Source organism: Trematomus bernacchii, unplaced genomic scaffold, assembly GCF_902827165.1.
Source record: "Trematomus bernacchii unplaced genomic scaffold, fTreBer1.1, whole genome shotgun sequence".
Taxonomy (NCBI): Eukaryota; Metazoa; Chordata; class Actinopteri; order Perciformes; family Nototheniidae; genus Trematomus; species Trematomus bernacchii.
The window spans coordinates 315,006-387,094 of record NW_022987966.1 but is presented as its reverse complement, the minus strand read 5'-3'; the positions used below and the strand labels follow the sequence as shown (position 1 = coordinate 387,094).

The following is a 72,089-nucleotide window of genomic DNA, read 5'->3' as shown; positions in this document are numbered from 1 at the left end:
GAGGAACAATGCGGATTCCGTCCTGGTCGTGGAACGACGGACCAGCTTTTTACTCTCGCAAGGATCCTGGAGGGGGCCTGGGAGTATGCTTATCCGGTCTACATGTGTTTTGTAGATTTGGAGAAGGCGTATGACTGGGTTCCCAGGGAGTTACTGTGGGAGGTGCTGCAGGAGTATGGGGTGAGGGGGTCTCTACTCAGGGCCATCCAATCTCTGTACTCCCAAAGCGAGAGCTGTGTCCGGGTCTTCGGCAGTAAGTCGGACCCATTTCCGGTGAGGGTTGGCCTCCGCCAGGGCTGCGCTTTGTCACCAATCCTGTTTGTAATATTCATGGATAGGATTTTGAGGCGTAGTCGTGGGGGAGGGGGTCTGCAGTTCGGTGGACTGCTTTTTGCAGATGATGTGGTTCTAATGGCTTCATCGGTCTGCGACCTTCAGCACTCACTGGATCGGTTCGCAATCGAGTGTGAAGCAGCTGGGATGAGGATCAGCACCTCTAAATCTGAGGCCATGGTTCTCAGCAGGAAGCCGATGGACTGTCCACTCCAAGTGAAGGAGTTCAAGTATCTCGGGGTCTTGTTCTCGAGTGAGGGAACAATGGAGCGTGAGATGGGCCGGAGTATCGGAGCAGCGGGAGCGGTACTGCAGTCGCTTTACCGCATCGTTGTGACGAAAAGAGAGCTGAGCCAGAAGGCAAAGCTCTCTGTCTACCGGGCCATTTCCGTTCCTACCCTCACCTATGGTCATGAAGGATGGGTCATGACCGAAAGAACGAGATCGCGGATACAAGCAGCCGAGATGGGTTTTCTCCGCAGGGTGGCTGGCGTCTCCCTTAGGGATAAGGTGAGAAGTTCAGTCATCCGGGAGGGACTCGGAGTTGAACCGCTCCTCCTTCACGTCGAAAGGAACCAGTTGAGGTGGTTTGGGCACCTAGTAAGGATGCCACCTGGGCGCCTCCCTATGGAGGTGTTCCAGGCACGTCCAGCTGGGAAGAGACCGAGGGGTAGACCTAGGACCAGGTGGAGGGATTATATCTCTTCGCTGGCCTGGGAGCGCCTTGGAATCCCCCAGTCAGAGCTGGTTGATGTGGCCAGGGAAAGGAACGTTTGGGGCTCTCTGCTGGAACTGCGACCCGACCACGGATAAGCGGGAGAAGATGGATGGATGGATCGATGGGACTAACTGGACAGCCTTGCCTCACGCCACGGTGTAAGGGGAAAGGTTTTGAGATTAATCCATTAGTTCTAACAGAAGAGAAGGGAGCGCTATACAAAGCCTTTACCCAGCTAATCAACTTGGGCCCAAAGCCACATTTTTTGAGCGTGTAAAATAGATATGCCCATTCTATTTGGTCAAAAGCTTTCTCAGCATCTAGTGATGCTGCAATCATTGGCAAATTGCTGGAACTTGCTTCTAGGATCATCTGAAAAACCCTCCTCATGTTATTCGAGGATTGGCAGCCTGGGATGAAACCTACTTGGTCTGGATGCACTACAGATGGAACCTTCTCCAAACGGAGTGCCAGTGTCTTGGCTAGAATCTTGTAGTCACAGTTGAAAAGGCTTAAAGGGCAGTGGTTACCCATCAAAGAAGGATCTTTGCCCGGTTAAGGCAACAAAGAAATAATGGCCTGGCTCATGGAGGGAGGCATGGCTTCAGATTCTAATATTTCATTGAATAACAACAGTAAATATGGTGAAAGCTGTTCTTTAAAACATTTATAGAACTCTGTTCCAAAACCGTCGTCCCCTGGAGTTTTTCCTGACGCATCTATATTGCGGTTTCTATTTCACTTTGTGAAACAGGTGCATCTATAGCAGATCTGTCAGCCAAGCTGACGGAGGTTAAAACCTCCGAAAAAGCTATCTACTGTAAGGCTTCTTCATTCAAGTAATTTTTTGTGCTATATAATTTAGAATAATAATTCTTGAAAGATTCGTTGATTGTGGCTGCATCACACTGTAGCCTGTCATGCTCATCTCTGATAGCTGGAATAATCTGTCTGTTTTCTATTTGTTTCAATCTATGAGGAAAAATTTCCCTGCTTTGTCTCATTCAAAGTATGTTCTTTGCTTTTATGTTGAGCCCAACAAGACGTTGCAGACAAGCCGGGGCCTTTTTTAAATGTTTGCTCTTGCTGTGCTGCAGCCTGATGTGAGTGTAATGGGGCATTTCCACCATGGCGCGGAGCGCGGTTTAAGCGTGCCGTGTCGGGGGGTACTTTTTCACCTCTTTTCTGGCCCGACAAAATTGTGGTTCTATCAGGGCCAACAAACAGGGCTGAGTCGGGCTGAGTTTGCTAAACTAGAGAGAGAATCGCTGGCAAGGGGGCTACCACTACAACAAGATGAACATATTTGACCGTGATTTAATTGTAATACACGTTTCAAAATGATGCCGAAGTAACAACATACTGATACCGGTTAGTAAAAACCATGAATTAATGCTTTGACAAGTCTGCAGACAGACGGCAGGGGAAAAACCTTTTAAAATGCGTGTTTTCTAGATGGAGATTGGCTAAGCTAACGCAATATATGCTCCGACCGTCCACACTCACAACAACGGCCTATACAGACATAAATAAACCAGCGACTGTACTCACCATGACACAGACAGTCTGTGGTTTGTACTTGTTTAACTTTTGTCTAGTTTCTGAACAGATATGAGGAGCTGTGAGCTTGAGTGCTAACAGCTAACGGCTGTGTTGTTTTTCTGGGGTTCTCATTGAAGATGACGTCACGGCTCCGCCTACACTGCGTTACTATAGTAACTACCCCAGTTCCTAAACTGTAATGGAAGCGCAGCATGAAGTGAGCCGGCCCTAACAAGGCCCAACGCGGCCTAGCAGTACCGAGCGAGGCCGAGGCCGACCGTGTGGTGGAAATGCGCCATAAGTGTGTGAGCTGTAGGGTCAATATATGTAACGAAAAACAAATTGATTAGATGGAAAAGTTCCCCAGGCCTAAACTGACCTCTGATACCCTGTGAGCGCCTTATTACCCTGTGAACCGACTGTTACACAAAAAAATGTTGTACGTTTTTTATGTTTGATTTTTCAGTATGTTGACACAATGAAATGTGTTGATGGAATTAAAAAAAGTTTTCTTTTAAAATTTGCAATGCATACTTTTCCATTTATAAATCAGCTATTTCTTTTGATGCAAGCCTGCACAATCTAATTTGCAAGATAAACTGTGACAATAGAGAATTACAAAATTATGTTATCATTATTTAGACCCTCCAGAAAAACGCGGGCTAAAATCCTTGATTATGCGGGCTAAAATCCTTGATTATGCGGGCTAAAATCCTTGATTATGCGATTAAACATGCGGGGTTTTTATGCGAAATATGCGGAGAAGTTGCGAAATATGCGGAAATATGCGAAAAGTTGCGAAATATGCGGGAGGCGGAAAAAAGGTGATTCTTTTCCCACACCCTGTTACTAGGCTACTACTGAATGAAAGGAAGCCCTTTTAAAGAGTTCCTATGATACACACACACACACACACACACCTCCGCCTCATTCTGTTTTCATTTACCCGTTCGTTATCTGACCAGCTTCAATCTTGTATGTTCCAACACACAGTTGCACGGGGTGCAGAATAGTTTCCCCCCACTTTCGTGCAAGACATCTGCGTACTGCTTTGCCCGGTCTTTAGCAGAAATGTTCGTAGGCAAATGGGATGGATTCGATTTGTTCATCTTGGTCAGAGCCGTATAATAGTATAATTATAATAGTATATAATAATAATAATAGTATAATAGTAGGCTATATAATAATCTATATGGCGCTGATCTTGTTGCTTTTCTCTCTCGTGTGAGTTCCACACATTCACTCTACGGTGTTGTTTACCTGCGCGAGCTGATGACATCACTACTTCACGTTAACTTTTTTTTCCCTCAATTTTGTGTGGAAAAATGCGGGGATTATGCGACCTTTTAAGAAATATGCGGCCTTTTAAAAATATGCGCTATTTTGTTGATTATGCGGTAAATTATGCGATCGCATAATCGCGTTTTTCTGGAGGGTCTAATTATTTTTGTTTTTAAATGTGAGGGTCAATGTTCTTATTTAGAAAAAGTAGGACTTTCAATCAATCAAAAATATTTAATTAATCCCAGGAGGAAATTAGGTTTTTCAGTTGCACAATAGAATACAAATAAATACATATTTATAGAAACAGTAGTTTCTTTACAAATTCAGATTAATATAACAAAATGCATAGGTTAAAGGTGGGGTAGGTACGTTTGAGAAACCGGCTCGAGATACACTTTTTGTTATATTCCATGGAATGCTCTTAACATCCCGATAGCAATGAATATCTTAAGTGCTTTGACAAAAAATCCATAAAATAACTGGATGGCCTACCTGCCTGTCAGCCTTCCATCTGTGCACAAACTCATCTCGTGCCCTCATTGGTCATGTGCGCGTTCGTGTGTGTTGGAGGAGGGGCTCTATAAGGAAGTGGCAGATTTTCTCCGGTTGTGTATTTTCAAATTCTAGCGATCTCGAGCCGGTTTCTCAAACTTACCTACCCTACCTTTAAACAACCAAAATATATATGTATGGTGCATTATTATAGATGAGCATGAGCTCCCCCTCTTTGATCACAGCCAGCTGCAACGTTAAGTAATGTAAGCTACATGAATGCATTAATCATTATATTATAATAATAGTAATAATAATATTATAATAATAATAATAATAAATAATCATCATATTATTCATAAGTAAATAACAATCAAATATTCAGTAAAATAAACTTTTTTTTTTACAAAAAAGGCCATTCTGCATAGGCCTAATGATTATCTACTTTAAATGAACTAAGGTGGTATTTCAGGTGTTTTGTGATGCGTATGCGTTCATAGTGTTTACTTCTAACAGAATATCATTATCATTACAGTATTGCTACTTGTACTCAAGTAAAGCATCAGATAACTTATTTTCACCACTACATACATAAGTACACAAATGTAGACTACATTCAGAGAATGTTAGCTAGCTAAGTGTGTGCCTCTCATGTATTAACACAATATTGCTAATACATTAAGCTAATTCTACTCGTCTCCCTAGCGACCCGTTGCTGACTCGGTTGCCATGGTGCTTTGCTGCAGTTTCCCGGATGTATTTCTCACTGTTCAACATGGCGTCGGGAAAGTGAGACTTCAGCTAATGTTAGTCAGTTTGCCCAAAGTTAGCCCGCGTCTGCTCTTTTAAACAGAGGAAAGTTTATTTCCACATTGCGGTGGCAGCAGAAATACGTTTTCCTGTGAGTTTCGGGGTGAGTAAACACATTTGGTTCTAATACTTGTAGTTTGTTGTGCGCTAGCTTGTGGCGCGTCTCTGCTCCCCGTTTAGTTGCTAACTGTGGCTAACGTTAGCTGCTTTCAAGTCTGGGTCTAGGGAGACCACAGCAACCTCATTCGGTGTGGTCTCTCTCTCTCTGTGTGTGTTATTTGAATACCTTACTGGGATGTAAAGCTTGGCGTTTTCTATGTGTGGCTACGGTACTAGGCAACTAGTCACTAGTTAAAGTTTGCAACAATTTAAAGCCGCAGTCGTTGTGACATAAGCAAGCTAACTTTACGTTATGGCTCTGTGTTATTTTGTGCTAAGACCCTTTAAGCTCGCAGGACGGCTTAATAGCAAATCCAGGAGAAAAGCTGGTTGTGGTAACATTGGATTTTCTTATCTGTGTACCAGCTATCATTAACAGTGCAGCCAACTTATCTTCATTGCCATTTATCTGTTAATGATAGTGACGGGATGTCATTAAATACATTAACTCAAGTACTATATTCATGCTACTTTACCCTTCTAACGGTACGTTAAGTAAGGAGTATTACTCTTAAAAATACGTGTGTGTGTGTGTGTGTGTGTGTGTGTGTGTGTGTGTGTGTGTGTGTGTGTGTGTGTGTGTGTGTGTGTGTGTGTGTGTGTGTGTGTGTGTGTGTGTGTGTGTGTGTGTGTGTGTGTGTGTGTGTGTGTGTGTGTGTGTGTGTGTGTGTGTGTGTGTGTGTGTGTGTGTGTGTGTGTGTGTGTGTGTGTGTGTGTGTGTGTGTCTTACACTGTCTGGCAAGGCTCAAGGAGGATATTGTCTGTCTGAGGGTCTTCCTTCTTTGAGCTTCCTTTTTATTAAATACAGGACACTGTTCTTTGGTCTTTAATGTTCCCTCCTCTTCCTTTTCTCCCAGCATGTGGATATGCATGTGTGCTATTCATATCTAGTGTGCATGAGTGAGTGGCAATGGGATTTTGTATGCTGTTAGTAAGCTAGCAAGGTTGTGTGATCAGTGTTGGGCACACCACACATTCCTGGGATACCAGAGCTGTATGGAGGGGTCATTCTTCCCTCTCATATACACCCAGCAGTGAGCGCTGACTCTTATCAAAATCAACCCCCTTCTCTACATCATGCTCTGCAAGTTATTCAACCAGGACAACTGTGTCTGGAAGGAACTGGGTGTCAGGTTTAAAAATCACAAGGAACTACAGGTCAAATGACCAAATGTGCATTGGTAGCTCAGCATCTGTATCATTACAGCTTTAAAAAGTTATGTATTGCTAAGGTAACTTAACATTACAACTCATTACGTAAAGACCTTAATATCAGAAATGTTTTTGTGGTCCTTTTGGTCTAGAAGTATGGTACAACCAAAGTGATGGCTGGACATTTGGGCAACAAGGCTATGTAGGGATGGAATTGGTTGTCTTGTAGTTCATGTTGTTAAAACTTTGAATCCAGTCCAGTGAAATTAGCTGTAAGTGTGAAAGTGTTCACAAAACTAAAACAATATTCTCCCTTCTATCCTTTATGACAGGAGGCTTTACTTTCTGAACCCCCTAGCTGCTGTTTACAGTAGTAACAGTAAGTGTGTCTGTTGTACCCTGGTGGCTTCAGAACAGACATGAATGAAGTCTTTCTTTCTCATAACACTTCAGCTTGTCCTCAAAATAAAGAAATTAGGGACAAAAAATAATGGCATAAAATGACAAAAAGCCTTGCTAATTTTAGACAGTTACTTTTGACATTTATGATTGGGATATATATTTTTTAAATCCTCTGGAGCAGATAAGCTGTGGATTATTGTTATTGATTAATGCATCAGTGTTTCTAACGGCCCGTCCACACAGCGGCGTGCGTTGAAGCTTCAACGCTTCTGCCCATTCACTTTGAATGGGGTGACGTCACATTTCGCAGAACTGCATTGTGGGAGCGAAGCGTAGCTTCAAAAGCGTAGCTTCAAAAGCGTTGCTCGCTGCAAAAGTTGAGCAATGTTCAACTTTTGAAGCTTCGGCGGAAGCGTCAGCCAATCGAATCATATGCCAGTACAAGCTCTAGCCAATCAAACCGCGTGCTTGTGTGTCCGGGGCGGGAGATTCATGTGATTGGTTGTTGGTCGAGTTTCAGCCCCCCCCCCCGCCGGCAAGCTTCAACGCACGCCGCTGTGTGGACGGGCCGTTAGGGTCAAAAACACAACTCACAACTTTATTTAATAAAAGAGCACATGTTCAATGTGAAAAGTGACAGTAGATATAGATTAGTTGCAATTTGGTGCTATATATATTAGGGCTGTCAGTCGATTAAAATATTTAATCGCGATTAATCGCATGATTGTCCATAGTTAATCGCGATTAATCGCAAATTAATCGCACATTTTTTATCTGTTCTAAATGTACCTTAGAGGGATATTTTTCAAGTTTTTAATACTCTTATCAACATATGAGTGGACAACTATGCTTTATATGTTTGTTTATTATCATTTGAACAATGACAAATATTTTCATGAATATTAAACACAACAACCTCTGAACATTACAAATATTCGCCTCAATTCAACCTAGAACCTCTCTCATACGTGTGTGTGTGTGTGTGTGTGTGTGTGTGTGTGTGTGTGTGTGTGTGTGTGTGTGTGTGTGTGTGTGTGTGTGTGTGTGTGTGTGTGTGTGTGTGTGTGTGTGTGTGTGTGTGTGTGTGTGTGTGTGTGTGTGTGTGTGTGTGGTGTGTGTGTGTGTGTGTGTGTGTGTGTGTGTGTGTGTGTGTGTGTGTGTGTGTGTGTGTGTGTGTGTGTGTGTGTGTGTGTGTGTGTGTGTGTGTGTGTGTGTGTGTGTGTGTGTGTGTGTGTGTGTGTGTGTGTGTGTGTGTGTGTGTGTGTGTGTGTGTGTGTGTGTGTGTGTGTGTGTGTGTGTGTGTGTGTGTGTGTGTGTGTGTGTGTGTGTGTGTGTGTGTGTGTGTGTGTGTGTGTGTGTGTGTGTGTGGAGAGACACTGTGATGGATCGTTGGAGCTATGTGCAGCTCAAGGCATATATGCCTGTGTGTATGAGCTGTGTTGCGCGCACTATCCGTGCTGAGTGTGCTGTCTGGCTACCTGCATAAAGTCAAGTGCTCGGCGCAGTTGTCGGCGAAATGTCGCTCCTCTGTTTTCATTGAAACAGCTCCTTATATCCGTTAGCTCAGCTAGCTAGCACCAGATGCTAACAACAACACGTAAGGTGTGCTTCGCTCGCGCCACACATACACACACCCTCCCGGTCCTCCCGATGGCCAGTCCGGGCCTGCCAGTGAGCGTGGAAGTGTGGTCTGCCACAAGCGGGCAGCAGGAGCGGGGCTGTCAGCATCAGCTTGTAGATGGTATTTTAAACTCGATGCGCTCTGAAACTACGGCGGCCGAGGACAAAAAAGACACATGCGTTAATCGCGTTAAAATAATTAGTGGCGTTAATTTCTTTTTGTGTTAACGCGTTATTAACGCGTTAACTTGACAGCCCTAATATATATATATATATATATATATAAAAAAAAATTACTATTATTATTATTATTATTATTATTATTATTATTATTATTTTTTTAAACACCTTGAATTTCAGGGGGGGCTCCGTTGGCGGGGCTCCGTTGGCGGGGCTCCGTTGGCGGGGCTCCGTTGGCGGGGCTCCGTTAGCGGGGCGCAGCGCCTGTCAAGTTTGGCTGTACTCAGCATTGAATCAAAACGCACTAAAGCTTTGGATCTTAATAAGTTTGTGAGGCGTTTTGCTGAACAAGGTTGTGACGGTCGCAGATTGATCTAAGTGTTTCTTATAAACTGTAGTGGCAGGGGAAAAGGTTAAGGCATGTGGTTTATATTGAAATGAAATGAAAACTATGATACATGTGTATTATCCTCGCAACTACAGTTGTTAAATGTCCACTTTTATGTATGGTTTGGGGGTGTGGGTCATTAAGCCTCATCTACATATTCACCTGTCGCAGCACGCATGGAGCCTTTATAGTGGGTGCGTCACCGGGATGTCAGGGGTTGGTTCTCACGGGAGGAGGAAGTGTGTGTGGCGATTGCTGGTATTCAGCGGGATATAGTCATTTCCTCAGCATGTAAATATATGGATAAATGCAACGGGGAAGTTAACTGAAAGAACCCGAATCTGTGGATATTGCATCGACCGACCAAGAAGCACGTCTCCGTGGAGAGGACGCGCTCAGAAAGAGAGATATTCTCTACAAACACTGGGTGAGATCGCTCCTCTGGGACACGCCGATCCTCGTGTTTCCTTTTTTTGTGTGGATTATAGCCTGAATAGGCCTACAAACATTTCTCTTTTTGCCGCCGACGGGCGCAGGAGCAATGAACAATAATGGCCTGGATTAGGCAGTAAAGACAATTTTGGTGTATCGCAGAGCGGACTGTTTAATTTTGTTTGTGTTGTTTGGCTGGAAAATTGTCAATATAATGGATCAATGCATGAAATCTGACTCTGTTTATTTTGTTTAAGGAGTATATTGGGCGTTAACAATTCTGGTTTGCCTTTTATAATATTATTTCATTCAAGAACCCCTTGTGCGTTTAATTAACACAGCTATTTTTGATAGTTGATCGTTACAAGGTAATGGTAATCGCCGCATTCAGCTGTTATGTCAACTTGATGCTCTGCTCACGGATGACTCGATGAGCATAAACAACTGTTAAGATGATGACCTTACGTGTGTAAATATTTTTTTTTCTTTGTGGGGGTCTGCCCCAAAAAACAGTTTTACGTCCTGAGAAAGTCAAATAAGACGGTGTGTAAAACTACACTGCCCAGCCAAACAAAAGGAACCACTTTGATTTAACTAGGCCAGTAGGTAAGGGCATTCCACTGGATAATAACACCCCTGCATTATAGCAACAACAACAATAATAATAATAATAATAATATTAGCAATAATAATTGGGAGGGGGGGCGCGGCTGTTCTTATGTTCTCTGAGGGAGGCTCACCTTCCCACACTTTGAAAACCCCTGGTGTAGTAGATGAGCAAGCATAAAAACATTAAAATTCCCATCTTTCTCCTGGCATCAGGTTTCACAGAAAAAACGATTGCTTGATAAAGAAGGTGGGAAGAGAAAAGGAGGCAAGTGATATGAGGGAAGGAAAAAAGGAACAGAGAGCAGTGGATATTTTTCTTTCTATGTGTAAGTAGGTGTGGGTGTTTGTGAGAGATAGTGAAAGGGGGAGTCGAGTTTCAGAGCCAACATTGGGCCAGATTCATCAAATGGCCATCAGCCGAACAACAAGATCTCAAGAGAAAACCCAGCAAACAAACCCAACTCCACCTAATATCAGAAAAAAGGTTTGTATGTGGTTGAGAACATCCATTCTCTGTTTTCTTTCGGTTCTTCTGTGCACTTTCTGTGTACTTAATCTTTGTTTTTGATTTTATGTATGCACCATGACACCTAGTCAAATTCCTCGTACGTGTGAACCTACCTGGCAATAAACCCGTTTCTGATTCTTTTATATTTGGTTATTTGTGCTAAATTCATTGATTTATTACCTAATTTTCAATTTTTTGACACAACGTTTTTCAAACCATGCACATTAAAGGTAGGGTAAGTAAGTTTGAGAAACCGGCTCGAGATACACTTTTTGTTATATTCCATGGAATGCTCTTAACATCCCGATAGCAATGAATATCTTAAGTGCTTTGACAAAAAATCCATAAAAAAATGTCATCTGTGGAAGCCGTAGTACTGTAAAAAGCACGACCAATCATTTTAGCTGGCCCGGCTAAAATAACTGGATGGCCTACCTGCCTGTCAGCCTTCCATCTGTGCACAAACTTATCTCGTGCCCTCATTGGTCATGTGCGCGTTCGTGTGTGTTGGAGGAGGGGCTCTATAAGGAAGTGGCAGATTTTCTCCGGTTGTGTATTTTCAAATTCTAGCGATCTCGAGCCGGTTTCTCAAACTTACCTACCCCACCTTTAAGGTATCCTGTTTAAAGAAATAACAGAAAACGGTGAAAAACAGCTACAGTTGCTTGTTGACTTACTAATGTCTGGAGACAGAGAATCAAGCTAAGCTGAGTGGTAACGGATTAAATAAACTCTGGGTGGGTCATATCGGAGCCCACATTATGATTCCTCCCTGTAACAGGGAGAATGGGCCAGGCTTATTTCCTTAGAATAAAGAAATCTCCTATGAGGAATGAATGCAGCAGCCAACATCAACAAACCCCTCGAGGTGCTCCTAACAGAGGCATAAACACTGTTATAAAATATATGCTTATCATCACAACAGACAGAGTTGATACATAGGCTAGTTTGTAAGGCCTGTACTACGAAGCCGGATTTTCGCTTAAAAGGACTGTTTGCTGAATATTTTTCCGTTATGGAATGTTGGTCGGAGATAAGACGCACTATAGAATTGTGACGGCATCTGGCACAATTTTCTGATATTTTAACGACCACATAATAATAATAATTGTGAGATTAATTAATAGCCCTAACTTGCTTCCATTATTATTATTGTTTTTAATATATAATAGTTTTCTGTCTAGGTTAAACTCTGTTCTGTTCCTGTCTGTGTGTCTTTTGCGTTGTACACCGCAACCCAGCGAGGAGTTTTGTTCTTGTGTTTGCAAGTACAGTTTTTAATCTTGCCTGAAAAATCAAGCTTGGGCCTGCATGATCCCAAGGATGTAGATGTTTAACACACACACACACACACACACACACACACACACTAACACACTAAAAAGAGAATTCTGGATAGTGGCTGCGCTTCACCTCAGTTGTACTGGTGTTGCAATGCTAGTGAAAGGCAGTATGTTACAGTGGGAGGGGGAAAAACAGCTTTTTTGTTTCACTCTAACTCTAGAATAGTCTGGATGACACAGGCTGGACCTTTGTTGCAGTGCTCTGTCTGTTAATAAGTGTGTTCTTTCTCAGGGTCCTGCTATCCAGTGCATTTAACCAATCTTTAAGATTAGTAACGCTTTATTAAGACATGTTATTACAAGCCAGACAGCACACTGGTTTTGTTTCAGCTTGTGAATCTTTGTGTGTGTGTCATCACCTCAGAATGTGCTCAGGAGACACCTACTGCAGCTGAAACTACCACATTTGTGTTCAGATTTTGTCACGAAAAATAATGTTGCAACAGTGAAAGATACAGTACTTACATTTGACAGATGTGTTGTTGAGATTATAATGAAGGCTGAGTTTAAAGAAGGGTGTGGTCCTGGACATTCTCCCCCCTTCACTTTACAAACCGACCCATTTTGCATTTTTGTTATTTTTTCGAAAAGTAATTGCAGAAAGGACCAATACTAAAGAGGAGTTTTTTTTTTTTGCATGAAAATCTCCAAACTTTGTATTCTTGTTGTCACCTCACCAGCCCTCCACTGTGTTGCTCATGAACAACACAGTGGAAGCTGTCGAAGAAGTTGAAATTTGTTTACGAGCGCTTTGCCTGCACATATTTTCAGAGTTACTGTTATTTACGAGCATCTGATGGTTCCGATCACAATTTGTCCTCTGTGATTTTAGTCTGAAAAACATTCACTAATGTGCTGTTTGCCAGCACTGCCTTGCAGACATACATCTCAGAGCAGCTGATGGAGTGATGACTGGCCTCACTAATGACAGGGGAGATTGATGTCACCTCATTGTCAACATGCCATAAACATGTAATGATGGTGCTACACTGAGTCATGTATTTTACACTTTGTCTGATGTTTGACATGACACTAACATTGTCTAAAAGAGCCTTGTCTTTATAGGGCAACACGTTATATTTAGAGTAGTTGGATACAATTAAGACAAACTGTCTAATATTAGGATGTATTGTCTTGGGGGTAGATTTTTATAAACAAGTTTTAGTCTGGCTTTCTTTTCAGCTTGCGGTGCTAAAACTCATAGGGCTCAATTCTTTAGCATTTGATCTCTTTTTCTTTATAAACATACATTGTGTTTTGGGTGTTGTCTTTTTTAATTCATAAGCCAAGAATCCTTGAGCATGTTGCTCACAAACTCCCAGCAGTCAACTTTTCTCTTCAAAACTTGATATTTTGGTAAAATAGACGATAAGTTTGTTGCAGGCAAAGGTCTGTCTGAGTATGTGTAAGCTAGCCTGTGTGATCTTCATAGCACTCTTTTATCATTGACCTTTCCACATTCCACAACCTGCTTCTGGAAGTCAGTCCTCATTGGCTGCAACACTGCGTGCTTTGTTTGAACTGGGCCTCGGGATTGGCAGGTTTGTGTGTTGTGTGGCTTCCATACTTGTGGAACAGTTCCTGCTGTATTTAGACTTTCAGAGGAATGTCAACAGGCCTTCTCCTTATTGGAGCTGACACCTTGTAGTCTGTTGGGACCAATAAAGGTATTCTGATAGACAGTAGATAATACATCATTCAACAAATGGACAGGTTTCTTAGTTCACTTAAGCTGGCTTTGATAAGAAACTCTTATAAACTATGTTTTAAATATTCTTTGATGTTATCATGAGATTTAAAAGTGACTGGTTCATTCGTTCAGTTATTGATTCTTCTACATTTGGTTGAAATAGCTTTTGTGATTAAATGTTCCATTGCAACAGTACATTTACATTACATTTCAAGTTTCCTGTTTACACTGAAGCAGCTGATTGACTTTGCAGACTGCCTCCTACAATGTTCATACAAATATGTATACCATTTATACAAATATATATATCTATACAAAATAATAGTTTTAGACATAACATAGTACATAACTTAAAATATAGGATTTGTTGTGGATATTGAAAACTATAATGTTAAACGTTGTGTTGTATAGGAAGCCACCCTAGTATAATGTATACAATTGGATTTGTATTCATATATCAATACATCTTGTTTAAGTATGCCTCTTAAATAAGTGTTTGTATTATGTGTCTAAACTGTGCAACTATTTGAGCAGGACACACAGCCAATATTTTATTTTCTTCGCAAGGAGCAATTCTGAACTACATACATCAAAAAATAGTACAATGGATGTGACTAAAACAACACTGCTGCCACAATGGCCACTCTGTTTTGATGTGTTGAAAAAGAGTTTTGGCATCGTCTCACCCTCTGTCTGTGGAGATGGATCTGTTTATATTAGCAGACACACATGGCATTTCACAGCAGCCTGCCTTGATCGGACTGCTATAATCATTTAAAGCATAGATACTGTAACTTTGTTGTTCCACAAAGTGAGTGTCATGTGATATCATGTCAAAGTTCATTCGTAATCTTCTCATTGAATGAAACAAATAAGTCTCACCAAAGAATCTCACCAGTCATCCCCTTTTGGCTCACTTGATGTTTCATAGGGTACATATTCATTACTCAATGCAATCATTGACTTAATATTCGCATTTCAGAAATGTATGCCTTTTTATTGTTATCAAAGAAGTAACATATGATCACAGGAATACAGTAGTAGTACAGAAGTACCACAGTCTACAGTTTTATTGGAACAAAATATCAACTTTGACTGGATAGTTTTGATTCAGTTTCATTCATTCAGCTGTCTAAATGAAACGATTAGATGAACACTGAACCTTAATCAATAAATCATTTTCTAGCCAAACATTAATGAGTTATTTTCTCCTTTGCTGTGTTATTGATCATTGGAAACTGAATTTATTTTGGTTATGGACTGTTGTTTTGATTACAAATATAATAATTGGTGTATACTTATTGTTAGGTTGGACTAATTATATCTACCATATATATTTGTTTGCTCTGAAGCTTGTGATGTTCAAGTATTCAAATCAATTAATTTTGTATAATTAATATTTCCTAATTAAACTTAATCTTTAATATGAAATCATTATTATTTGTAGATGTTTGTATTGTTAATCTACATTTGCAAATGAACAAAGTAGACTACTTTTACAAACGTAAAGGACCTGAATACTTGTTCCTGCAGGAAAGGTAACGGTTTATCCCTGTGACATTTATTTCAAACGTATTTGACCGGACATACAGTAAGGGTGCTAAAAGTAATACCCGTGTCTCTCTCTCTCTCTCCCTCTCTCCCTCCCTGCGGTGACGTCATGATACTGGGCCGCGTTTTGCTGAAACCATAGGAATGCGACACACTTTGTATTTACAGTCTAAAGCTACGGCACTTTTCTATGTGAATGTTCACATTCTATTTTTATCCACAAATGTCAACCTGTGTTCCGGTCCGTTTTTTGATGAAGACGTGTCGACGCTTCCGACGGTTTCACTGAGTTTAATTTGTTCGCGGAAACAACCTTGTTGCTGCAGGGAGTCTGTTTCCCCTCCGTCCTCAGCTGCGTTTCCGACATGACATCAGGTGGATAGTGTGCTGCTGTACTTGGGACTACAAGTGAGTAGGCTTCTCCCGACGATACATAGAGTTTTATTCACGGATTTATTGCCGTTTCATACTTTAACTACTCGTTTTATCGGGCGTAAACCAACATGTTCAACTTCTGGTAGAGCTACTTGGACCGAGCGAAAGTTCATCTGGGCCACAACAACACAACTCTGTTGGTAACATCGCACAGCATGGATTAACAGTGAGTCCGACAAAAAGCATAATAATAACTTTATTGTGTGCCTTGTGTGAAGGGTGGGAGCGAGGGGTGATCTGTTTCACATCGAGAGCCCTGTTGGACTGCCTGTGTCTGCCTGACTGTTACCATTGAAAGCTGTTACTGACTGATCATAATGTGTGTGAGTGTCAGGCAGCTGCTGGACTCCCGGTCATCCGTCTCTTTGCACAAGTGCTGGTGACACACGGAGAGGAGGGGGAGCGCAGGTTGTGGTAGTTATTCACTGCGTATCTTTGTTTTAAACACAGAAGGAAGTTTGGTTGCTCTTTTGTGCAGGAACAATGCTTTTTTTATTGTATGTATCTATAGGGAGTAGCTTGTAGTTCCTTCTCTTAATGAGCTATGAATATATAGAGGATGGTTTTGCCAGTGCGTGATACATGTTATGCTTGTTCAAGTTTGAGTGTTGTAGGGACAGACATTTAGTTATTTCTATGGCAAATATTGAAATATATGATTTTTAAATGGTGTCCTTTATTTCTTCTCTCTTGTTGCCATTAGTGATGTACAAACACTCACAGATGGGTGTTACAACAAAACAGATATCTTCATTAGCTTGCATACCTTACATTTAAAACAATGTAAATTGACCTGACCTTGACTCAGGATTGTTGTACATATAATAAACTGATATGGGATTGAATGAAACATTATCACATCTTCACTTCCCCTCTTAATTGCAAATGTGGTTATTAGTTTATAAAATGACTATTGCTTTTCAGTGAGGATTGTCTTTGCGGACCACACAACAAATATAAGTATGCATAGATTCAATGATAGTCAACAATAACAATATTGGGGGTTTGCTTCTTCATTCATTTTGATTTGCAGCCTACTGAAACGTGTGTCTGAAATGTCATCTTAGAAACAAACTAAGGACTCCAGATGGTCTGGAGTCAAATACATAAGTGTAAAATATATAGTTTCAACCAGATATGTTTCATCATGTATGTGCTATGATGAAAAACTGAAACCTGTTATCTCAGTTCAATGCAGCGTCATGTCATGGGAACTTAAGTAGGCCCAGTGTAACAGCCAGTTGTGCATCTTGACTACCTAATTGACCATAATAGTAGACAGATGTTAGCGGGCACTCAGTCTTGTATTAAAGCTGAGACTGCCACTCATACACAGTATTTTGAACCAGGGGTGGAAGAAGTATTCAAATAGTTTACTCCAGTGAAAGTGCCATAACAACAATGTAAAAAATACAGCATTATAAGTTAAAGTCCTGCACTCAAATCCTACATTTTCAGTAAAATAATCTTTAGGGAAAAAAAATAGAACTACTCATTCTGCTTCAAAATGTTTCTTATTACTGATGTGTGTTATTTTTGACATTATGAGATCGGTAATACTAATGCCTTAATAATACTGATGTGGCAAGTTGTTAGCAACAATTAGCTGTTGTAGCTCTTTAAGGTGGGGCTAGTTTTGTATACTTTTATACTCAAGTATAATGACCTAAAAAGTGCCCTGTAGCACAGTACAGTACTTGTGTCCTTTCACCACTGATGTAGGCAGGCTGATGGTCGTAATCAGTAGCTCTAAGGTCACACGGTGTACGCTATGTTTGCAATGCACTTTATACATCTGGGAAACGCTGGGAGAGAAGTGTTGCCCTTGGTGTGTGTTTGTGTGTGTGTTTGTTGACGTGTGTGGTTTCAGTAGTGAGAAAAACAGGCTATTAATGATCACCCCTGATTCAGCATTAGCAAGCTAATGTAAGAACACCACGACAACGAAGGTAACCTGACTACTGTTGTCTGCTGTTTAGCATGTCATTCTTTAAATCGTGTCTCACTGAAAAGCTAATAAATGTGCTTTCATTTCATAACTTTGCTGAAAGCTGAAACAAAAGGTCGACTAATACATTAGTAACTGTTTTATATTATCTTAAAATTAATATCTTCGGGTTTCGAAATTGTAAACAAGCCATTTAAAGATTTCACCTTGGACCTTTTTTCACTTATTTCTGAGATTTGATAGATGTAATGTTCTTTGGCCTTGGCTGGTAGCTCTGTGTTGTGTACAATTGCTCTTGGAAGGTGACCAGCCCTCATTTAGAGGCAATTCTGAAAATGTGGTCAGCTGCAAAATGTGGGGATTTATCTCACATTGTGGCCCTTATGTGAACAAGGGAGTTTTTATGCATTAATGAAACGTATTCCATGGTTCCAATAACATCCAAGTTGTGCAAGGGAGCGAGTCAGCAACAAACATTATGGCCTCTAACTTGTGGTCACGGAATATCAGTGTACGTAAGGCTACATATATATTAATGAAGATTACCATCCATAGATCTCTTTTGAATCACCATGTATTAAATGGAATTTGGAAGTATTTGATATTTTTTTTATAGAAAGATGATTTGCTCAAAAAGAAGCAGGAGTGGAAGCTCTTCTTGACAAAAGAAGTTTTCTTTTCACAGATTATCTTAAATAAATAAGTACACAGCCTTATTTGCCGTGTTACAAGTTGTTAATAAGGTAAAATACTCCTAACCAAATCTCGGAAGTGAATCACCTAGTCCACTATGATTTATTTGATCTATTTGAAGTGTGTTTACATTGGTCTTCTCAAGCCCTGAGTGTTGTTAGTCTTCTTAGGAAGATAGTTATGCAAGGTATGTCTCAATGGAGCCGCAGACAGAAAATCATTAGAGCGGAGGAGTGTGATGCATAGCACGCTCTCTTTGAGGTGGCTGATGCTGATGATGTGTTTACAAAGTAATGCGTTCATAGGCTTATCAAAAAAAGCAGATCAGTAGTAGTAACCTACTTATGTGAGCTCACCACTGTAGAGATAATACATTTGGTAATGGCAGTTGCAATATAAACTCACATAAGTGTAATGGATCCATCAGTGTAATGGATTTTGGGTGTCAGGTCATTTTTGATTCACGGTAGTTAAATCTAAATACCATTTTCAAATGTTTATCAACATTTGAAAATTATTCCTGTGATTTTGTTTTCAACCGTTCTTTGTCATAACATGTACAAAATGTAATGTTTTCTAAAAACAGATCACTTTTCAAATAACATTCATCATATTGTGTAACATTCGCTGTTCCTATTGCAACTTGATTCCAATTTGGTGGCAAATTTGAGCAACAAAGAAAACCAAGTTATGTTAAAAGCAAACCACCATATACAAACCCCAATTCCAATGAAGTTGGGACGTTGTGTAGACATAAATAAAGAGAATACAATGATTTGCAACCTACTGTATATTAAAGTGCACCTATAATGCAATTTTTAGGCATATATTATGGGTCTCAGATATATACAAATATATAAAAACATGTCTATGTGTTTTTCTCAAAATACAAACAGATCATGCATTTTAGAAATCCCTCATACCCCTCTATTCCAGCCCTGTTTAGAGAAACGCGGATTTTGGGTCCTTAGCTTAAAAAAAAAAGAGGAGGCGGAGCTAATGCCTGATCAGAATTCTACCGGAGATAAAGTTAAATTCTGCTGTGATAACACGCCATCCTGTTCTAAACCACATCAAGGATTATTTCTGAAACAGTATGGAGCTCAAATGCTTTTTCTCTTGCGGGTTTATCACAAGGTGAGTTCCTTTTTAAATTTCCTGCTTTTTAAACACATGCTCTCTCCAGTACAGGTTAGCTCTGAGTGTTAGCGATGCTTGCTAATGTAAACAAATACCATATTACGTCCAAAACACGTCAGGCATTGTTTCTGATAGCAGCTCTCTGTGGGTCCACCATCCGAAATTACTTCATATCGGCAGCAAATCTGTATCCGCTCGTTGTACCCCCGTTTTTAAAAGATGTGGGTACGGAGGAAAAGAGAGGGTTTTATTTTCTGATGCTGCGTGAGTTCCCAGACACTCCGGGGACACATATTTATGTATAAAAGACATCAAAAAGTGCATTTTGCATGATAGGTCCCCTTTAAATTGAATACACTACAAAGACAAGATATGTAATGTCCAAACTGATTAACTTTTGTTTTTTTGGAAATATTCACTCATTTTGAATGTGATGCCTGCAACACGTTCTAAAAAACCTGGTACAGGGGCAACAAAAGTCTGGGGTTGTTGAGGAATGCTCATAAAACACCTGTTTGATATTAACACGTGGGCTCAGGAGCACTTGGGAAAACCATTGTCAGTTTAGTCCGTCGCTACATCTACCAGTGTGAGTTAAAACTCTACCATGGAAAGCCATATAAGCCGTGTAAGGTCGGAAAAAAACAACTCTGTTTTATCCTCAGGCATGGGGCGTTTATCATGAATCTTAATTAGTAGCTTGGCTTTTAAACTAATATCTAATGCCATAACTTTATAGTGAGAATGTATATCAAAGTGTGTTTACTGTGACAGAGCACCCCTATCTGTTGAACACATGTTGCTCTATACACCCATGGCAGGGGCAAATTGCACATCTGTGAAGGCACCATTTAAAGGATTTGCAAATCATTGTATTCTGTTTTTATTTATGTTTTACACAACGTCCCAACTTCATTGGAATTGAGGTTTGTAAAAAAACATCATATCATAAGTTATTTGTCATCATTTAATCAGTCATCTGTTTTGATCCTTTGCCATTGTGATTTTGGACATACTCAGGCATACTTCTGTGTTTATGAATCATTAAGCAAAGTCAAAGTAAAGCACCCTTATGAATTTTGATCTCTTTTCAGTTCCATCCACACCTGTATCTGTGTAGCTTGTAATAGGGTTGTGACTGACGGTGTCTTTTTTCTGAGTGTGGACCACCCGTGCATAACACTTGAATGATGCCAGAGGACAGCGGCTTCACCCAGAGCTTATCAGCCTGCTCTGGCCCACTGAGCAGACAGGCTTTCTCACTGTTCAGCCACGCATACATGAGAGAGGGAGGGAGACAGAGATGAAAAAGTGGGAAGAGGGTGGGAGCCTATTAAAGGGGGAAGGAGAGTAGAAAGAGAGTTTGAGGGTAGTGGTGGGGGTGATTCGATATGGACTTTGAGTAGGCGGGAGGGGAAAACACAGGGAAGCTATAACTCCTGTGATTGTTGTGTTCAGGGAGGGATTCTGCTTGTTTGTCTCTGCGAGAGGAGACGTCCTTTTATAGCTTCTGGTTGACTCGGTGTGTGAGAGCATTAAGAATGTTTGAGTGTGTGGCAGAGTGCAGCAGTGTTGCTCTTCCACTGTATTTATCCTCCGGTTAAAAACTGTGCCTGTCCAAATCCATATACCTTTTGCATAATATCTTTTATATCTTGACTTGTTCAGTGCATATGTTTCCTCCTACCATCCTTACTCAGAGAAACAATATATTTGTGTGACATTTACAGTAAGCCCTGTTGTTTAAGCCAATACAGTTTAGTTTCAAGTAGATGCAATAATTGGAACATGATATCTGCATTTCTCAATTGAAATTGAAAGTATTAAATGTTTCAAATATTAGTAAATGTGTCATATTATATTTAAAGAAATGTGTCTCCACAATTTTATTTCTGAGTAATATTGTTGTGAAATCTAGTTGAACAGCTATGCAAATGATCTTAACAGGTCCTTAAAGTTGAAAAGTGGACATACAGGGAGCTATTCAACATTGTGGGAAAATTGGGTATTACAGTCACCTAAAGAAAGAGTGATTTGTGAAGACCTGGTTTGAGTCTTTTGCTTCTTGAGCCATTTGTTAGTTCAGTCTTTCTTTCCTTTTGAAAAGTGTCAGTAAGAGCAGACACCTGTTGCTCTCATCGTGTTGTCTGACACTGTGGTTTTCACTTCCTGTTTTATGGTGTCGGGGTTATGGAGAGGGTTGTGGTCAGCTGTTTGTGCCGGGCGGGATTGACCATACACCTGCTTCAGCTGTAAATCACTCTCCCTGGCTAAATCCCTGGAGATCACTTGTTCCCCTAACACCTGTCCCACTCTCTATCCGTGGGTAAAAAGGCTTGTGTCCTGCTCGAAATATATACTAGTACATTTGATATAAAACTGAATTAGCCATAATCTTTAGACTCAAAATACATTACTTAATAATCTGCTTTAATTTACATTTATTTACATTCTCATCTTTTACATTCGTGTGCTGAATGGGCTGTATAAAAACAAACTTGTATCACATTCATGTGCATTTATCGTCTACAGAATTGCAGACCCAGATGTAAAGCCCTCCCACTCTTTATGTTTATTCATACTTCAAACAGTTAACTCTGTGCCACCTAAGTTCTCTCTGAAAACAAACACTTTGAGGTCAGAGCTCTGTGATCTGTTAGCTCTTTGCCTACGTAACATTGAAACTTTATTGGCCTGTCTTGGCTCTTGACAGCAGCAGTAACATCTTGTTTTGCACCCACAACTCTTCAAGCTAAGAGTTGCACATATCTCCAGATGCAGAAAGAAGCCATGAATTTGAATGCAGCAATCCTCCATGATCCCCCGCCAGACCGCTGTCTGTGACTCTGAGACGCACAATGTCAATCTCAATACCAACGTGACTGATTTACGCTTTGTTTAAAGCTCCTTACGCTTTCAATAAAACATTACAACTCAAAACATTAACTGACAGCTCTAACTATTCTCGTCTTGCCCATTGTGGTTCTAATCATACTGTAGGTGCCTGCATATACAAACGTATTGGTTCATGTTATTGTACTCTGTAGGTAGTAGGGATGGGAATTTGAAAGCAAATGTATATTCGAATATTCGACCCCCAAAAAAACGGTTAACCGATTAACCGAAATGTACATATCCTATAAAAAAAAAAAAAATGTGGGAAAAATGTAAAACAAATTTAAAACATTTTTTAATTGTGAAAAATAAATAAATACATGTTCAAATAAGTAGTCAAATGTATTGAACTGGTGATCACAGTTTGAACAGTTGGCAGCTATAGGCCTACAGCTTTCATGCTTAAAACATAACTTGGTTTTGTGATGGATTTGGACATAAATGCGAGTGAAGTATAACCGGACGCGAGAGAGAGAGAGAGATCAGCACCTGCAGCTCTGCCCGCTGTGAGGGACCGGTGAGCGGAGCCCTCACAAAATATTCATAACTCATATTCTCATATTCGAATACCTGAATAATTTCGAATATTCGATTAATCGTTCCCATCCCTAGTAGGTAGTATGATTTCTCCTGCCACCTATTCCAGTGTTCATTAGTTGTATCCTTCTAAAAGGCAGTAGTTGCTATGTGTCCCAGAGCTCACATGCATTGATTGGCTGTATTGCTGTCTCAGTCAAACACTAATGATAGTCCTCCTCAGTGATGTATACCCCTCTGCTCTGTTGTCACCACACTCATTAGGACTGGAAAGAGGCATTTATCATTAGTGTTGTAACCCCTCTGTTATTACATACTTTTGCTAGGGTTATAGAATCCAGAGTTGGTAACAGGGTGGAGTAACTGAACATGTGGTAATGGAGCATGGATCATTTAATGATGTGAAATCACTTTTTAAATATGAAGAAACTGGCATTGCATCAATAGTGAACAATCTGATGTAATTTATTTCGAAAAATGTCTATATATTGTGTTAGACCTGCTGCAATGTAGCTTTATTCACCAAACATTTAAGGATGACAGTGAGAGCAACAGATAGGGGTGCTCTGTCACAGGAAACACACTGAAACACACTTTGATATACATTCTCACTATAAAGTTATGGCATTAGATATTAGTTTAAAAGCCAAGCTACTAATTAAGATTCATGATAAACACCCCATGCCTGAGGATAAAGTTGTTAGGAGTTGTTACCCCTTACATTTGTGTGAAAATGTTAGAAGTTGGTAGGTGGGTTGGTGTATAAACTACTGTCCTGCTTGCTTTGCACCATTTAGTAACCAAAAGTCAAGTGCACATATGATAAATATATCCATATTATCAATGAATCCTGATTTTGTTTTTGTGTGTGTTGAAGTTGTGTGTTGTTGCTGTCATTGTTGGCTAGGATCCCCACTTTTTTTGGTGTGTTCCTGGGCGGGTCCTGCTTGACTTCAAACACTCCTGCTGGTAGAAGGCTTTATTAATGCTGCACACTGTGAGCTCTGCAGCATGACTCATGACCTCTAACTGATGACCCGCCCAGATCCCCTTCTTACTCCACCCACCGTCCTCCTTCTACTCCTCACATCCGTGCATTTATTCATTGTCTTGTTTTAGACTTCCCCTGTTTTCTGTTCTTTGATACAGTATTTTAAAGAAAAACAATAAGAGAAGGCTCTGGCAGAACTCAACAGGCCCCTCCGCTCCTGTTGGCCCCTCTGGTCAGCTGCCCAGCAGGGCCTGCTTTTGCTCATAACACACTGATCTCTATCCAGCCTCTGTTTGACTACTGGGAGTGTCTCCTTTGATTCCCACTGACAAACAGCAAGGTTGAGTGGGAGACGGTTTAGACTCAAGCCAGAAACGGTGAGCGGTGTGCTCTGTGTTAAACAGGATAGTTTGTGATTTCAGAAGTCTTCCTACATCTGCAGGTTCATGATTCAAGCTTACCACAACAGCAGCAGAATCATTTGGTTGTACTCATCATGTGGGTTCGTCCGTGATGATGCATTTGTTCTGGTCATTGATTGATATCTGTACAAAGTGTGGCAGTAGAAACAGGTGCATTTCACAGTGCAACACTGGAGGTTTTTATGTTGAATTTGAAGAACAAACCTTCCTATTTTGCAGGATCTTTTACCCACACTTCCCCAGAAATAGAAACAATCGTATGAAAAGTACGGATGTTATAAATAAAACAATTGAATAACACTAATATCAGTTATTGTTGTACTTTTCCTACAGTGACATCTCACAGTGTCTTCTGTGGCAAGAGACATGGTGTTGAGTGCCTGATATTTGGTCCTCCTAGTTGATATTCATAGCACCTCGCCATAAATACCATCCTTGTTGCAGCCATCAAATATCAAGTTGTCCTCAAAGGTAAATGTCACCAGGCAATATGTTTAGATACCAGGGCTGGGAAAAAATTCTCAGAGGCATCCTCTCACTTTCCCTGGAGAATAATAAATAATAAAGGGTGCTTCTGGTTTATGTTTCAGCCAGTGAACTGTCAACAGCAGACTGGACTGTAGTCAGTCTAATACATACACGATAGTGTGTATTGTACAGGAAGTTGCTCAGAGTGACAGTCATAGTAGCATGAGACGGGAAGAAAAGCTGCAAGTGATGACGAGGAAATGTCTCCTTCAGATTGCCGCTGTGATGTCACCCCCCTTCAGGCTGGTTACATTGTTATGCCCATTAGGAAATGCTGGAGCAGGAGCAGTTGTCCTGTCATTAGTATTTAGAGGCCAGCACTGAGCCTATTGTTGGGCCTGCTGATGACCTTCAGCTAAAGGTCACATCTGCTTTAATGCCAGTACACAGCTTAGTGCTCAATGGGCTGAAATAAACAAGTTGGATGGTCATTTATTTCCTGAACTACACACAAGCACATGTTTTGTATAATGGTGATGTGAGTTTTGCAAATACAAGTATTGAGTGATTTCTGAACTTGTATCGTAGTGCATGTTTGGCTTGTTTTACATATGCCACAAGATTTAGATGTCTTCTCAGTCTTTCCTGCTAACCATCCTCTCTTTTCTCGCTCCTCCCTGCAGGTCTGATGCTAGGCTGCAGCTGCCACAGCCGCCATCATGTTCACCAAAAAGAAAAAGTCTCGGATCCAGATCTCCTCTCCATCAAACTTTGAGCATCGCGTACATACAGACTATGACGAGCAGGAGCAAAAGTTTGTTGGTTTGCCACGGCAATGGCATTCTCTCATCGAAGACACTGCCAAAAGGCCAAAACCCTTCATCGACGCCACGGTCATCACTACTGTAGAGCCACGCAAGGTGGGAAAAGCAAGGAATCTAATCAACAATCAAGTCATGGGCTTATCAAAACGAATGTGTTAAACATACCAGCTGTATTTTGACTACATTATACAACATTTGTGTTGGATGATGGTTTAATAACATTACATTTGAGATTTCAACATGACACCAAAATGTCACTTGCTCCAAAAAAGAACTAAAGGAGAAATACCAAATAATGAACACACATGGAAAAAACAAGATAATTACATTAGAGAACAACAAGTTAAGGAAAAATGATTGTCATTATATTTCATCCCAACTCATGCGTGCTACTACAAGATTCTGATGTTAAGCTACCCAAGACATTTACTTGTTATCTTAATTCTTAGATATTTATAAAGTTGGTAGCACTTAATGAAATTATTATCTGTAAAGTTTTGTATGAATGATTTTATTCTGTAACTAAATAGATTTTTTTTTACTGTGATTAGAATCATATAATAGTGCCAATTTCTCATTCATACCACTTTTAAATAGATAAATGGTTTTACCAAAACGGCTAATTGGGATGACAAGCTTTTTATATTACGGCCTCTCATGTTCACTATCCACAAATCTAATTTAATTTTTTTTAATATCTCCAGACAATTGTGCGTGGCAGCAAGCTGGGAGTGGACGGCTCTCTGACATGGCTGTTGGATGAGTTTGACACCATGTCTGTGACACGCTCCAACTCCTTGCGACGAGGCAGCCCCCCAATCCATCCTCGCAAGGACTCAGGCTCTTCAGGAGGAGGGGGGCAGGAGAACGGAGATCCTGACCACAGACACCACCCACACCCGGACAGACAAGACAGGTACAGAGTCAAACTGCAGCATCTTATCTTAATGATGGAAACGGGACCAAAGCAGATGTTATGTCAATACCAGCCGATGAGGCATTTCACCACATGTTTCTGATTTTTGCTTCTCAGAGACCGACCCAGACCAGACCACCATGCGGGTGGAGGTGACCCCCGCCAGGGTCCACGTGCACTCCGCCCTCCTCAGTGGGAGGAGGGCGGTCAGGGTCGGCCTCAGCAGCAGCCCCGGGGCCAAGAGCCCAGCCGGGCCCACAGGGATAGACCGGGCTCCGGGCCCCCTCCCCCACCTCACAGAGACAGAGAGCATCGGGACCGGGACCAGGTGGGGCTGCAGCTTCACATTTATTGATGATGAAATCTAGTAATTGCTGTTGACAGGACTCAAATGGCTCTTTTTTTTATCTTCACGACGAACATGCTCATCTTTGTATATCCATTGATATATCCTTACATTTGACAAGCCATCTACCTAATGATCCGTCCATCTCTCCACGAAACCCTGCCTCTTTTCAGATGGATCAACCAAGTGACCAAAGGCCAAAGTCCAGCTACATGGTGCGGGACGGCAGCCCTCAGTCTCCCAGGGACAAAAGGCCTCTCTCTGGACCTAACATCCGCACCCCTAACCTGCCAGTATCAGAGGGGGTGATGAAGACCACACAACAGAACACACGGCCATTCAACACCTACCCCAGGACGGACAGTGAGGGCGGACGCAGCCCCACGGGACAGGTATGGACAGCAGCGTGGACAGAGGGAGGGCAGCCCAGAGGGAAGCTATTGACCGAGAGAGAAAAGGCAGACAAGTGCAAATTGAGCTAACAGCTGATGGATGACAGCTCTGATCACCTTGCTCTGATCACCTTGCTCTTTGTTCAGCAGTCAGCAATGCTTGTGAGAGAATTCAAGCAGTTCAAGTTGAGGGCTTTTTTTTTTAAACACAGCTTTATGCCAAAGGGCTTTAAAGAATTATGTAATGAAAGCAAATGTAAACTATTCAGACAGTTCAGAGGGAAATGCACTTAAAGATTAGATGTTAGCTTTTTTTGGATTTGAAATGAACAGTAAATCAAAGATCTTCCCACATCATATATGGGAGGCTTGTGGCGCAGTGGATAGAGCCTTGGTATGGGGATCAGATGGTCACAGGTTCAAACCCCACTGCAGTCAGCATGTCATTGTGTCCCTGGGCAAGACACTTCACCCCAAAGTGCTCCTGTGGGGATTGCCCATAGTACTGAGTATGTAAGTCGCTTTGGATAAAAGCGTGACAAGTGACATGTCATGTAATGTAATGTATACCATACCCTCTGATATCCCTGTAAGGTCTTTCCTGGTCATTTTGATCATCAGTCAGCAAGTTATTGTTCCATTTGATCAGTTCTTGTCTTTTGCATAAATTGAAAGTACTTGGATTTTCCAGGTATTTCATTTGCTAGTATACTCTTAAACAGACAAATCTTTTTTGTAATTTTATCTATAAAAAGTTTTTTTCTGGCAAAATTAATATATCTTGTGAAATCAAATTCCATATTCTCTAACAGAGGATTCACTCCATATTGCCCCTTCCTACTATATAAATGGGGTATTCATATTCTATATAAATAATACATCTACAACGCCTGAAAGACTATTTGCTGTAGATTGTTATACTCGGCCTATGTTGCGTTTGTGATGAGGGTCTCTCTTTGCAGCCTGTGCGACACCATGAGTCTCCTCAGAACGGCCCCTCCAGCGGCTCCTCTCGAGGTTCCTCCAGCTCCAAGCCCCCTGTAAGCCACCCGCACCCTCATCACACATCCCATCCCAGCCTGACCCCTGAGGCTACCCAGCACCCACACACCCCTCACCCAAGCGTTCCAGCCCCCCGGCCCCCAGCACCCTCTGGGCCCCCGGCCCCAGGTGCTCCGCCCCAGGGCCGCTCGCCGCAGAGGGAGCCCCAGAGGGTTTCTCATGAGCAGTTCAGAGCAGCGCTACAGATGGTGGTGGATCCTGGTGATCCGAGGACCTACCTGGACCACTACATCAAGATAGGGGAGGGGTCCACCGGGATCGTCTGTATTGCCACGGTGAAGACCACCGGGAAGCTGGTGGCTGTGAAGAAGATGGACCTGAGGAAACAACAACGCAGAGAACTCCTCTTCAACGAGGTGAGACTTTATGATCTAGTGAAGGCTCTGGTTCAAATAGTTACCACTGTTGTACGTTATGTTCTTTCTCTTTACCAATGACACCTCACCGAAATGTTTATCTGAAACTGAGAATTGTAAATATTTGTTTTATATCAAAAGTTCTCTTTTGTGTGTGCTTCACCACCATCTGTACAAGAGATATCATTTGAACAGATTAAGACATTTTGCTGGTTAAATCTATGATGTTTTCTTTATTAGGTACACCTTTACAAATGATTGCAACTCAATACAACAGCTCTGTCATAAAATAAACAGAAACAAGTTAGTAGTCTTTACATTTTGTTGACATGCGTGGAAATGTTTACATTAAGTTCATATTTATTACTGAAGTCATAGTTGTACTGGACTACATTACATTTAGACATTTTTCCAAAGGGTTTTTTCTGCCTCCTAACTCGTATGAATATTAGAAACACCTCTTAATGTAATGCTGTACAGAACACGCAAATCACTACACCTCTATACAACTATAAGACCGGTCTGTAAACTTCTGACAAGATCCTTAAGACCAGAACAGAACTATGGCTGTCTTTCTTCTGTTATTAACAATTAGATGTTAAGATCTATAAGTGTGAAGAGGAAGCTCCATTCTTACCTCAAGCTTATTTTGGAGTCATAGAATTCACAAATAAAGACAGCAGAGCAGTAGACAGGTTATGAAAGCCTGTCTCACACTCGGCTCATACAGCCTTTAAACGATGGAATGAAATGTAACACATCTGACATAATAGGTCAGAACTGCTCTCAGTAGAAATGACAGGTTACATGTATTTGCAGGTGGTAGAGCACACAGCTCCACTTCACACTCACAGTTGCTAATTGACACTTTTAGTCACTTTCAAGCTACAGTGTGTTATCAACAGCAAAATCAGTACACACACACACACACACACACACACACACACACACACACACACACACCCCCTACCTGCAGGGCCTCTCTTTTGAGTCCATGTAATTAAATTATACCATAACCGTGTTTCCGTGGTGACTGCAGGTGGTGATCATGCGGGACTATCACCATGACAATGTGGTGGAGATGTACAACAGCTACCTGGTAGGAGACGAGCTCTGGGTCGTCATGGAGTTCCTGGAGGGAGGAGCTCTCACTGACATTGTGACACACACCAGGTGAGAGAAAAAAACCTTTAATGCCTTTAAATGGTTATTATGTAGCAGATGTTAACCACTGTATATGACCTTTTATTCTCTAAAAACTTGTTTTACATGATTTCAACCTGTTATTGTATAAATACCGCTTCTCCATTCATCTGTATTCTGCTTTAAAGGGGACCTATCATGCAAAATGCACTTTTGTACGTCTTTTATACATGAATATGTGTCCCCGGTGTTCCAGGGAACTCACCAAGTGTCAGAAAACACAACCCTCTCTATTTTCCTCCATACCCAAATCTCTAAAAAAGGGGCTGCAACGGATCTGATAAAAACTGATCCAGATTTGAACACTGTCCTGACGTCAGGGCGGTGGCGCTACGGCTATTGGGCCAACTCCACCAATCAGGAGGAGACAGCCACGGCCATTGCCGTTCGAAAGCGCTGGAGAGGCTGTAGTACATATGCAGGGGTGCACACAACTTTCTCAGTGAGGTACCTGGAGTCAGTGTTTGGTACTCCAACTTCTGCCGATTGTCAACGGGGGGGGGGGGGGGCTGACAGTGGAGTACAGCGCTTCGCGATTGTTGACGGGGGGGGGGGGTGGAATACAGCGCTTCGTGACCGCGGGGCGTGTGAACGTTGTCATCAGCTGTTTTAGCGCAGGGCTGCTGTACAGACCGACGTTAACAGCAGCCCTGTCTGTGCACACGGAGACCAACTCTGTCGTCCGGTGATCTAACCGCCTTCTGGAAAAGCTTCACAAGTACGTCGGTACGCAAATGCGCTTTGTGACACAAGTGACGGTACGCATTTGAGATTGTTGTCGCGCATGCGTACCTGCGTACCAGTTATGTGCACCCCTGTACATATGCCAGGCCAGTAGATGGTGCTGTTCTCACTGAATCTGCCCTTGCTAAAACAGATCTAAAAAATGTCAAATTGAGCAAAATGAGGCATGGCTAAAATGCATGATCTGTTTGGTATTTTGAAAAAAAAAAGGTATAAATATGCCTTATATAGGTATGGTCCTACACTATATTATTCAAATATAGCATGATAGGTCCACTTTAAATTTGAAATCCCCAATTCACCAACATTGTGTTTTTCCACAAGGGGGCGGTGTTGCCCTATTTATTTTCTTCATTAATAAAATGAGCAATACTACAGTGTAAAAAGACTCTGTTTCTAGTCAAAGTCATGCATTCTTACTTAAAGGTAGGGTAGGTAAGTTTGAGAAACCGTCTCGAGATACACTTGTTATATTCCATGGAATGCTCTCAACATCCATAAAAAAATATCATCTGTGGAAGCCGTAGTACTGTAAAAAGCACGACCAATCATTTTAGCCGGCCCGGCTAAAATAATTGGATGGCCTACCTGCCTGTCAGCCTTCCATCTGTGCACAAACTTATCTCGTGCCCTCATTGGTCATGTGCGCGTTCGTGTGTGTTGGAGGAGGGGCTCTATAAGGAAGTGGCAGATTTTCTCCGGTTGTGTATTTTCAAATTCTAGCGATCTCGAGCCGGTTTCTCCAAACTTACCTACCCTACCTTTAAGTAATAGGCCCATTTCAGGATGATAATCATTTATGCAATTAATGTCTATTCACTTAGTTGTTATAATGCAGGTGCTCATTTCATCACTGCATCTACTGAGTGAAACGTATTCTATAATAATGTATTTTATAATCATCTGAAAAGACTAAAGCTGTCACTTGTAAAGTAGGGAAAACGAAATAAAGGAGCAAGTGAAATACAAGTACATCAACATTGTACTTGAGTAGATATATTAATTGACTTACCACCATGGTGTGTCATTTTACATTATCTATTTAATTGTCATTCTCAGTTGTAATTGAGTGTTTTCCTCTCTTGGAGCTACCAATCATTAATATGGCTTCAGAGATGACTGTAGAGTGAACCTGAATCAAACGGTGTTGATAGAAGTGCATACAAAGGGTGTAAATCTGTGTCCTGCAGGATGAACGAGGAGCAGATTGCCACGGTGTGTCTGTCTGTCCTGAAGGCGCTGTCTGTCCTCCACACACAGGGTGTGATCCACAGAGACATCAAGAGTGACTCCATCCTCCTCACTCATGATGGCCGCGTATGTACCACATTCTTCACACTGGATAAAACGGCACCTTAGTTCTCTTTAGAGGCATTTCAAACTCATTAAAGCTGTCAAAAGCAAAAGAGTGCAGAACATCTGTTCCTGAGCTGCCCAGTCAGAACAAGTGTGTTCATTATGCGCTTTAGTAGCAGCAAACATCCACTTTTATCAGTCGAACCACAACAAGCATTTCTTCTCAGACATCTCGGGAAGTCATAGAGGGACATGAGCAGGTGTAGTGAGTAACAATAATTGTTGATTTGTTTCATTTAAATTATCAAATGAGCCATCGTCATGCAGCGATCATTTATATCCTTCCTGCTTTGAGATGTTACATGCCTGTTGTGATAAAGGGTTTAGGGCATCACATGTATCTCACTGCACTGCAGCCCCTGACATAACGTCACAAGTTGTTGTAAGAATGAAAATACATTACTGTGTTGTCTTTGTTAACCACAGCTGTTAAACTGGGAGTGTTACCAGATCACTTCCTGACCATTTGAAGGCAGGTTTCTGCTTTCAGTAGAAAATGAAACCAACCTGGTTAGACCAGAGGAAAATGGAAGTTGTTTCTTGTGTGTCACAGTCCTCGTCAGTAGTGGAATGTTATTAAGTACAAATGTGAGGTTCTTGTAGTTACTTACATATTTGCATTTTATGCAGCTTTATACTTCTACACCTTTTGAAGTAAATATTGTACTTTTCCATCCCTGTCCTTTTGTGTAAAAAAAACACATAACTCCAGATGTGTTAATTTTGAGTTTTCGTAATGAACTAAAGTGTTTTTTTATGTGTTGAGAACATATTTATACTTTTTAATCTAAATAAAAGACTCTCGGATCGGCTGTAAAATATGTATAGCATACTAAAGAATCAAAATACTTCTAGCACTTTGTTTTAGTACATAAGACCGTGACTCAGTGTGTCGGATGCTGCGGAGTGCACAGGAGTGGTTCTGCTGAGTTGAGCTTTTAACCACAATTCTACCATTTAAGCAAGGCCGACAATTTGTGGCAAGTTTTCTGCTAAATGCCGTCAGAGCTTATGTGAAACTGGTGTCTTGTTCACATTGTTAGATCACAAAGATGACAAATGTTGTAAATAATTTGACAAAATGTGTCATTTTCTGCCAAGCGTACCGCATCCTTTGTTTGTTAATCAATTTGTTTATAATAGGTTAATAGGCATATGTGTCTCAGTCTCTTGCACCATCACATATAATATCTTGTTTGTGCAAGTCACAGATGTGATGCTAAGACGGCCTAAGGTGTTAACCACAGCGCCTTTGATGACAGCTGACGTGAGTTTGTGGTTTGTGTCTTTATGAGCTGTGGTGTACGGCAGTATGCATGGCCAGAGAGGCCTCTGGGACACTGACGGGCTTCTTCAGCATTGTTGTCCTCTGTGAGGAACAGAACAAGGCAGGGGCTGCTTCATGTTGCTCATACTTCATGGACAATGTGTTTAATAGTACATCTGATAATAGTGATCGTTATATGATATGGGAAGGTTTGTTATATATGTTTGCTTTGCATGGTGCATGTATACTTTTCCAGTCCTGTGATTTCCCCCCTGTGGACACAGCATCAGTGTTTCTAATGGTGGCCATTTCATGTAACAGTGTATAAGTGTCAGACATTACAAACGGAATGAAAGCATCTGCCAGCACCAAATGTCTTCAAGAATATTTTGAAGTACTTTCTTAAAACTTTAAGAAAGTATTTCAAAATAGGAAGCAGTTGATGTTTCTTTATGTTTATATAACTTTTGGTGGTAGATTCATTTGTAAACACTGAACTCAATTAAAGATGTATCAAATATTTGGAGTTACATCACAGAAAAGCCTTTCTGTGTGACCTGGGTGTGCCTGCAGGCTGCTGAGGGCAGATGGTGTGAGGTGGGTCTGAGGGGCTGCCCGCTGTGGGCCGGGAGGGGAGGCAGACCCCACCAAGCCTGATGTGTTCCTCGTCAGTATGGCGGTGTATCTGATGCAGCGTATCTGATGCAGTGTATCTGATGCAGCGGTGTATCTGATGCAGCGGTGTATCTGATGCAGCGGTGTATCTGATGCAGCGGTGTATCTGATGCAGCGGTGTATCTGATGCAGTGGTGTATCTGATGCAGTGGTGTATCTGATGCGGCGTATCTGATGCAGCGTATCTGATGCAGCAGTGTATCTGATGCAGCGTATCTGATGCGGTGTATCTGATGCGGTGTATCTGATGCGGTGTATCTGATGCAGTGTATCTGATGCGGTGTAGTGTATCTGATGCAGCGGTGTATCTGATGCAGCGGTGTATCTGATGCAGCGGTGTATCTGATGCAGCGGTGTATCTGATGCAGCGGTGTATCTGATGCAGCGGTGTATCTGATGCAGCGGTGTATCTGATGCAGCGGTGTATCTGATGCAGCGGTGTATCTGATGCAGCGGTGTATCTGATGCAGTGGTGTATCTGATGCAGTGGTGTATCTGATGCGGCGTATCTGATGCGGCGTATCTGATGCGGCGTATCTGATGCGGTGTATCTGATGCTGTGTATCTGATGCGGTGTATCTGATGCGGTGTATCTGATGCGGTGTATCTGATGCGGTGTATCTGATGCGGTGTAGTGTATCTGATGCGGTGTAGTGTATCTGATGCAGCGGTGTATCTGATGCAGTGTATCTGATGCAGTGTATCTGATGCAGCTGTGTATCTGATGCAGCTGTGTATCTGATGCAGCTGTGTATCTGATGCAGCTGTGTATCTGATGCAGCGTATCTGATGCAGCGGTGTATCTGATGCGGTGTATCTGATGCGGTGTATCTGATGCGGTGTATCTGATGCAGCGGTGTATCTGATGCGGTGTATCTGATGCGGTGTATCTGATGCGGTGTATCTGATGCAGCGGTGTATCTGATGCAGCGGTGTATCTGATGCGGTGTAGTGTATCTGATGCGGTGTAGTGTATCTGATGCGGTGTAGTGTATCTGATGCGGTGTAGTGTATCTGATGCGGCGTAATGCGGCGTATCTGATGCGGCGTATCTGATGCGGCGTATCTGATGCGGCGTATCTGATGCAGCGGTGTATCTGATGCGGTGTATCTGATGCGGTGTATCTGATGCGGTGTATCTGATGCGGTGTATCTGATGCGGTGTATCTGATGCGGTGTATCTGATGCGGTGTATCTGATGCGGTGTATCTGATGCGGTGTATCTGATGCGGTGTAGTGTATCTGATGCGGTGTAGTGTATCTGATGCAGCGGTGTATCTGATGCAGCGGTGTATCTGATGCAGCGGTGTATCTGATGCAGCGGTGTATCTGATGCAGCGGTGTATCTGATGCAGCAGTGTATCTGATGCAGCTGTGTATCTGATGCAGCTGTGTATCTGATGCAGCTGTGTATCTGATGCAGCGGTGTATCTGATGCAGCGGTGTATCTGATGCGGTGTATCTGATGCGGTGTATCTGATGCGGTGTATCTGATGCAGCGGTGTATCTGATGCGGTGTATCTGATGCGGTGTATCTGATGCAGTGGTGTATCTGATGCGGCGTATCTGATGCAGCGTATCTGATGCAGCGTATCTGATGCAGCGGTGTATCTGATGCGGTGTATCTGATGCGGTGTATCTGATGATGCGGTGTATCTGATGCAGCGGTGTATCTGATGCAGCGGTGTATCTGATGCAGCGGTGTATCTGATGCAGCGGTGTATCTGATGCGGTGTATCTGATGCAGCGGTGTATCTGATGCAGCGTATCTGATGCGGTGTATCTGATGCGGTGTATCTGATGCAGTGTAGTGTATCTGCTGCGGTGTAGTGTATCTGATGTAGCGGTGTATCTGATGCAGCGGTGTATCTGATGCAGCGGTGTATCTGATGCAGCGGTGTATCTGATGCAGCGGTGTATCTGATGCAGCGGTGTATCTGATGCAGCGGTGTATCTGATGCAGCAGTGTATCTGATGCAGCAGTGTATCTGATGCAGCGTATCTGATGCAGCGGTGTATCTGATGCAGCAGTGTATCTGATGCAGCAGTGTATCTGATGCAGCGTATCTGATGCAGCGTATCTGATGCAGCGGTGTATCTGATGCGGTGTATCTGATGCGGTGTATCTGATGCGGTGTAGTGTATCTGATGCAGCGGTGTATCTGATGCAGCTGTGTATCTGATGCGGTGTATCTGATGCGGTGTATCTGATGCAGCTGTGTATCTGATGCAGCTGTGTATCTGATGCAGCTGTGTATCTGATGCAGTGTATCTGATGCAGCGGTGTATCTGATGCAGCGGTGTATCTGATGCAGCGGTGTATCTGATGCGGTGTAGTGTATCTGATGCGGTGTAGTGTATCTGATGCGGCTTAGTGTATCTGATGCGGCGTATCTGATGCGGCGTATCTGATGCGGCGTATCTGATGCAGCGGTGTATCTGATGCAGCGGTGTATCTGATGCAGCGGTGTATCTGATGCGGTGTATGTGATGCGGTGTATCTGATGCGGTGTAGTGTATCTGATGCGGTGTAGTGTATCTGATGCAGCGGTGTATCTGATGCGGTGTATCTGATGCGGTGTAGTGTATCTGATGCAGCGGTGTATCTGATGCAGCGGTGTATCTGATGCAGCGGTGTATCTGATGCAGCGGTGTATCTGATGCAGCGGTGTATCTGATGCGGCGTATCTGATGCAGCGTATCTGATGCAGCGGTGTATCTGATGCGGTGTATCTGATGCGGTGTATCTGATGCGGTGTATCTGATGCGGTGTAGTGTATCTGATGCAGCGGTGTATCTGATGCAGCGGTGTATCTGATGCAGCGGTGTATCTGATGCAGCGGTGTATCTGATGCAGCTGTGTATCTGATGCAGCTGTGTATCATCTGATGCAGCGGTGTATCTGATGCAGCGTATCTGATGCAGCGTATCTGATGCAGCGTATCTGATGCAGCGGTGTATCTGATGCGGTGTATCTGATGCAGCGGTGTATCTGATGCAGCGGTGTATCTGATGCAGTGTATCTGATGCAGTGTATCTGATGCAGCGGTGTATCTGATGCGGTGTATCTGATGCAGTGTATCTGATGCGGTGTTGTGTATCTGATGCGGCGTCTCTGATGCGGTGTATCTGATGCGGTGTATCTGATGCAGCGGTGTATCTGATGCAGCGGTGTATCTGATGCGCGTATCTGATGATGCGGCGTATCTGATGATGCGGGTATCTGATGCGTGTATCTGATGCAGCGGTGTATCTGATGCAGCGGTGTATCTGATGCAGCGTGTATCTGATGCGGTGTATCTGATGCGGTGTATCTGATGCGGTGTATCTGATGCAGCGGTGTATCTGATGCAGCGGTGTATCTGATGCAGCGGTGTATCTGATGCAGCGGTGTATCTGATGCAGCGGTGTATCTGATGCAGCGTATCATCTGATGCGGTGTATCTGATGCGGTGTATCTGATGCGGTGTAGTGTATCTGATGCAGCGGTGTATCTGATGCAGCTGTGTATCTGATGCGGTGTATCTGATGCAGTGTGTCTGATGCAGCTGTGTATCTGATGCAGCGGTGTATCTGATGCAGCTGTGTATCTGATGCAGTGTATCTGATGCAGCGGTGTATCTGATGCGGTGTATCTGATGCGGTGTAGTGTATCTGATGCGGTGTATCTGATGCGGTGTATCTGATGCGGTGTATCTGATGCGGTGTATCTGATGCGGTGTATCTGATGCGGTGTATCTGATGCAGCGGTGTATCTGATGCAGCGTATCTGATGCAGCGTATCTGATGCAGCGGTGTATCTGATGCAGCGTATCTGATGCAGCGGTGTATCTGATGCAGCGTATCTGATGCAGCGTATCTGATGCAGCGTATCTGATGCAGCAGTGTATCTGATGCTGTGTATCTGATGCAGCTGTGTATCTGATGCAGCGTATCTGATGCAGCGTATCTGATGCAGCGGTGTATCTGATGTAGCATATCTGATGCAGCGTATCTGATGCAGCGGTGTATCTGATGCAGCGGTGTATCTGATGCAGTGTATCTGATGCAGCTGTGTATCTGATGCAGCGTATCTGATGCAGCGTTGTATCTGGTGCAGCTGTGTATCTGATGCAGCTGTGTATCTGATGCAGCTGTGTATCTGATGCAGCTGTGTATCTGATGCAGCTGTGTATCTGATGCAGCGGTGTATCTGATGCAGCGGTGTATCTGATGCAGCGTATCTGATGCAGCGGTGTATCTGATGCAGCGTATCTGATGCAGCGTATCTGATGCAGCGGTGTATCTGATGCAGCGGTGTATCTGATGCAGCGGTGTATCTGATGCAGCGGTGTATCTGATGCAGCTGTGTATCTGATGCAGCTGTGTATCTGATGCAGCAGTGTATCTGATGCAGCGGTGTATCTGATGCGGTGTATCTGATGCGGTGTATCTGATGCAGCGGTGTATCTGATGCAGCGGTGTATCTGATGCAGCGGTGTATCTGATGCAGCGGTGTATCTGATGCGGTGTAGTGTATCTGATGCGGTGTAGTGTATCTGATGCGGTGTAGTGTATCTGATGCGGTGTAGTGTATCTGATGCGGTGTAGTGTATCTGATGCGGCGTAATGCGGCGTATCTGATGCGGCGTATCTGATGCGGCGTATCTGATGCGGCGTATCTGATGCAGCGGTGTATCTGATGCGGTGTATCTGATGCGGTGTATCTGATGCGGTGTATCTGATGCGGTGTATCTGATGCGGTGTATCTGATGCGGTGTATCTGATGCGGTGTAGTGTATCTGATGCAGCGGTGTATCTGATGCAGCGGTGTATCTGATGCAGCGGTGTATCTGATGCAGCGTGGTATCTGATGCAGCGGTGTATCTGATGCAGCGGTGTATCTGATGCAGCGGTGTATCTGATGCAGCAGTGTATCTGATGCAGCAGTGTATCTGATGCAGCTGTGTATCTGATGCAGCGGTGTATCTGATGCAGCGGTGTATCTGATGCAGCGGTGTATCTGATGCGGTGTATCTGATGCGGTGTATCTGATGCAGCGGTGTATCTGATGCGGTGTATCTGATGCGGTGTATCTGATGCAGCGGTGTATCTGATGCGGTGTAGTGTATCTGATGCGGTGTAGTGTATCTGATGCGGTGTAGTGTATCTGATGCAGCGGTGTATCTGATGCAGCGGTGTATCTGATGCGGCGTATCTGATGCGGCGTATCTGATGCGGCGTATCTGATGCAGCGTATCTGATGCAGCGTATCTGATGCAGCTGTGTATCTGATGCGGTGTATCTGATGCGGTGTATCTGATGATGCGGTGTATCTGATGCAGCGGGTATCTGATGCAGGCGGTGTTCTGATGCGTGTATCGATGTGCGGTGTAGTGTATCTGATGCGGTGTAGTGTATCTGATGCGGTGTAGTGTATCTGATGCGGTGTAGTGTATCTGATGCGGCGTATCTGATGCGGCGTATCTGATGCGGCGTATCTGATGCGGCGTATCTGATGCAGCGGTGTATCTGATGCAGCGGTGTATCTGATGCAGCGGTGTATCTGATGCGGTGTATCTGATGCAGCGGTGTATCTGATGCGGCGTATCTGATGCGGTGTATCTGATGCGGTGTATCTGATGCAGTGTAGTGTATCTGATGCGGTGTAGTGTATCTGATGTAGCGGTGTATCTTGATGTAGCGGGTGTATCTGATGCAGCGGTGTATCTGATGCAGCGGTGTATCTGATGCAGCGGTGTATCTGATGCAGCGGTGTATCTGATGCAGCGGTGTATCTGATGCAGCAGTGTATCTGATGCAGCAGTGTATCTGATGCAGCGTATCTGATGCAGCGGTGTATCTGATGCAGCAGTGTATCTGATGCAGCAGTGTATCTATGCAGCAGTGTATCTGATGCAGCGGTATCTGATGCAGCGTATCTGATGCGGTGTATCTGATGCGGTGTATCTGATGCAGCGGTGTATCTGATGCAGCGGTGTATCTGATGCAAGCGGTGTATCTGATGCAGCGGTGTATCTGATGCAGCGGTGTATCTGATGCAGCGGTGTATCTGATGCAGCGGTGTATCTGATGCAGCGGTGTATCTGATGCGGTGTGGTGTATCTGATGCGGTGTAGTGTATCTGATGCGGTGTAGTGTATCTGATGCGGTGTAGTGTATCTGATGCGGCGTAATGCGGCGTATCTGATGCGGCGTATCTGATGCGGCGTATCTGATGCAGCGGTGTATCTGATGCAGCGGTGTATCTGATGCAGCGGTGTATCTGATGCGGTGTATCTGATGCAGCGGTGTATCTGATGCAGCGGTGTATCTGATGCGGTGTATCTGATGCGGTGTATCTGATGCGGTGTATCTGATGCGGTGTATCTGATGCAGTGTATCTGATGCGGTGTAGTGTATCTGATGCGGTGTAGTGTATCTGATGCAGCGGTGTATCTGATGCAGCGGTGTATCTGATGCAGCGGTGTATCTGATGCAGCGGTGTATCTGATGCAGCGGTGTATCTGATGCAGCGGTGTATCTGATGCAGCTGTGTATCTGATGCGGTGTATCTGATGCGGTGTATCTGATGCGGTGTATCTGATGCGGTGTATCTGATGCGGTGTATCTGATGCGGCGGTGTATCTGATGCGGCGGTGTATCTGATGCGGTGTATCTGATGCAGCGGTGTATCTGATGCAGCGGTGTATCTGATGCAGCGGTGTATCTGATGCGGTGTAGTGTATCTGATGCGGTGTAGTGTATCTGATGCGGTGTAGTGTATCTGATGCGGTGTAGTGTATCTGATGCGGCGTAATGCGGCGTATCTGATGCGGCGTATCTGATGCAGCGGTGTATCTGATGCGGTGTATCTGATGCAGTGTATCTGATGCGGTGTAGTGTATCTGATGCGGTGTAGTGTATCTGATGCAGTGGTGTATCTGATGCAGTGGTGTATCTGATGCGGCGTATCTGATGCAGCGTATCTGATGCAGCGTATCTGATGCAGCGGTGTATCTGATGCGGTGTATCTGATGCGGTGTATCTGATGATGCGGTGTATCTGATGCAGCGGTGTATCTGATGCAGCGGTGTATCTGATGCAGCGGTGTATCTGATGCAGCGGTGTATCTGATGCGGTGTAGTGTATCTGATGCGGTGTAGTGTATCTGATGCGGTGTAGTGTATCTGATGCGGCGTATCTGATGCGGCGTATCTGATGCAGCGGTGTATCTGATGCAGCGGTGTATCTGATGCAGCGGTGTATCTGATGCAGCGGTGTATCTGATGCGGTGTATCTGATGCAGCGGTGTATCTGATGCAGCGTATCTGATGCGGTGTATCTGATGCGGTGTATCTGATGCAGTGTAGTGTATCTGATGCGGTGTAGTGTATCTGATGTAGCGGTGTATCTGATGTAGCGGTGTATCTGATGCAGCGGTGTATCTGATGCAGCGGTGTATCTGATGCAGCGGTGTATCTGATGCAGCGGTGTATCTGATGCAGCGGTGTATCTGATGCAGCGGTGTATCTGATGCAGCGGTGTATCTGATGCAGCAGTGTATCTGATGCAGCGTATCTGATGCAGCGGTGTATCTGATGCAGCAGTGTATCTGATGCAGCAGTGTATCTGATGCAGCGTATCTGATGCAGCGTATCTGATGCGGCGTATCTGATGCGGTGTATCTGATGCGGTGTATCTGATGCGGTGTAGTGTATCTGATGCAGCGGTGTATCTGATGCAGCTGTGTATCTGATGCGGTGTATCTGATGCAGTGTATCTGATGCAGCTGTGTATCTGATGCAGCTGTGTATCTGATGCAGCTGTGTATCTGATGCAGTGTATCTGATGCAGCGGTGTATCTGATGCAGCGGTGTATCTGATGCAGCGGTGTATCTGATGCGGTGTAGTGTATCTGATGCGGTGTAGTTTATCTGATGCGGTGTAGTGTATCTGATGCGGCTTAGTGTATCTGATGCGGCGTATCTGATGCGGCGTATCTGATGCGGCGTATCTGATGCAGCGGTGTATCTGATGCAGCGGTGTATCTGATGCAGCGGTGTATCTGATGCAGCGGTGTATCTGATGCAGCGGTGTATCTGATGCGGTGTATCTGATGCGGTGTAGTGTATCTGATGCGGTGTATCTGATGCGGTGTATCTGATGCGGTGTATCTGATGCGGTGTATCTGATGCGGTGTATCTGATGCAGTGTATCTGATGCGGTGTAGTGTATCTGATGCAGCGGTGTATCTGATGCAGCGGTGTATCTGATGCAGCGGTGTATCTGATGCAGCGGTGTATCTGATGCGGCGTATCTGATGCAGCGTATCTGATGCAGCGTATCTGATGCAGCGGTGTATCTGATGCGGTGTATCTGATGCGGTGTATCTGATGCGGTGTATCTGATGCAGTGTATCTGATGCGGTGTAGTGTATCTGATGCAGCGGTGTATCTGATGCAGCGGTGTATCTGATGCAGCGGTGTATCTGATGCAGCTGTGTATCTGATGCAGCTGTGTATCTGATGCAGTGTATCATCTGATGCAGCGGTGTATCTGATGCAGCGTATCTGATGCAGCGTATCTGATGCAGCGTATCTGATGCAGCGTATCTGATGCAGCGGTGTATCTGATGCAGCGGTGTATCTGATGCAGCGGTGTATCTGATGCAGCGGTGTATCTGATGCAGCGGTGTATCTGATGCGGTGTATCTGATGCGGTGTAGTGTATCTGATGCGGCGTATCTGATGCGGCGTATCTGATGCGGCGTATCTGATGCGGCGTATCTGATGCAGCGGTGTATCTGATGCAGCGGTGTATCTGATGCAGTGTATCTGATGCAGTGTATCTGATGCAGTGTATCTGATGCAGTGTATCTGATGCAGCGGTGTATCTGATGCGGTGTATCTGATGCAGTGTATCTGATGCGGTGTTGTGTATCTGATGCGGCGTCTCTGATGCGGTGTATCTGATGCGGTGTATCTGATGCAGCGGTGTATCTGATGCAGCGGTGTATCTGATGCGGCGTATCTGATGATGCGGCGTATCTGATGATGCGGCGTATCTGATGCGGTGTATCTGATGCAGCGGTGTATCTGATGCAGCGGTGTATCTGATGCGGTGTATCTGATGCGGTGTATCTGATGCGGTGTATCTGATGCAGCGGTGTATCTGATGCAGCGGTGTATCTGATGCAGCGGTGTATCTGATGCAGCGTATCATCTGATGCGGTGTATCTGATGCGGTGTATCTGATGCGGTGTAGTGTATCTGATGCAGCGGTGTATCTGATGCAGCTGTGTATCTGATGCGGTGTATCTGATGCAGTGTGTCTGATGCAGCTGTGTATCTGATGCAGCGGTGTATCTGATGCAGCTGTGTATCTGATGCAGTGTATCTGATGCAGCGGTGTATCTGATGCGGTGTATCTGATGCGGTGTAGTGTATCTGATGCGGTGTATCTGATGCGGTGTATCTGATGCGGTGTATCTGATGCGGTGTATCTGATGCAGCGGTGTATCTGATGCAGCGTATCTGATGCAGCGTATCTGATGCAGCGGTGTATCTGATGCAGCGTATCTGATGCAGCGGTGTATCTGATGCAGCGTATCTGATGCAGCGTATCTGATGCAGCGTATCTGATGCAGCAGTGTATCTGATGCTGTGTATCTGATGCAGCTGTGTATCTGATGCAGCGTATCTGATGCAGCGTATCTGATGCAGCGTATCTGATGCAGCGGTGTATCTGATGTAGCATATCTGATGCAGCGTATCTGATGCAGCGGTGTATCTGATGCAGCGGTGTATCTGATGCAGTGTATCTGATGCAGCTGTGTATCTGATGCAGCGTATCTGATGCAGCTGTGTATCTGGTGCAGCTGTGTATCTGATGCAGCTGTGTATCTGATGCAGCTGTGTATCTGATGCAGCTGTGTATCTGATGCAGCGGTGTATCTGATGCAGCGTATCTGATGCAGCGTATCTGATGCAGCGGTGTATCTGATGCAGCGTATCTGATGCAGCGGTGTATCTGATGCAGCGGTGTATCTGATGCAGCGGTGTATCTGATGCAGCGGTGTATCTGATGCAGCTGTGTATCTGATGCAGCTGTGTATCTGATGCAGCAGTGTATCTGATGCAGCGGTGTATCTGATGCGGTGTATCTGATGCAGCTGTGTATCTGATGCAGCTGTGTATCTGATGCAGCAGTGTATCTGATGCAGCTGTGTATCTGATGCGGTGTATCTGATGCTTCTTATGTTTCCCATCAGTGGCAGACATTCTGTAACAGTGTCTTGGCTGTGTTAGTTGTTTATGTGTTGCACCAGTTCTCATAGTGGGTTTGTTTCATTTCTCTTTCTGAGCTATCTGAAGCCAACAGTGAGCCCTGTGGGCCTTATCAAAGCTTTTCTCTTTGTCACTTGCCATGCACAGACTTTCTTAGAAAGATGTGCAGATGGTAGCAAAGAGGAATGCCATTGAGTGAACGCCTTGACTATTGAAGCATAAGCTGTGCCTCAGATCATATTTATTTCCATGTTGCAGGAACACACCTTTTTATGTCTTATATTACTTTTCTTCATCGTTATGTAATCTAAAGTCAAACTTACCCTGCTAAGAAAAGCTTTTGGACCATTTACCATCCCATGCTTCATGTCGTTTTCAGTCTATCTATATTTTTGTTATCCTTTTTATACTATAATTATCCTACGTTGGTCTATTCTAATCAAACGACATATATTGCATGTCTGTCCCTCGTGAGAGAGGTTTTTCTCTGTTGTTGTTGTACCCAAAGTTTATTCTATTTTCTTCTGTTTTTAAGGGTAGGTATGCTCTGATTCTAAAAACCATTTGTCATTAAGTTATTTACTTTCTAGGAAAAATAATCTCCATTTTCATCAGTCATACCGTTTCTTTTCTTTTTTGAACCATTCCTTTGTGTGGCTTGTTCTGCCTCCAGGTGAAGCTGTCAGACTTTGGCTTCTGTGCCCAGGTGTCAAAAGAGGTGCAGAGAAGGAAGTCTCTGGTTGGAACGCCGTACTGGATGGCACCAGAACTCATATCCAGACTGCCGTATGGACCAGAGGTAACACTCGCACTCTGTTCATGTTGAAACATCACCATAAATACATCTCTTCTCGTGGTGACTCTCTCTCTGTATCCAGGTGGATATCTGGTCTCTGGGTATCATGGTGATAGAGATGGTGGACGGGGAGCCGCCGTACTTCAATGAGCCGCCACTCAAAGCCATGAAAATGATCCGAGACAACCTGCCTCCCAAACTGAAGAATCTGCACAAGGTACCAAGACAAAATGCTGCAGAGCACTTCATGTGAAGCATCATCATCACATAATAACATAACACAAATGTTATACAAATAAAAGACACTTTTCAAGGTTGGATTATCGCCTGTGTTTAGGTAATGGGCTGAGTAATCTAAGACCTTTTTGTTCTATGCCTTTTGTAGTGGCTTAAACGTGTCAACACCTTTTATTTAAAGGGCTTCTTTATAGCAACAAAGAAATGGCAAAGGTCCCAGCTGGACTACTGATAGCGTTTTATCAACATAAGCACTAAGACAACTAAATAAAGCTTTGATAAAGCAGACACCAGTAACACTGGTTACTTGTGCAAGTTTGCTCCTAAACCATAAAGCCACTCAAAATGAAGTTGGTTTGGCTGCAGTGTGTGGGTTGATATGTTTATGATCTACTTGGGAGGAATACATAAAAGCATATCCAAAGATGCAGCTTCACTAAGTCCATTTAGAAATTCAGGAGTTAAAGCAGCAAGAGCGTGTCAAAAGATATATACAAAAAAAAAAAAAGTATATGGTAACTGTTAAAACAAGATGTCACAACAAGGTAAAACGTTGATCAGTTGAATGAACATATTTTTAAAATATATTTAAATGTAAGTGTGCAGATGCGAGTGCAGGTCAAAGTCATTTGTACAAACTGCAGATTTGATGTATGTCCAGTACGGGCTACTTTTAATGAGTTACATGGTTAGCCCTTGGTTGTGCAGCCTGGTGGCTACAGGCACAAAGGACTGTCCGAGGCGCTTGGTGCTGTGCCGAGGAGGGATGAGTCTGTGGCTGAACTCCTCTTCTTCACTAGCTCTGCATGGAGGGATGAGTCTGTGGCTGAACTCCTCTTCTTCACTAGCTCTGCATGGAGGGATGAGTCTGTGGCTGAACTCCTCTTCTTCACTAGTTCTGCATGGAGGGATGAGTCTGTGGCTGAACGTGTTCCTCATCTTCACTAACTCTGAATATTTTCTCCCCCTGCCAGGTCTCCCCTCTGCTAAAGGGCTTCCTGGACAAGACGTTAGTGCGGGACCCAGCTCAGAGGTCCTCGGCCAGCGAGCTTCTCAAACACCCCTTCCTGACCAAGGCGGGGCCCCCCCTCCTGCATCGTCCCTCTGATGAGGCAGAACAGGATGAGATGAGACCTGTGACACCAAGAGCTCCACACTCTGGAGGGTAGTGTGTGCAGGTTCAGATGGAACACAATACTCCTGCACAAAGGGGGGGGGGGGGGGCACAGAGGTCAGAGGTCACGGCTGAGAGCTGCAGAGAGTAAACTGGGTGTGCAGGAGTATTCTTTTTTCCTTATGTGAATCACTGAACTGTAGAGGTGTACTCTTTCACAAAGAGGCAATAAGTGTGTGTGTGTGTGTGTGTGTGTGTGTGGTGTGTGTGTGTGTGTGTGTTGTGTGTGTGTGTGTGTGTGTGTGTGTGTGTGTGTGTGTGTGTGTGTGTGTGTGTGAGTGTGTGTGTGGTGTGTGTGTGGTGTGTGTGTGATGTGTGTGTGTGTTGTGTGTGTGTGTGTGTGTGTGTGTGTGTGTGTGTGTTGTGTGTGTGTGTGTGTGTGTGTGTGTGTTGTGTGTGTGTGTGTGTGTGTGTGTGTGTGATGTGTGTGTGTGTGTGTGTGTGTGTGGTGTGTGTGTTGTGTGTGTGTGTGTGTGTGTGTGTGTGTGTGTGTGTGTGTGTGTGTGTGTGATTTTATCACATTTCATTTAAACATGTTTGTTTTAATGGAAGACCTGGAAATATTGTGTCTGTTTTTTTTATTTTCCATTTGGACCTTACCTGGATTTGAAGTGTGAAGGGGGGTTTTGCACACCAATCGGATGCTTTGAAGGAGCCGTGAGCCCCAGGCTGATTTTAGGCATTGGCTGGGCAACATTTTAATCTCACCATTCGACGGTCTGAAGATGAATTCTCTCGCTGAAGGGCTTCTCCCGCGGACAGATCCCAGACCCAGACACTATCCTCATCACACCCAGAACTTACTACTGAGGGAGGACTTCTGCTGACTCAGACATGAGTCGGACAGACTTTATTTTGTAGCCATATAAATACTAGCTTTCTGTTGTAAACAAGCAAACATACACTAAGTCAAAAGGTAAACACTGGAGTTGTGGTTTTTTAAACATTTGGTTTTACTCTTATTTCCTCCTTATTTTCCTGTGTAAGTACAATGAACATAGAGAGGTATATCAATTTTGATGTTTTGCTATCTCTTTTTTGTGATTGTTTTATTATTATAATTATTATTCTGATTTGTTTCATGGGTTATTTTAGAGAAAGATGTGATGATTTTTGAAGCACTGTTGACGAGAGATAGAAGCTGCACTCCCGGTTGATTCCAGCACGCAGACACTAGACTTTATTTTGTATTTCTTTAGACCAGACCAGATGGGATTTGTTGTCCATCCACCTCGGTGATGAAGATGTCCCTTTATCACCAGGACAATAATACACCCCCTTAACACTGAATGGAACTACAATTCTGACAAAGCTTATACAAATCCCAGCCCTGTTTTAGCATTTCTCCATTTTTTATTTTTAGAAGAATAGGCTTCTCCATTACCTGTTTTTTTAACTTTAATAACTATTTCACCTGAAAGAGGTTTATTCTGGTAGAAAGTGAAAATGCTCGAATTTGTTGTCAGTCCACGTTTGTTTGGAGTTGTTTTATTCTGTGGTTCACATTCTCTTTCTGACAGTCATTGCTCTCCTTCAACAAACGCAGAGCGGCTGCTGTTCCAGGCTGCTGCTGATTAGAGCTCTCATCGCGTTATTCTATTCAATCAATTCATAATTGATTTCCTAGTTAAGGCCTCTGACAGAGCGCTCCTGAATCACCTCACGAGTGCTTTATTTATAAACGGTAAAGGATACTCTTATAGTACTCAGCACGAAGACATTGTGTGAAGATATGCTTCTGTTTGCATTTCAGTCGCTGTGCATCATGTGTTCTGTGACAGTGGACCATTGGGCAGATGACCGGGGTGCTTAAGGCACAAAACGCTTCTATGGAAATCCAATATGAACACTAGTTAGCAACAACTGTAATACTAACGCACACATGCGCGCATGCATGAGCTAAAAGAATAATCCGACCTGGATCATAGTTCTGCAGCAGTGCAAAGAAACCATCCTCCATCAGTGCTCGGTTCATTTCATGACAATATGTAACTATAGCAGGTTTATGTTTATTGTCAGACACAAGTTCTTGAAAAAACAAACACTCATTAGGACGTCCAGATCAGTCACTGCAAATGAAATGTTTTTAAATTCCAGCAGACGCTAAAAAGAAATGAATTACACTTCAGGTCTGGTTTGTATGCCCTGTTTCACACTGTACCTTGTAGCATTGGACAGTCACTTATACAGACGATGGCTCGAGAGATAAGGCTCTGTTATTATTCCTCCCTCTGAAGGTGGTTTGGCACAGAGATGCAAATCCACACATTCCCCTCTCTGCTGCTGTTTCCATTCCTTCTATGTCTTCTGTTGCAACTAAACAGGAGAGGGGCTTCACTGATTAGGATGGCATAGCACAATCGCTGTTGTCATGAACTATTATACTGCTATACATACAGCTGTAGGTATGCACTAATGATACAGTGCACATTTTCTTTTATTCTTCTTGTGCTAATGTGGAACCCAATGACTGTGAGGGCTTGTGCAAATAGCAGGATGTGTTCCAAGCTAGAACTTGTTTTCTAACAAAGTTGATCATTCTTGCAAAGCACAGCAACGATGAGAGATAGGTCAATACACCCTGAACCTTAGTGAGAACGTCCTCCCGGGCATGTAGTCTGTCGGGTGTTTTCTTGGAGTTGTCTCTGGATCCCTTAATGCTCTCCTGTTGTAGCAGCGGTGTGAGCAGAACAATGTAGCTTCCACTTCCTGAAACAGGTGTTCTCTGGTTTACATGAGCAGCTCTGAGACACTGCAGGCTAAGTGTTGGTTTATCATACACTTTTTCTCTTTCCAGTAACATTCACTGAAGATGGATTCCTGGTAGGCGTCTTTGTACTTTGGCCGCACAGCACATTTCAGCTGCTTTTCTGTCTGATGCGTGACAATGACTCACAGAGTAGGAAACATGCTGCGATGCTTCGTGTTTCTAATGAGACGTGTGGATGATGATTGACCGAATGACGTCACGTGTGGTCCAGGTCATTCAGCTTTGTTTTTTTTGGTTATGACACTTTCTCATTTTATAACAGGCAGAATCTCAAATTAGACCATAAGATGTGGACGTATTGATTCTTCACTCACATTTCATAGAGTTCACATCCGCTGAATGCTGGTAAATGGATCTGGTGAGCTTCCTGCTGTTCCTTTTGAGAGGACGGAATATGTATACGTTTGATAGCGTATGAGAACCACTGATAAGACAAAAAGAAATCTAATCATTTTGAGAATAATGTCATGCTGTATATTATGAGGGTGAAAAATGTGTATTTTTTGAAAAAGAAAGTAATATTTTGCCTACTATTTTTAGATATTATCAAAGCTAAAAAAGAAATGAGGATGCTTCAGGAACAAAAAGACATTTGAATAGGATTCTATGTTTAATTGTTTGGCTCTGCCTCTTTTTCACCTCAACATCCTCAAACATATTATACTAAGGTACTCATTTAGCACAAAGACGCAGACCACTCAGACATTTGTTTTTCTAAATATATAGTCTTTTCCTCTTAGAATTTCAATTGAACCTCTAAATATTGAAACTTCTGTGATAAAACATTTCGCCTTTGTTTTCAGGTTATTTGGTTTCCTACCTTGGCCCCATCTGTTATGTGTATGTCCTTACATTGTGTTACCAAGAGTTTTTTTTCCACCTTGTCCTACCTGCATGTAGGTCAACGTGTAAACAAACTCTCTGTTATAATATTTTATATTTTTCCTGTTTATCCCACATTCAGTCATTTCTCCTTTGATGATCAATGTGAAAGTCCCTGATGTGTTCTGGTAGAATGATGGATCTTTGGGTAGACTGTAACTACGTTTGTATGGCCCAGATTCTACTGCTGTGTTTGTGTTGGAGGGTATGTTTGTGTACATATTCATGATTTCTTGCCTTAACATTTACAAACACTACTTGACGGCTGACGGTGTTGACACTACGACTGTTAAAGACGGAGAACAGAGACTTCCATGACGCTTCTTGTCATCTCGCATATCTGAAAAAGTCCAATCATTTGTATCAGAAGTTATGAGAAGATCTTCCTGCTTGATACATTAAAAAGGCTCTCATTGACATTCCTGCTGAGACCACTTCAGATTTTCTTCTCACCTCCATTTTCGGGAGCTTCCTATAGTTTTCATTTCTTTACAAGTAGCCAATGAGCAGCCCAGTGCTGTGTTCAGGGTTCAGTGCCTTGCCTTGCGGCATATTGACCGACATTTTGGGGATTTTGCAGTTACATGAATAGTCTTGCTTCTTGGGAAAACCCCCTGCAACTGGTTTCCATAGCGACCGTGTGGTGACTGATGCCCATTGACCACTACTGACCAACCAGCCTGCGCTATGAAATATGTGACAAATGGGTAATTGTTATTGACTTGCCTTTTGTTTAAATATTGTGCAGTATTGACATGTCTTGCCAAACATCCAATTCCAACTGTTCCTGCTCCATCTTGTTTTTGTAAATTTCACTGGTATTGTAAAAAAAAAAAACATAGACTACACTTTGCAAATTATGCTTTTTTTTTTTTTTTATAAATACAGATTTTGTAAAAGTCATCCATGGTGTCGGTTTTCTGTTCTTTTTGTCTGTTCTGAAATGTTGTTTTTAACAGACGCCCGCTGACAGGTGCAGCGAAGATGAATGTATTCTCCACTTAGGAAGCTTTAGAGTAGAGTGAAACATGGTCACACATATTCAACAGGCGAAAGCAGGAAAGAGATCGCAGCTCCATGCTCATCACACACTAAAACACTTTTGTTTGATTTATTGGTGCCAGAGGAAAGTTCATGTAAATGAAAAACGTGTTTTCTGTGTATTGTGGCCTTTTTGGGACACATCAGTCATCATCATGCTGAGCTATAGAGGGGCCCAGTTGTGATCAGATAGAATTGCTGATGGTGAGGGTTTTAGAAAGGATGTTAATGTGCTGTTAGCACCAAATCAACATGAATACATTTACAGTTGGCATGTTTTATCTTACTGTGATACCTTAAATTACACCAAGTACTGCAACTCAATAACAGAAACTCTTACAAAGGATTCTAAAGGGTTGATGCAAAAGACAGATTTTTATTTGCCAGCTGGGGCTCGCAATTTCGAAGATGGACACAAAATGTCCAAAGATATCAATATTTTATCAAATCCTTATTTGATTTGCTACATGTATGGAAGTGCAATTATATCCAAATAAATCTCAAAAACTATACACATGGTGAAGTACCACACCTTGTGCAGGTGCCCCATGGAGAAATGCTCCGCTTATTAAAGCATGTTTAGGGCCCATGTGGTCGGTTATTCATTAGATGATGCAGAATCAGAATGACTAATTTGGTATCAAACCTTTAAAAGAAGAAGAAGAAGAATCATCACATCATTATTCCAAATCTGTAAAGTAACTAAAGGTTAAATGCATGTAGTGGAGTAAAAGTACACAATTTACCTCTGAATTGTAGTGGAGTAGAAGTACAAAGTAGCAACAAACTTTACTTTACTTTACTCTAGTAAAGTACAAGTACAGTACTTGAATTAATGTACTTAGTTACTTTAAACCACTGGTAAAATGATACCGATAGTGGGTGCTAGTAATATTAAAACATTATTTCTACATTTCTGTTGACATGATTAAAGAAAACCCTTCCAACAAGTTCTCCACTTTTAATCAATGTACCTCCCCAGTGTTGGATATTAAGGCATCCTTAAAGTCACCCAACTGAATAATAAGATGTGTGATAAAGATCCACATGCTGCGTGGTGAGCTGGAGCTGCTCTACACAAACCAGCAGCTCTATTCTCTGCTCAGCAGCCCGCTTTTATTTATAGCACTTCCGTCAAGTCAGTGGAAGTGCGTGAGCAGCAGAGCTGTAACGCTGGTGTGTGTGTGTGTGTGTGTGTGTGTGTGTGTGTGTGTGTGTGTGTGTGTGTGTGTGTGTGTGTGTGTGTGTGTGTGTGTGTGTGTGTGTGTGTGTGTGTGTGTGTGTGTGTGTGTGTGTGTGTGTGTGTGTGTGTGTGTGTGTGTGTGTGTGTGTGTGTGTGTGTGTGTGTGTGTGTGTGTGTGTGTGTGTGTGTGTGTGTGTGTGTGTGTGTGTGTGTGTGCATTCACCTTTCCTTTAAAGTTAAGAATTCAGATAATTCACTTGAGTTAATGTTGCAATTCTACAACATATAAATAATTGGTCACAAAAGTCCTACATTCAGAATACCATTCGCATCAAAATATACTTTAAATACCAAAGTTTATATTTATTAATAATAATAATAATAATGTAAGTCCGTACTAAACTAGTAACTAAAGTGATGAGCCAATGTAGTGAAGTGAAAAATAGACTATATTTATTTCTATAAAGTTCCGGTACCTAAAGCTGCATTTTAGTAGGCTACACATAGAAGTAAATGGATGAGACTAATATAAGGTTCAGATGTTGTCATTCCTCTATTCACAATTATCTAACATTTGGTTTCCACATTTCTATATTTGTGATTGAAGTGGCCGCGATTTCCCTTTTCTAAATAACTGCGTGCTCGTGCATGTGTGTGCGTGTACTCGCCGGAGCGCGCCTCTGTGCTGTGAGGTAATGGGAGCTTTTCCAGAACTTGACGGAGCCGCGCAGGTGGGCGGTGATTGGCTGCTCGCAGCAGCCAATCACCGCCCGGGCTGCTCGCAAACACAGCTGATCGATGAGTCAGCGCGAGGTAGCGGAGCAGCACCCACTTGTTGCTGAGGCAGGAGCGGAGCTGACGGAGATCTACAGCCGCGAGCCATCTCACCTGCCGGGGAACCAGAGGAGCTCCTCCAGCCTACAGCCCCTCCGCCTCACCTCCGCCTCCCGCTGCTGCCTCTCCGCGGCTCCCAGGTGAGACTTTGAGACATTTGGTATAAATACTTGGTCCAATCAGAGACCTGCCGGCACGCTTTTAAAATCAATAAGCTATACACATATAACATACCGTCACACTGTGTCCCTCCGCGGGGTTCTATTTTATAGCCTTTGATCAAATCAACTGAATTGCTGTAGCTGTGAGTTCATACAGAGAAAACATGAACTGCTTATTGCCTATTAATTAAACCTTCTGGTGACAGAACGAGGACCAGAATCAGCTTTATTTAATATGTCAACACATCAGCTTTATTAATATTACCGGAATGGACATAGGCCTACATCTAAAACAAGGACAACAAATCAGGCCAATCAATGTAAACATAAAAATATAACTGATATGTAAAATCAACAGACAACAGAGCGCAGAGGCTGCTGGAATAGATCTTGGATGATTCATGGAACAGATAGCTTTAAACATGGGGTAGGTGGATAAGACTTGTAATTATGTGACAGTGATGATGTTCATGTCAGTGTGACAGTGATTGTTAGGGGGATGGTTCTTGATAGTTAATAACCACAGGAATATTATTGTGAAGTCATGAAGCTTCCACTGAGGAACAAAGGCTCTTTTAACCTGTGGTACTAAATGCAGTGCAGAGCCCTGAGGGGCCACAGTGTGGAGCTGTGAGGTGGTCCTGAGGGGCCACAGTGTGGAGCTATGAGGTGGTCCTGAGGGGCCACAGTGTGGAGCTATGAGGTGGTCCTGAGGGGCCACAGTGTGGAGCTGTGAGGTGGTCCTGAGGGGCCACAGTGTGGAGCTATGAGGTGGTCCTGAGGGGCCACAGTGTGGAGCTGTGAGGTGGTCCTGAGGGGCCACAGTGTGGAGCTGTGAGGTGGTCCTGAGGGGCCACAGTGTGGAGCTATGAGGTGGTCCTGAGGGGCCACAGTGTGGAGCTATGAGGTGGTCCCTGGGGGGCCACAGTGTACTCTGTCAGTCCCTGGATGTGTTCAGGACTGTGATGAGGTTCAGACGGTTGGTTGGACAAAAGAGGCGATTGAAGACTTCACAGAATAATTTCTGCACTTTTTTTTTGCCATTTCATAAACCAGAAAATGAAAACACATGTTTTCAGATGAAATGATAATGATTTAGTTTAATATTTCAACTTTAGATGTATTAAAAAAAAAAGTGAATGCCTGGATGTATGTGACTGTGTGTGTGTGACCTGCTGGGACTCTAGTGGCCCCACTTGACCCCCCCCACAGATAACACTGAGAAGGCCTGTGCTCCAGACACACTTGGGTGCCTTTTTAGTGCAATTAAATACAAATGTATTTATCACTGTTCCGCAAAACATACAGACCTGGTAATAACTACATTAATTCATCTGTAAAAAGCTGCACAGGAAGTGGCAGACAGCGGGAGCTAATATGGAGCCTACTGCCTGCTTTACCTGCAGGAACATTGAGTATGAGCTTCACCTTTTACAATCATTATATTGTTGTTTATTCCCAGTTGTTCTATATCACAAGGCTAACCCGATCAATCAAAAAAACTTGTGTGATTCTGTCATTCATATTTATTCAGCTTCAATGTTCAATTAGCTTTTAATTTGACCGTGTTCAGAGGGGGAAGTGTTTCAGTGATTGAAGGCAAACAGCAATCTGTGGCAGCACATCATACAGAGACCAGCACACTGCTGTGTACTGTGTGTACTGTTCAGAGCATTAACACACCCAAACATCCCATCATCTCACTGAGCAGGAAGGAGCAGGTTTCTTGTGGTTGCTATATTTGTCATATATGATTATATCAAATTAAATATAGACAAGAGGACGTTTTGAAGGCGTTGTCTGTGAGAAACACTGGCTTCTCTTCCTCAGTGCTGTCCGGCTGTGACGATGGCAGCTTTGGTTTTCTCTGGTAATGTTGCTTATGTTTCAGGTTGATTAGAGAAGTGGAACTCAGACTCCTCACACATGGATAGGGATGTGGTAGAAGTGTCTGTAGGAAGAGTTCTAAGTTACCACTTAGAACTGAAAAGCTAAAGTCTCTGAGACCCCAAACAACAGTTCATATGTCCTCTTCTGTATAGGATCTTTATTGGAAAATCACATGTATAAGCAATTCTCATAAAATAAGAAAAGTGGTGAAGCTTGGAGGTGCAGGAACAGAGGGAAGTAGACGAGGTTAGGACTACTACGTCAATGTTTGATGATTCAGATCATTGCTCAGACATCGCTTTGTGTCGATGGTCAATGAATGTTCATTTAGTGTTCATTCCTCATCACTTATATGAGATTGTGTTTACTGTACACTTCATTTAAGTGATTCTGTTACTCTCTCCTTCCACCCTCCTTCATCTCGGATGCAATAAGTGATGCATTTAGTTACTTTGCAGATTCAGATTGCTATTACAGAACACAAATCAACTAATACAATGATTATGCATTGTTTATAGTACCGAGCAGTGTAAGTCCTTAGGTCAAATGAAGCCCTCACTTACCAGCAGAAGTGGTGAACACACAGAATATGATGCATTACATGATCTATTCATGGAATATGCATTGTTATGAAATAGGCCATTCTGCAAAATAGGTACTCTTAGTCTTAGTACTTTAAGTTTATATTGATGCTGATACCCCTAGATTTTGAATGCAGGGTGGTTGCTTGTAACTAAGTCATGTCCACTGGTATCTACTGCACAGATGAGTCAGTTCTTTATAAAAGAGACAAATCAAACCCTGAGGCTAAACTTTGATCTGTAGAAACAGTGAGCAGCAGGGCAGAAAGAGCAGAGTTCACTCAGCTACTGATCTACCCCCTCCGGCAGGTGTGGTTCCTCTACACCCTGCTCCTCCCCTGTTTTCACCAAACACATCTCTTGTTTTGGCTGGAAACATTAAGTATATCATTTCCTGTGTGACTGAAAATATTTCCAAGAAGGAGCTTGGAAATAAAATGCAGTAAAATGCATCATCCACATACAGTAGATGCAGCATTACTATTACTATTATAATTAAACATAATACATGTTAGTAAAACACACAGGAACTTTTTACTGCACAATAATTTCCTGTGTGGTACTTTCTGACATACTTTGACTCCAGTTAGTTTCAGTATGTTCACAGTGGTATGAGTGCTCTGATGGACCAATAGTTGTTCCTCAGAGCGTGTGTTCCTCAGAGCGTGTGTTCCTCAGAGCGTGTGTTCCTCAGAGCGTGTGCTCCTCAGAGCGTGTGCTCCTCAGAGCGTGTGCTCCTCAGAGCGTGTGTTCCTCAGAGCGTGTGCTCCTCAGAGCGTGTGCTCCTCAGAGCGTGTGCTCCTCAGAGCGTGTGCACCTCAGAGCGTGTGCTCCTCAGAGCGTGTGCTCCTCAGAGCGTGTGCTCCTCAGAGCGTGTGCTCCTCAGAGCGTGTGCTCCTCAGAGCGTGTGTTCCTCAGAGCGTGTGCTCCTCAGAGCGTGTGCTCCTCAGAGCGTGTGCTCCTCAGAGCGTGTGCACCTCAGAGCGTGTGCTCCTCAGAGCGTGTGCACCTCAGAGCGTGTGCACCTCAGAGCGTGTGCACCTCAGAGCGTGTGCTCCTCAGAGCGTGTGCTCCTCAGAGCGTGTGCACCTCAGAGCGTGTGCTCCTCAGAGCGTGTGCTCCTCAGAGCGTGTGCTCCTCAGAGCGTGTGCACCTCAGAGCGTGTGCTCCTCAGAGCGTGTGCTCAGCAGTTGTTATCCCACAGCTCTGTTGCTGTAACTGAAGCCTCCTCATGATGAAGGATGGAGAGGAGTGAAAATGCTCAGTGTTTGCTTTGTAAGATCATCTGCAGCAGAGAGGGTCTCCCAGCTGTGAGGTCACCATATCATTGATATGCTTCTGAAAATGTGTTCCCAGCTCTTTTCATGAAGTAATGTCGGCAGTGCTGCTCAAATACATTTACAGTACTTCAGTACAGTGTTAAGGTACTTTACTTGAATATTTACTATTGTTCATTCCCAGTCTCAAATAGTACGCTTTTTACATAAAATAACATTTCAATGCCTAATGTTACCTTGCAGTGTGCAATAATTAATAAATAATATAAATTAATAACTATAATGATGTATTAAATATAAACTACCCAGTAGTATATAAAGTTAAATATTTTTCTTGTCCAACTTGGACAGCTACAGCATTACAATGATTAACACATTAATTCATCAATAATTATATCAATAATATTATATGTATTATTCTGAAATGGACCTGCGTAGTGAGTACTTTCACTTCTGGTACTTATATACGTATATTTTGGTGCTGATACTTTTGTATGATTTTTTTAATGCAGGACTTTTACACTTAACAAATTATTTCTAAATTATAGTTTTGCTACTTTTACTGAGGTACAACATATCTCTGAATGTCTTTAGAGTTTTCTGTGTGTATTAGAATTGTGTTGACAAAAATGACAGCAGTTTTAATATCACAGAGGGCCGTGATGACTAAGATCCAGAGCTCCCACGCAGAGTGTGTTCGTGAGATGTGTGTGTGTGCGTGTGTGTGGTGTGTGCGTGTGTGTTGTGTGTGTGTGTGTGTGTGTGTGTGTGTGTGTGTGTGTGTGTGTGTGTGTGTGTGTGTGTGTGTGTGTGTGTGTGTGTGTGTGTGTGTGTGTGTGTGTGTGTGTGTGTGTGTGTGTGTGTGTGTGTGTGTGTGTGTGTGTGTGTGTGTGTGTGTGTGTGTGTGTGTGTGTGTGTGTGTGTGTGTGTGTGTGTGTGTGTGTGTGTGTGTGTGTGTGTGTGTGTGTGTGTGTGTGTGTGTGTGTGTGTGTGTGTGTGTGTGTGTGTGTGTGTGTGTGTGTGTGTGTGTGTGTGTGCGTGCGTGCGTGCGTGCGTGCGTGTCTTTAGTGCTTTCATGCCAGTCATCTCTGGAGCGGTGAGGGAGGGTCCCTGCCTTACCATGCCAGTCACGCACGCACACACACACACACACACACATTGACATTTACATTTAGGCTGAGACCAGGTTTGCATTCTCTCATCACAGGAAGGTGTGTGTAGCATCAAAACTTCCAATAAATGATGTCGCTCAACAGGCTAAACTTGGCTCATCATTGTGACCTGTTCCCAATAAGCAGTCCGTACGGAGGCTAAGTTTCACAATTCCCTGCGGAGATTCGCAACATCCCCACACTCGACGCCTTCAAAAGGGCCCTCAAGTCCCATCTGTTTGCCAAGGCTTTCGGCCCCTAATCGATCTGTTGTTTTGTCTGTCTGACTTTTGTTTTGTTATGTTTGTTTTTGCCCTATTACTTGTAAAGCGACCTTGGGTCCCTTGAAAGGCGCTATATAAATGCAAGCTATTATTATTATTATTATTAATTGACTATATCTTCACTTCTAAAATGGGTAAATTAATAATCTTTTTTCTCAAAGCAATGATAAACCTGTGAGTTGGATGTAGAAAAATTCAGAATCAATATAGTTGTTTTTAAAGTAAATTCAGATTGAACATAGTAAAAAAGTGTAAATGATAGTGTCCCTCCAAAAGACCGAGACACAGTTTCGTGAATATTGTTGTTTTTTGCCCCCACGGGCGGGGGCATGGGGTTTAACAGGTTTTAAAGTATCCCACGTGTTAGTGAATTTTTATATATTTTCCTTTAGAATGGCAGGAAATTTGTATTCAAATTTTGATTGAATTTTTGGTCCCCCCCAATGTTGACTCCATGAATACGGCCTTGATACAACCTATAGAAATGCAAAACAGCGTCAGTTTAAAGTAATTCTGTCCTCCTGCTTACCGCATCATTTATGAGAATACATTTCTTAACAAGAGAACATAATCGAGGGGTGATCAATAACATTTCCGTATTTATTTATTTCTCCAAGTTATGTTTTTGTGTGCACTGAGGAGTCTCAAACAGGCGTTTGTTTAATCATTTTAAGATTGGCTTTAATCAATTTGTGAAAAATAATTCTTCATATATGATAAATGAGAGGTAACATTTTATTTATGGTATTATTTCCACATATTTCTCTCCATTCTTCCTTCTGCCAACGGTGTCGCAGTTTCTCGTCTCTCCCGTTTTAGTGCTTAGTGCTTAGACCAGGGGTGGGGAACCTTTTTCCTCTCAAGGGCCATTTCAATTTGTTCAACAACCTCCGAGGGCCGTACAAATGATTGACCTCTGCTTAAAAATACTAAAATCACAGCCCATTCATTTGGCTCGCGTATGCATGCACGTGCACGGTTGTGGCATGACCACCAAAACAGAAAGATATGGACACAAGATGTGTGCAATTTAGTATCCTATCCATGTGGACATGATTTAAGTGGGGGGGGGGACCTAACCTCCTCTATGGGGGGTCCCCCCCGGACGCTCCATGCTCCCCCGGGAAGATTTGTTTTTAAATGTTGAAGTTAAAAGCATCAATCTGATGCACTTTGAGAGCAACATTAGGAGATCTATGGATACATCTCTCAACACCCATATGAAACAGAACTGGAAGCAGATTTTATTTTTCTTTATGGATATTTTACAAATCACTCCCCTTTCAAACTGTATTCTTGTTTATTAATAACAACTTTTTTTTACTGTCATATAGTATTTTATATAGTAGTTTACTTTATTCTCTTATGTTTTTATAACTATAATGATCATATAAAGATGTGCCTTTACCTCACTGGTTGTAGAAAAAGCTTCTTATATTCGTTAGCATAGCTAGCTAACCAGATGCTAATAGCAACAAAGGTATTGGCTGTATGATCAGTATGACAGATGAACAGATCGCCACTGGGCTTTCAACTAAAGACACAGCCACGCAAAAACTGCGGCATGTGTACGGCTCCTTATGGGTACTGACATTTCTGAAGTCCCGGCCCGGAGCGGCGTTCTGGTGCTCTCCGTCACCTCATACACCACGCGATGACACGTTAGGCTCGTGTTGTGTTCAAGGACCCTGACCTTGGCCAGGAAAAACAGGCACCCACTATGCGGTCTAGATTTCTTAATTTGTTTTCTTTTTTGCGTGTGTTACCTCGAGGGCCGTATCAAATTGTCTCGCGGGCCGTATACGGCCCGGGGGCCGGAGGTTCCCCACCCCTGGCTTAGACCCATGCTTAGACGCATGGGTCAGAGTTTGCGTGGAGGACCGCACATTTTCCCGTCAAGTTTGTTTTTTATAAATCGCAAACAATGCGTAGAAACTGGCGTACTGGCCCCTGGACTTATTATAAAGACTTATTGTGGTGTAAACAAATGACAAAATAATAGAAACAATCAACAACAACTAAATAAACGTTTTGGCTCCTACAGTGCGTGTTGCCGTGTTCTGGACGAGTCATCTGCAGAGAGAGTTGTGTTGTTGTGGTGCTGCTGGTTTCTGTTCTGAGAGGGTCTGTCTAGTCAGAGTTCACACATTTCAGTTTCACTATCGCTGCTCTGAAGGCTGGGGGCAGGTTTACAGTCGTGGTTTAATCTGGAGATAAGAGCTCAGCAGCTAGCCTACATTTAGGTCAATTGTAGGGTGTTACATTTATAGGTCAAACAATGACTCAACTACACCAGAAACATTTTGGTTTTGAAAATGAAACATGCGTGTGTGTGGGTGTTCTGCTTCTGACTCTATCCCTGTCGTGTCCTCAGGATCAGGTTTGATGTCTGCGTCCGTCCTGTCTCCATCGCCGTGGGGACGCGTCACTCTGGTGTGTAGACTCCTCCTCCTGGCCGCCTCCCCGCTCCTCGCAGCAGGTACGACCTCTGACCTCCCTGACCCCTCTGACACCCAGAGACCAACACCCAGGCATCCATCTGTTATTCATTCGGTCTTTGCTTTGGTTTGTCCTTTATACGTTGTAGCACACAGGAAGATATAAAACACAGAACTCAAGTGAAAAAAGCAGTGAGAGTTCAACACGCTGCAGGCACAGAACTGTGCAGCAGGAAGCAGCACACAACACCTGCAGCTGAAGCAGGGCCTTTGGCTTATTAGCTTATTAGCTTAGCCATCTGATGAAACAAAACAATTACCTGTGAAACATTGTCTGAGCTATAGCTAATAAATAACTAATCAAATCAAATCATCTTTTATGACAGAATGACTCGTTTTGACTTTATGATTGTATTTATGCCGTCAAACTGCAACTAAATTAGTTTTAAACAATAATTGAATAAACTTGCATTTTAGATTTTGAACATTAGGCTACTTGTGACAGTTGTGGTCATGATGTTAAAATAAAGCAAAAAATACTCAACCTTATTTTTCCAACAACACTGATCGATGGTTGACTTAATAACTTTATAAGCCAATAACCATGGCAACAATGGCAACAAAAAGTGTGTCCCAGCTGCTTTGTGCTCTGCTTGAGCTTCTTGTATTTGTTGTGTTGTCTCTGTTTGCAGCGTGTTGAATTCTACCGTAGAAATCTCCAACTAAAGAAATTATGAAAAACTGATATTTATCTATGTTTTACATAACCTCTGGGATTTATTGGTGAATATAAACCGACTGAATACTAGCTTTTATTGCCAACACGACCCAGGTAGTTTATAACAGTGGCACGCAGGGTGTCATGGCGACTGATTGTGAAACATTACATTTTAGCAGCGTGTTTCAGGATGCAGACACTTTCTGTCAGGTTTGAACCTCTCTGGTTCTTCCTCTTCTCATCAGAACCGTTGTATCTTTCCTTCCGGCCTGTTCCTCTCCTTACTCTTGACCCACTCTTCACTGTGTTCGGGTGAAGGAGCTCGGTGGAAACGATCGTTCTGCCGACGCAGCCCTTTAGATGCAGGTGAAGAAATAGAGGAAGTGGTAACAGCTCTGCCAGCTGTGTAAGGCAGAGGAGTTTGTGGGCAACGTTTTAATGCTGCAAAAAAACAACTGCAGCATGCATTCAGGGTTTCATATTAATACCTAACCCAAACTGTGACCTTCTGTAGAGCCTCTCACTCAGAGAACCAGAACAACATCACCTGCTGTGTTTCACTCTGGACATGTGTTCTTGCACCGTCTGCTCAAACAAGTACAACTCAAGGACTTAAGTACAAATTAGAGGTACATGTACCTTACTTGAGTATTCCCAATTTATGCCACTTTTTCCTACTGAAGGGTGAGTAGTCATGATGCACGTAGGAAGAGAAACCCAGCTGGTGGATTGACTTTCTGTCAAATAAATGGCCCTACAAAAAGAGTGTGTCCTGAAGTTTCAGTACTGAAAGTGTGTACTGAAGTTACTTAATTGAACAGATTAAAGGAATATTCTGATAGAACTTCTACTCTACTATCCATCCATAAGTCATTTTTAAGGAAAATAAAATCCTAATTTTCCCAGCTTGCAAGAAGGCAGATGGTTCGATGGTTTAATTTTTGAGAAATATAAGCATTAACCAGTAGCCGGCTCAGAATCAGAGCCAAATATAGCTTAATATTAATTAAGAGAATGCATACAATATTAAAGATAAAATTCGAAATTACACAATTTACAATTTTCAAAATACACATCCAGTCCCAGTAACAGCTGTGAGGAAGCAGCTAGGTGACAGTATTTGGAGGCGAAGTATATATTGCAGTTATTTACAGATTTATTACAGAAGATGAATTGAATTGTCTGACTAAGGGGGGCCATTGATGATATCATATTTATGAAGAGGTATATTTATATATTACACATAAGTAGTATATATATGAATCCAGTGCATTAGGCCTCACAGAGTGTGTTTCTGCCTGCAGGCCGCCTCAGTAACTGCACCCACCCTCTGGTGCCGGAGCATGGGGGGTTCCGCTGTGACCCGTCTCCGTGTCGGGGGTTCCCCCAGAAGAGCTCCATCCACTTCTTCTGTGAGCCCGGTTACCATGTCAACAGCAAGGTGCGCGTCTCCAGGTGCCGACACGGGAGGTGGATGCCCCCCATCCCCGCCTGCACCCCTCTCAGAGGTGAGAGTGCAACAATAACACATTACATTCCATTTCTTTTATCCAAAGCGACTTACATTAAGTGCAAAAACCATCCAGATTCAAACTCCAACCAACAAAGATAGTTCAGATATATTCACTTCAGGCAGGTCATACCATATATTAGTGCTGGTGAATCAGTTACAGGGCCTACATTCATTTTGAAGGGCTTTTTATTCTGTATTGAATTGCCAATATCCATCCAATATTTCCATGTTATGTTACTTTACACTGCTCTACATCCCAGAGATGAATGATGTTCTTTTCACCACACTACATTTTCTTGACACATGATCCCTATTAACCAGTGGTGGAAAAATACTCAGATTCTTAATTTAGGTAAAAGTACAAATACTATGGTCCTAAAATACTCAGTTTCAAGTCAAATTATGAAGAAGTATTTTGAGCAAAATGTACTTTGAGTATCAAAGTACTCGGTAAGCATAATGCCTTTTTTATTATAATTTATTATATTATTATAGAATATAATATTATTCTGTTTTCACAACTAACAAGTAAATGTAGGAGCATTTAAACTTGTAGTTTTTGCAATGTGGAGCCAATTTACTAACGATATATACAAAATACTAGGTATATATGTAGAACAGTATTGCATCTTATCATATATCATATGTAAAAAGTGTGAGTCTTGAAAAACTGTGGTGGAGTAAAAAGTATGATATTTGCTTCCAATATGTAGTGGATTACAATGATATGTAGCATAAAACACACTTACTCAAGTAAAGTATATGTATATGTCAAAAAAGTACTTAATCAGACTACTTGAGTACATATACTTAGTTACATTACACCATTGCTTTTAACACATTAAAACATATGGTATGATGCAGCACTATATTACTATCTATAATGTTAAATGGATTTGTCATTGACAAACCACAACTTTAGACCTCTTGAGGAGCAGATAACAGCAGGAGAGCATCATGTTCTGTTATAATACAAGACACTGCTCAATAACAACTTTGACTTTTGATACTTTAAGTACATTTTGCTGATAGTGTACATTTTTAATACACTTTCATTTCTATGGAGTATTTTTAGACTCTGGTATTTCTACTTTTTACTCAAGTAAAGGATCTCAGTACTTCTTCCACCACTTGTTGAAACACAAAATATGTGTGGGATGTATGAGTATTTGAATGACTGGCCCTTCCTACAGACAGATTTTACGAGAGTTGAACACAGGGTGGTTTGCGTCAGTGAAGAACATTTTATTCTCTCTGTGGCTTCAGAGGTTTCCACTGCTCTCTCTAGGTTTTCAATCATGTGACTTTAAAATTCCTAATCAGTGAGCAGATGTTCTCGGACCACTCCAAACATCCCCTGACATTTCCCAGCAGCCCCTGCTTCACAGCATTACTCAGTGATGAGCTCAGGCTATTATCTAATGACTCAGCGGTGCAGCTCATTGGTCTTCACTGACATCACTCCTGGTTCAGAGCGTTCTGGAAGCAGAGGAGGACATCCTGGTTGGGTGCGGCTCTCAGAGGAGAGATATCAACCTAAACATGTCTGATTACAGCCATGATGTGTCAGGCTGAGCTTCAACAAAAAGAGTTTATAGTTCAGCCAGTGGACTTTACTCAAGAACTGTACTCACCAACACATTTTAGGTGCTTTTACTGTATCGAAGCTTTTATATTTCTTTTAACTTCTACTCTGTTATAGAGTAAAATATGAAACTGTTACTCCACTACATTCTTTGTACAGCTTTAGTTACCTAGTTATCATTTTTTATGTAAAACATTCCATGTCTCAATAGAAACAAGTAATAGCTGCTTTTGCCCTTTAACATTGTTAACAATTGTGTCATTTAGGATCAGGGTAATTGTGTTACTATTAAACCACCATTTTCATTTTATTTACCAATAAAACTAATAGAGAAAATCTACTGAATCCGTTATAAAAATGACATCTTTAATAAATAGTTCCAAATTGAGCGCCTCCTCAAACAACTACAACAGCAAAATGATGATGATGTAGTACATTAAAGTAAACAATGACAGGAGACATTGGGTGTTTCTCAATCGCGAGTACGCTTGCTTGGTAGCACATGTCTGCCGAGCATCTTGCTTCAGAAGCGAGTCAAGAATACTTCCTGGCATTCGGAAAACGAAGAGTAGAACAGGCTAGCAAGTGTGCAGGTGTGCGTCATATGAGAGGCCCCGCCTTACATCTTCCGCCACAGATTTGGGGAAATTGGTCCGTGCGCAAAGCATTGTGGGGATTTTAAGACCGCGGAGTCTACTCATGTGCAGCCTCGATATTTCTCCAAACGGAGTACGCCGGGCTCGGTAGATTTCCAAGTATGCTGGAGATTGGAACAGTACTTCGGCGGCACTCGATGACGTAGTATGCTTGAAATAGTGGCTCTGAAGCAGCTTTACTCGACATTGAGAAACACCCATTGTTATACTTTTACAGCTTTAAGTAGTTCCTGGTTATACTTACATACTTTAGTTAAGAAACAAAGGACTTTTGACTTGTAACAGAGTATTTTACAGAGTGGTATTATACCTCCACTGGACCTAAGTGGACTGGAGTTTTGTCTCAATGACTGACTGTTAAGCTGAGATCAGGAGGAAGAGTCTGATGTAAACTGAAGTTCATCTCCTAACTTCACAGAGACTGTCTCAGCCTCACATTACTCAGACCAGTTCTACTTCCTCTCCCCATTCACTAAGAACGCGATGCGACAGGAAGTCAGAGTGCAGAAAGAGGAAGTGGGCGATGCCACCATGATAACCATTAGACATTTCCCCTGTGATGACGCTGTCAGAGCCTCATGGAAATCTACTGCCAGGAGATCAGGGGACCCACAGAACCAGATCAAAACCTCCCGTCATAGATTGTGTGTTTGATCATCTATTTCTGTTAGATAATAGCTGTCTGGGTTTTCCACCACAGGTGATTGTTCTGCCACAGCTTCCACTCATTGTTACAGATCTACGCGTTTCAATTTGTTTTCTCAACCACCTAAACAACGTTTTAACTGAAGCTGCGTGCAGACACTTTCCACATGCTCCTTTTCTGTCGGATATTTGGCCAGAGATGTCTGTGTGTACCTTTAGCTGCATACAGTTCATTCTTTAATGATTTTTTAATCAATTCAATGGTTCAAGGTTTTATTATTGTCATTTTACAAGACAGAATTGCACAATGATCTGTAGCTCTAGCCCTGTCCACACTACACACAGAAGATGTATGAACAGATTTTGTATATATTATATATTTATAAAAGTGGCACTTAATAAATAAAAAAAAACATATTTACAAAGAAAATAAACAATTATGTGATATGTAGTAAAAATTGAAAATAGATAACGTTGGTTATAGTGAGAATAATAGAATTGCAGTGCTGAGGGTTAGGTGGAGCGGAGGGTTAGGGTTAGGGTTAGGTGGAGCGGAGGGTTAGGGTTAGGGTTAGGGTTAGGTGGAGCGGAGGAGTACAGTGTGAGGAGAGGGGATTCCAGATGGAGGCTGAATCATTCAATGATTGTTTCATTGTGAAGCTCAGCCTCTGTTTGCTCAGCTACTGGCAGGGGGTCTGTCAGTGTATGTGGGTCTGTCTGAGGGTCTGTCAGGGTCTGTGTGTCTGAGGGTCTGTGTGTCTGAGGGTCTGTCAGGGTCTGTGTGTCTGAGGGTCTGTGTGTCTGAGGGTCTGTGTGTCTGAGGGTCTGTCAGGGTCTGTGTGTCTGAGGGTCTGTGTGTCTGAGGGTCTGTGTGTCTGAGGGGCTGTGTGTCTGAGGGGCTGTCTGAGGGTCTGTGTGTCTGAGGGTCTGTGTGTCTGAGGGTCTGTGTGTCTGAGGGGCTGTCTGAGGGTCTGTGTGTCTGAGGGGCTGTGTGTCTGAGGGGCTGTCTGAGGGTCTGTGTGTCTGAGGGTCTGTGTGTCTGAGGGTCTGTGTGTCTGAGGGGCTGTCTGAGGGTCTGTGTGTCTGAGGGTCTGTGTGTCTGAGGGGCTGTCTGAGGGTCTGTGGGGCTGTCTGAGGGTCTGTCAGTGTCTGTGTGTCTGAGGGTCTGTGGGGCTGTCTGAGGGTCTGTCAGGGTCTGTGGGTCTGTGTGTCTGAGGGTCTGTCAGTGTCTGTGTGTCTGTGTGTCTGTCTGAGGGCTGTCTGAGGGTCTGTCAGTGTCTGTGTGTCTGAGCGTCTGTGGGGCTGTCTGAGGGTCTGTCAGTGTCTGTGTGTCTGAGGGGCTGTCTGAGGGTCTGAGGGGCTGTGGGGCTGTCTGAGGGTCTGAGGGTCTGTGGGGCTGTCTGTCAGTGTCTGTGTGTCTGAGGGTCTGTCTGAGGGTCTGTCGGTGTCTGTGGTCGTTGTTTCTGATCCTGTGTCTCCTCCTCCTCAGAGGGTCCGAAGATGAACTCTGATGACCGGGGGAACGACTCGATGCCCAGCATGGCCACCACGGCGGTGGGCGTGTCCATCTTCCTGCTCACCACCACTGCATGCTTGGTGGTCAAGTCCCGCCTCTACCCCTGTCAATCACACAGGTGAGAGGAGGATCATTCCCTGCAGTGATTCCCCCCTGTTAGAGAACCTCTTCTCTGAATAACAGAAGGGATGTTCTTCTTTTATATTCACGTGTGTTAAGGAAACATGATTACAAAATCCACCAGCGTGCTGAAACACCTGACCTGTTTGAAACTCACTGCCGTGTAATCAGTGGTTTATTTGAAGAGGTGACACTGTGATTCATCAGTCCACTAAGCTTCTGTTTCTGCTGAGAAGAAGAAAAGCTTTGCTAGGCAGTTAAAGGCTGTTAGAGGCATTATTGGAAACAGGAAGCACATTTCTTCTATTCTTATTGAACTGTTGCTCAGAGTCTCTTTCTGCTCTTTTCTTGATGAACAAAATAGACTCTTTATACAAATAACATCTATCTTCAAAGAGAACTTTCTACAACCTAAGAGATGGAAGAGTATTCAGAAATATAGAGCAGTCCTCTCAGACATCTGACTGAACCCTATCAGGCTTTAATGGCAGGAGATTAAAAATCACGTTAAGATTACCAGATGTTTACAGGACCATGTATTCAATTAAAATAGTGTAAAGGTTTCCATTTTTTGCAAACGCAAAATTCCCATGAATCCCTGCTGTGCCCTTTAGGCTGCGTTAGGGAACAAAGTGAAGCCCAGTCTGGTGCCTGTCTCTGAGTCAGTGTTTGTCTCTGTCCCGCAGCAGGCGCTCCTCGGACCAGCTGGACCTGATGGTGGACGGACTTCCTGTCTCCCTCCCCTCCTACGAGGAGGCGATGTACGGCAGCTGGGGGCAGCGCCTCCCCCCCTGCTCAGTGCCAGGACCCACCCAGCTCCTATTGGCTCAGGAGGCTCCCAGCTGTCACCCGTTGTCCCTCGTCAGCCAATCAGATGGCGGTCATCGCCCGCTTCTGTCCAGCCCCGACAACCCCCCACCCCCGTACGAGGAGGTGCAGTCGTCCCGTGGCAGAGCCAGGAGTGAGGGGGGGCTACATGTGGAGGACAAAGACCCCTGAGGGACAGACGGGGGGCTTCAGGGGTTCTGAAGCATTTGATTGACAGCTGCAGGGTTCATCCTGCAGATGAAAACTGACTGACCGCAGACTGCTGCACTTTACCAGCATCAGGACACTCTGTCCAATCACAAGCTAGTTTAGATGAAGCTCGTAAGCTCTGATTGGCCGCCTGTTGGGTCACAAAGATCTGCAGAGGACTGAAGGGTTGATTGTATAATGTGGTGTAGGAATGTAAATGGCAGAAGAGCTGTCTAACCTTTATATCCTGAATGCCTTGCTTTTAGTGTGAGGAAAATGTATTTTGTTTTTAAACAATATTTTAAATAAGAATCCTTCACTTTTAATATAAAATCATCACTCTGAATTTGAGATTTTCATATGGCAGCAGTCATATAATAGTTAGTGAGTGTGTGTGTGTGTGTGTGTGTGTGTGTGTGTGTGTGTGTGTGTGTGTGTGTGTGTGTGTGTGTGGTGTGTGTGTGTGTGTGTGTGTGTGTGTGTGTGTGTGTGTGTGTGTGTGTGTGTGTGTGTGGTGTGTGTGTGTGTGTGTGTGTGTGTGTGTGTGTGTGTGTGTGTGTGTGTGTGTGTGTGTGTGTGTGTGTGTGTGTGTGTGTGTGTGTGTGTGTGTGTGTGTGTGTGTTACTCACTCTGGAGATGTCGCCCATCCTTCCCCTCAGTGACGGGGCCGATCTTGCTGTTGTGTTTCCACAGCAACTGATCTATTCCATTCTCTTAGATTCTAGTTTTTATAGAATCGTCTCTCTTGGTGATTTAAAGCCAGTGTAATGCGCAGCAGTGGTGGAAGAATGACTCAGATCCTTTACTTCAGATAAAGTTTTCATACCATACTCCACTTCAAGTAAAAGCCAACGCATTTCAAATCTTACTTAAGTAAAAGTATGTATGCAATGCATCATATTCTTAAACATGCTCACATATTTGTATCCCTACTGTCCTGTGAGAACCACATATCTCTAAACAGGCCACTTTCCACAAGTTCCTCAGATGAACAGCCCTGTTTCCAGCGCTGTATGCATTTGACTGCTTCTAAAAGCCTTTTTCAAATGTATTCAGATTAAGAAGGGGGACAATTTCCCCATGATATAAAGGAAAACTTCCTCTTTCAGTTTTTCACAAACATTCAACATCTAGAGAGATGTGGTTCTCACTGGACAGGAAGGGGTTGAAGAGTGTAATCTGAAAGTATCTAAAACTGTACAATATTTACCTCTGAGGTGTAGTGGAGTAGAAATGAGTACGAAATTGAAAAAAACATGTAATGTTCTTCAAATGTTGTAAACAAGTAGAATACTGGAGTAAATATAGTGAGTATATTCCAGCAGTGCTGCACAGCCTGTCGGGACTGCTCAGATATCAAATGATTTCTATTAGTGTTTCTACAGTGTTCATTCTGTGGTGAGTGAAGTCAAAGAATATTTGAATTATTATCTGAATGCACAGAAAAAGGATCTGAGATAGTTGGCCCTGGTGGCAGGGTGTAGACGCACAGGTGCTCTCACTGGTTTCTCTCAGATGATGGAGCTAACGTCAGTGGTTTCCTGGTGAGACCCTCACCTCTGACCCTCTGTGACGCCTTCTCAGACCCTGAATGTATTCTGTGTTTCATGTTGTGACAACACATTTTAAATATGATATGGATTGTAATATCTACAGAAAGATAATTTGTATATTGTATTATTGCACATAATGATATGCTGAATAAACGTTTTTAACATCTCGGCCTGATTAAGTTGATTGTTTATTCCCCTGACTGGTATAATATTATTGTTTTGGTATTGATGACATTTCTTTAATTTAAAAACAGCAATAATCTAAATGAAACCATGCTTTAAAATATATTGTTTGTGAATGGGGTGAACATTTGAACTAATAGATATCTCCATGAAACTTCCCCAGTCGATTACTTACATTGAGACGATGAATTTTTCTATTAGATGTTTTCGGTTTATGTTTAAATATGTAAATGAGGAATTATCTAACGCCAAGGATTACTACATTTAGAAGAAATCTAAAGAGGCAAATAGCCAAAGTGTAGTATAATAAAAGTTCAATGTTGCGTGTTTTCTTTTCGTTAGAGAAGATGGAAGTAAAATAGCCCAAACTCACAAAAGCTGAACAGTGCATGAGAAACCATGCCTTCAAAAAACGTTTCACTCTTTTTCTCAACCAAGGATTTCTCTGATCCGCTGGACTCCCCCCCCCCCCCACCCCCCCCCCCCCCCCCCCCCCAACTGCTGTAGGAGAGATCTTACACACCATAACAACACATCTTTAAAAAGTCAGCTTCACATGAGCTCAGTGAAACAGCCCTGTTTTATTGTGTTGTAGCGTTGGAAGAGCTCAAGACTTTAGATTTTCATAGCCAACATCTACCCGGTAGATATTGATCTTTAAAACAATCAAAATCCTCACATCTGGAGACACATGTTTTGGGTGGGAGTGGGGATACTCACAAGTCTCCAGCTGAGGGATGCTCTGCTGCAGTTCCCCCCAGTGGGTGAGAAGGTTGCCTCCCTACGCCTGCGGGTTATGGGGGGTGGGGGGCGGGCAAACTCTGACTGTTGTCTCTGCCTATGAACCTAACAGCAGTTTGGAGTATCTGGACCCCCTTGAGACCCTGAACAGAGTCCTGAATGGGGCACCTGATGGCGACTCTCCTTTATTTCTGGACTTTTCTGTGTTGGTCATGGATCGGCCATAACAAGCACCATGTTTGAACATTAGGATGCTCATCTGCTTTTTGCAGATGATGTGGCTCTGATGGTGTCATCGGACCTTCAGCCCTCATTGGATCGATTGGTTCTCAGCAGGACCATGGACTGTCTACTCCTGTAGGTATTGAAAGAGTTCAAGTGTTGTGTAGATCTTGTTCTCTGGTGATGTGACAAAGGAGCGTGAGATGAGAATCAGAGCAGCAGGAGCTTACTTTGTTTCTACCAAGAACCAGATCAACAATGCAAGAGGCCAAAATGGGTTTTTATCCCAGAGGAATGCTGCCCTTAGGGAACATGTGAGAGCTTCAGGTGTCCAGGAGGGACTCGGAGTAGAGCCGCCGCTCCTTTGGTTGAAAGGAGCCAGTTGGGTTGGTTCAGGCTGGGAGGAGACCGAGGGGCAGACCCTGGACCAGGTGGAGGGATCATATCTCCAAGCTGGCTTGGAGCCCCTTGGAATCCCCCAGGCAGAGCTGGGTGTTGTGGCTGGGGAAAGCAAGGCAACTATAAGCTGTTGACGATGAGGATGAGGATCAAATGAAACCATGCAGAACAAGAACATTCAATTGTACTGAACTGATGAGAAAATGTGTTTAGTATCATGTCAGCCATGCTTGTTAATGAGTGTGGCCTCGTGCTTCTTTTGGTGTGATATACATATATTTCCAAGAAACTTCTGCTGGAGCTTCTGTAAACATTAAAGACCTCCTGTCAGGCTGTAAGAGCTTCTGATAGAAACAGGATGTTTCAGAAAG

General features: G+C 43.1%; 2 protein-coding genes across 3 annotated transcripts; both read left to right on the top strand.

Moving 5' to 3' along the window:
* The first annotated feature begins 15,343 nt into the window (after nt 1-15,343).
* pak4 (p21 protein (Cdc42/Rac)-activated kinase 4) lies at nt 15,344-46,599 on the top strand. The gene is given in 12 exon segments (XM_034115921.1): nt 15,344-15,814; nt 25,426-25,662; nt 26,271-26,482; nt 26,600-26,810; nt 27,002-27,220; nt 28,183-28,638; nt 29,678-29,811; nt 31,776-31,902; nt 44,825-44,950; nt 45,030-45,164; nt 46,159-46,263; nt 46,265-46,599. Coding segments are annotated over 11 exon segments (1,977 nt in total). The 5' UTR covers nt 15,344-15,814; nt 25,426-25,461; the 3' UTR covers nt 46,316-46,599.
* A 6,440-nt stretch (nt 46,600-53,039) lies between these two features.
* On the top strand, nt 53,040-69,073 carry zgc:152863 (uncharacterized protein LOC562658 homolog). 2 transcript variants are annotated; one of them, XM_034115936.1, is made up of 5 exons: nt 53,040-53,208; nt 60,787-60,891; nt 62,873-63,076; nt 67,457-67,601; nt 68,293-69,073. In XM_034115936.1, exons 2-5 carry the CDS (start codon nt 60,798-60,800, stop codon nt 68,600-68,602), a joined length of 753 nt encoding a protein of 250 aa, XP_033971827.1. In that variant the 5' UTR covers nt 53,040-53,208; nt 60,787-60,797; the 3' UTR covers nt 68,603-69,073. The 2 variants fall into 2 exon arrangements, with proteins under 2 accessions (XP_033971827.1, XP_033971826.1); XM_034115935.1 differs by having other exon boundaries at nt 53,047-53,208; nt 68,290-69,073.
* Nucleotides 69,074-72,089: the final 3,016 nt, after the last annotated feature.

Coding starts and splice junctions, on each gene's coding strand:
- zgc:152863 (XM_034115935.1), top strand. CDS start 60,798: ATGTCTGCGTCCGTCCTGTCTCCATCGCCGTGGGGACGCGTCACTCTG. Junction 63,077..67,456: donor CGCCTGCACCCCTCTCAGAG/GTGAGAGTGCAA, acceptor CCTCCTCCTCAG/AGGGTCCGAAGATGAACTCT. Junction 67,602..68,289: donor TACCCCTGTCAATCACACAG/GTGAGAGGAGGA, acceptor TCTGTCCCGCAG/CAGGCGCTCCTCGGACCAGC.